At 40.4% G+C, this 72,089-nt stretch overlaps 1 protein-coding gene and 1 long non-coding RNA gene across 4 annotated transcripts; both read left to right on the forward strand.

Annotated features, from left to right (window-relative positions):
- Nucleotides 1–18,473: 18,473 nt before the first annotated feature.
- Xcl2 (X-C motif chemokine ligand 2) lies at nucleotides 18,474–22,247 on the forward strand. Its single transcript, XM_003468712.5, has 3 exons — nucleotides 18,474–18,623; nucleotides 20,984–21,098; nucleotides 21,894–22,247. The coding sequence occupies exons 1-3, from the start codon at nucleotides 18,563–18,565 to the stop codon at nucleotides 21,991–21,993; spliced, it is 276 nt and encodes a 91-aa protein (XP_003468760.3). The 5' UTR covers nucleotides 18,474–18,562; the 3' UTR covers nucleotides 21,994–22,247.
- A 2,859-nt stretch (nucleotides 22,248–25,106) lies between these two features.
- On the forward strand, nucleotides 25,107–60,307 carry LOC106027412 (uncharacterized). Of its 3 annotated transcripts, XR_002790905.2 has the most exons (4): nucleotides 41,944–42,079; nucleotides 44,470–44,572; nucleotides 57,798–57,908; nucleotides 58,518–60,307. It is a non-coding gene; the product is annotated as an uncharacterized LOC106027412 (long non-coding RNA). The 3 variants fall into 3 exon arrangements; XR_001201000.2 differs by lacking the exons at nucleotides 41,944–42,079; nucleotides 44,470–44,572 and adding an exon at nucleotides 25,107–25,203; XR_001201001.2 differs by lacking the exons at nucleotides 41,944–42,079; nucleotides 44,470–44,572 and adding an exon at nucleotides 25,132–25,366.
- The last annotated feature ends 11,782 nt before the right edge of the window (nucleotides 60,308–72,089 follow it).

Here is a 72,089-nt window from a genome sequence, read left to right on the forward strand (position 1 = left end):
GAAGAGTAGGACATTATACCTAGAAGGTAACTGGGTGCTTGGAGAAAGAGAGAGGAAATATGTATATTGTATTTTTCTTGGTAAGGGGTCTATGAAGAAGCAGGAAGTCTCCTGTAAACAGCAGTGTAGTTTGCACCTGAGAAAATGCATAGCCACTCTGTAGATGCCATTTGGTCCTAGAGAGAAGATACTTGAGAGCGTGACTGAGACCTAAAAGGGGGAGGGGACAATTTGTTCAAGGGCCATGGGATTGCTCAGTGCTCTATGGAAGGCAGGGCAATGGCATCCACAGTGGAGCAGGCTATCAGAAGCAGAGTTTAATTTGAGGAAAGGGTGATCCCAGAAGAGGGAACAGCATGTGACAAGGAGAATGAGTGAGTGAGGAGACAGGAGAGAACAGCGCTGTAGCAGTGACCTCGTCGACAGAGGAGAAGCCATGAACAAAGTGAAAAATTAACAATCCATGCTAATTCTTCCCAGTCTGACGGGATCAAATCAGCTTATTAAAGTGTTTGATACCACTTCCACTCGGCTTCTGCCTTCTCCCTTTCTCCCTACCATGACAATATTTCAAAAGTACTGTTTGTCCCTTCTGATGCCTTCTGAAGTGAATAAAATTCCAGATTTCCCCCATTTATGGAAGGAGGGCAGGAAGGGTTTACTCTGCGGCTGTCTGTTATTGCTGAATCTGCACATCTCGACTTTAGTTCTGGAACGTACCTTTGTAGTCTTGATTTCATTTCAGTTTGTCTTTGTAAATCAGGTTTATTGGGCAGTTATTGTTTGTTTTCTTGATTCCCTTTCCAATATTCTGAAAGTTTTTCCTTCTAGAAACCATATATCATGCTTCCAAGAGAGCAGTTGTGTTTTAAAGATGCTATTCTCAGCCCCCTGGCAATAGCTGACTGATGCACAAGTGGGAATTTGGTTCAGGACTCTGTCCCCCAGGAACTTTGTTACCCAAGAACTTCCAGTTTCAGTCTGGCTGCGATTGCAACAGAGCAAACAGAATCCAGGTTGGCTGTGGTGGAGCATGTGGCCTGTCCAGGGGAAAGAAGGGGGTGGGGGCCAACCCTACTGTGAGAGACTGTGAGATGAAGAGAGAAGACACTGCAGGTCTCCCAATTGCTTCAAGCTCACTTTTAGAATATGTTCTGGCCTTGGGTGCATCCCTGCCCATGGTGTCTGAGCTTCTCTTATGTCCTTATACTGATCTCCTCTTAACTAGTTCCACTGGGTTTTTTAGTATTGCAAACTCAGTGGTACTGATGGTCACCCTTGCCCTGGTTTCAGGAGTAAGATTGCTTGCTTCTATTCTCTACCCAATTCATTTGCCATCAGCAAAGTGCTGTCAGCTCAGGCCCTGTTGACTTTATTGGGCAGCTCCTTGAGATCTCCTGCTGGAGGACCTGGCAGGAAAGTCACAGAGGCCCTTTATATTCCAAACTATGCAAAGGCTTCATGAAAACACCAGTTTTGTTTTACTTTAAAGTAAAATCAATGAAAAGACTATTTCAGGTCTTTTTTTTTAAAGGAAAAATGTAAGTATTTGAAGGTGAATCCCAGTTTTAGAAATATACCTGTATGTGATGTGTTCTACTTGCATGAAGCTCTACCAGGCCCAGCATAGTGCGTGCCCAGTACCAGTACTGGAGCCACATTGTGATCCTACTACAGTGTTTGACTTCCATGTTCTTCTTCCAAGCCAAAACTGAACTTCCCGCTTTTTGAGTGTGTGCACCAACATTGCCTCAGTCAGCTGTCAATGCCACTCTGCCCCTTCAAACTCTGCTCTTCCTAAACCTAATAAAAGCCTGCGGCTTCTGCGTCTGCCCTAGAGGGATGTCGTATTCTTCTGAAGCCTTCCTGGGCCCGCAATAAGGGCCTTTTAAAACTTCTCCCTGCTTTTCTGCTCTTGCTTCTCTACTGCACCAAGGAAAAACCTAACAGGATGAAGTAGCTTTTTAGGCTGGCAGCTGTGTGGTAACGTTCAGTTTACGTGGCACACAGTACCTCGCATTTTTTTTTACTGTGTTTTCACCAGGACCACAGACACCCAGCAGAGGATTTCTAAACCACTAGTACAACGATGTTCCATGGAAACAACTCAATATTAACTACCATGTGTCTTTTTTCCTCCTTCTCATGAAGCTGTTCTTACAAAGCTTTGCGAGGAAGCACTCCAAAAAAGCAAAGGAAAACTAAGAAAGAGGAAGGTGTGGACCCATGAAATAGAGATTTGATACCAGACATGGACAGCAGGAATGGAAAATCCTAAAATAACACCTGGGAGGCAGGGGTTGCAGGGAAAGGGCAACTGAATATCCTCCTGCCTGAGGCAGCACTGAGTGAACTACATGTGAGATAGGAGAAAAGTTTTTAAAGAGGGAAATCAGCAACTCCAAGGAAAACAAAAGCCTGAAGTATTTAGTTCAACACTAACAATATTCATGGTAAAACAACATTAATTATGGAATCAATCTATATTTTTATTGCAGAGGATGAAATACAGGGTGGGGGATAACCCCAAATTGAAAAAGGAAATCTTCATCTTTTACAATAGCAACTCAATGGTTGAAATTTATATGCTAAAAAGTAACAGTGCAACAACAGTATATAAATATAAGGGGAAGGGAAGAGATAGATAGAGAGAGAGAGAGAGAGAGAGAGAGAGAGAGAGAGACAGAGACAGAAAGAGACAGAGAGACAGAGACAGAGCAGAGACAGAGAGACAGAGAAACAGAGACAGAGAGACAGAAAGACAGAGAGACAGAGACAGAGAGACAGACAGAGACAGAGACAGAGAGACAGAGAGACAGAGACAGAGACAGAGAGACAGAAAGACAGAGAGACAGAGAGACAGAGACAGAGAGACAGAGAGACAGAGAGACAGAGACAGAGAGAATTATAACTAGAAGAAATACTTAAAGGGTTAAACATAGTTGTTTCTCAGAAGTAAGAATTGGAGCCGAAAGTGGATGGATCAGACTCTTATTTTCATTATACATCTTCTTGTTTAAGAGTTATCTGACATTTTTGAACCCTATCCATGTATTACACTGAAGGATATATAATTAGGTTGATGTGACGTTTTAGTGAACCTAATCTGATTTCTACTAATCACGATTCCTTTTTTCTAGATATTCACAAATAATTTATTTGTTAATTACTCTAGGAGGTGGGTCAGACTGAACATTGTGCTGTTTTGGGGTCCACTGTAGCTTCACATTTGGAAATGAAGACAAAATTCTCTTGCTTTCTATTCCCACACCCCTTCATTTCCATGACTGTATAGCTCTTGTTCTCACGAATTGAAGAGTAGCAACTCATCCGCTGTGAGTAGTGCAGGCTGGCACGGTGGGAGGGAACTGAAGCACACAGATACTGAGAATAAAGGAACAAGATGTGGTTCAAGTGTGGGTGGGCTGGGTGGGCCATGTTCATTAAATGGCACAAATTCATTATGATTCAGCCACAGCAAGAACCGAGCAGCCTGGAGAACAGGGAATCATGGGATCTGAGCAGGTGCATCTTGGGGACTCAGAGTCATCCCCCATCTCTGTGCTTGCATACAAAGGAGGAACTAGACTCCCTAGATCTCCGGTTCATGGACCAGGCTGCAGAGAGTCCGAGAGTAGGACAGCTGCTATACTCTGGAAGTTGGCATTGTCCACTACAGGGCACATGGCCCATGTGGTTCTCTTTAGGATTCTAGGAGGAAAAGAAACCTACTCCAGAGAGCCTATTTAAAGAAGGCCAATCAGTAGCTCACTGAATTGTCAGAGACCCTGGAAAATTAGGCTCCAAGAGCAGGAAGGTAAGGGACAATCAAGATGGTGCCACAGGAGCAGTTTCCTCAGATTCTGCCCTAGCACCTTCTCCTCCCCAACACTTGGTGAATGTCACCTCCCTCAGCAATGCCTGTCTTGACTTCCAGTCTTGTCACACCCATCAGAAGTGATCTCTGACTGTCCCCGCTACTTTATCACTCCCTTTAGATTCTGAATTCCAGGGAAAAGCATCCACAAGAGAAGACGCATCTTATGTCCAAGGCATGGGAGAGAAAGGGTTCCACAGCTGGGTAGGGACTTGTTTCCCATTTACTCTGGACTTTGGCTCAGTAGGCACATTTGAGGATTTGGGTAACCTAGTCTAATAGCCAAACTTTTTAGTGACCAAATGTAGGATTGTGTCTACAAGGGGCATGATTAATTAATAGTCCCAGCTGTGTGACATAGAAAAGGCTGAGCATGGGCCATTGAAACTAGACTGACTTAAATTACCTTTGTCCAGATGTGAATTTATTAAAATGTCTAGGTCTCTTGCTATTTACTGCTGACTGTTAACTTCAACTTGCATGTCAAAGTGTTTGTTCTCTCTGTCCGTTGGAAGTCATTCCCAATACTGGAGAAATTTAAAATAACAAGCTTGTGTATTCTGCTTTCCTTATGCACTGACTAGCTTATATTAAATAAACTACAAAATACTGCCACAACTGTGAATGGGGTTCTAAAAACAATTGTACCCACATAAGATTATGATTGCTTGTATTAAGAAAGTAATCAGAGTACATTTTGGTTGGGAAATAAAATCTAACAGGAAGATGATATTCTCTTTGCACCAGCAGCTGAGAACTGTGAATTATAGCTTTATGGTCTCAGAGCTGCAAGTGGTACTGTCAGATTTAGCAAATAAAAATCCAGGACACAGGATTCCATCTCAATTTCAGAAGAAGAACAAATAATATTTAGTATAAGTAGGTCCCATGCAGTAATTAGGATATCCTTAAAAAATTATCTGTTGTTTTCCTGTAACTCAAATGTACCTATGGGTTCTGCATTTTATCTTAAAACTTGGGTTAGAAGAATCTTCAAAAAATTCAATAAAATGTTGATAGAAACATGTGCTCCAAAAGGCAGCAAATCCAGCTCCTGTCTACTTCCAATATCCTTGTTCAATAAGCAACAACTCATATGGAAGGTTTTCTGTTCAAATGTTAAATCTGAAAAGAAAAATAAATCAGGAAGGTTGAGTATCTGGATAAGTCAGGAAAAACTCATTCAATTGTTGTGTCATTTAAAAAAGATCAAGGATTTTGCTCTGTCGTTACTCAATTAAGCTGGAAATTTTCCTCACATACCATGAGTAAGATATTCATTTACGAGTTCTCACTCTCAGGTACATACAAATTTGCGTCATATTTCCACTACATTAATAATACGCCTGAAGGGAGGTGATAAATTGAGAATAGGATTCTGGCTCACTTGGTCACTGATGTGAGGGAGAGGGATACTTGTGTGTAGAGAAAGACGGGGCCGATTCTAAGTATTTTGTATATTCTAACTCATTTCATTCACATGATAGCTCCTTGTGGTAGGTTACTATAACTTTTATTTCACATACATAAGGAGACCGATGTATCGGAGGTTCAGTGCACTAAGTAGCTTCTGGAAGGTCACATGGTTACTAAGTTATCAAACCACCTACCGACATGACGTTCTGCTAATGGTGGTTTAGAAGCAGGTATTCCACAAATTAAAAAGATTATATTAAATTAAAGCTAGTGTATACAGGAGGTTCTGTGATCTGAAACTATATATTTAGTTCTATAAGCTTAATATGAATTTCCTGATTTTAAGCACTTGATTAAACGGATCCATATCATGGTATCTCCTATGAACCCTGCCAGTTCCTAGTTCACACCTGTAGATACATCAGACGGCCTGATTGTTCTTCTCTGTAGTTTTCTCCCACTCATCCTAGGCTGATCCAGGGAAGCACATGAATTACAGCAATCCCTTCCCAGTACTGGAAGGCAAGCCTCCTTCCTGAGGTTTTCTTTGCTTTAGTACAAAGCTTCCGACCTTTCCTCCCTCCCTTTGAACTCTCATGTATCCTTTGATCATGTTTGCATTCTGCGATTGTGCACGGCCGTTATCTCCTTGGCAGAGACCTATCTGCAGAAATGTTCCTATTATAAAACTTTACTACATATTCTAAACAAAAATTATGGCCCTTTGCAGGATCGTAACAGAAATCCTTCTCCTGTGGAGCTTTGGAATGGAAAACGCTCTCCTTGTGGTTTCCCACGGTGACTCTGCACTCTGCTCTTTCCATACTGATCCTGAGCAATCAGGAGTGAAAATGAGGAGCATGTTGCCTTCTGTGTTTTAAGCTTGTCACAGTGTTCTGAAGACTTCAGTGTAGAGATTTGATAATGAAGGTAAATCATTAAGTCCTTAGCATTACTACTCCCAAGCCAAATGAAGGTGCACGCCCCACTGACTCCCCTTTGTCTTTTCATAATTCATTTAACTTCTACTTCATCACCTGATATCAGAATTTATAAAAATGTGTGGAGGAGCAGAGTAATTGAGATGAGGACACTTTCTTACCTGGTCACTGATGTTAGAGAGGCGAGCGGTGGCTGGAGAAAGTCGGGTGTGTGTGACTAAGTTTAGCCCCGGAGGAAGGTCTGATGGTGGCCTGTGTTCAGGTCTAATGGTTTTGAAAGTATTCGTCACCAGTAGTGACGAAATTTCACTGCAGCTTTGGTTACTTTCAATAAACCACACAGACGGGCTGTGAATTCCACTGCTGTGATGCAGTGAGCACTCAACACAGCATGTGTCTGCAAGACTGCCTGTGTGCACTCACAGCACGACTCTGTGCATGTGTGTGTGTGTATGAGAGGTACACACACACACACACACACACACACACACACGAGAGAGAGAGAGAGAGAGAGAGAGAGAGAGAGAGAGAGAGAGAGTCAGAAACATTTTAAAAAGCCTCCATATGGCTGAGCCAGGTTTTAGTACAACTGTCAGTGTCTTAGTTTTCCCACGTCTAACTGTGATTTTGTGCTACTTAAAAAAAGACATTTCACTTGTTTTCCCTGAGGTGAACACTAGGAAAGTAACGATTTTTGCTGATACAAAGCAACAGATAGCATTTACTTAACAAGCAGTTCTGCTTCTGAGAGTTTACCTATTCAGCTTATTTATGATAAAAGTCCTTGTTTTGCCTTAAAAAATTCAATTATCTTCTCTATTATTAGTGTTTTTCCTAAGCTGGTACAAAGGAATGTGAATATATCTTATGGATATATGTGATAAATATATAAATTATATAAATTGATATAAGACAAATATATGACACATATTGTAGTGATATATGTGTATAACTCACATGATATCCAGAATATACTCTATCTATTATACTGATGAATTACATGTATTAACCTAGAGGATATTATATAAAGTAAGTCACTATATATGTGTATATATATATATAATATATAATATATATTATATATTATCTGTCTATCTGTCTGCCTATCTTTCAAAAGAGCATTATGAAAGTAGCCTAAGAAACCAAGAACAATATAAAATCTTAAGTATTAGAAGTTAGTATGAACACTGCTTTACATTTATGGCTCAGTATGAAAAGCATTAAAATAATTTAAGATGGCATTAAGGATATTGAAAACAATTCTTAAAAAGGAAGAGCCTGAAGAATCCTTGAATTTTTAAAACCCTACTCAGGTCCTGTCAAGTGACGTCACTGCAGAACCCAGGAAGCGGGAGTGTTGGAGCCGTGGGGCCTCCCGGGTCACTGAGCAGGCCGGCCTTGGTCTTACCGGGGTCTGTCCTGGCCACACAGCATGTGGAGGACCAGCAGCACAGGAGCTCAAGGAGGATGACACGACTCCAATGCAGGCCTGCGGCCTCCTTGGGAATCCTCCTGCTCTCCCCTCTCCAGAAGGAGCTGTGCACCACGTGGCTGAAAAAGCAAAGCACTAATATGTCCATCTTCCTTGCCTCGCTTAGATTGTACTTGTGCTGGTGGCCCCTGCCCTCTGCCTTTCACTGCACCCTGCCCTTCGAGGGATGGGACAGAACAGGCTTTTCTTCATGATGTTGCCTGTGACTCTCTTTTCTTCCATTAGAAGATAGCGGACTGACTCGATAATTCATAAAGTCTACTGTAGCTCCTGTGTCCTTTGACCTTTTGCATCTTATATTCTTTGTCCTATTAGGACAATATTTATGTAAAGAGCCATCACTAAACAGTGCTTTGAACTGTTTCTGCTTTTAGTTCTTAGAAAAACTTGACGTGAAAGTGGTTCATCTTCGTTCAGTCAAAAATATGTACCAAGTTCCCACATGACAGGCACTGAGGTTTCAGTACTGAGGCGAAGTCTTCACTCTCACAGACCGTACCTTCTAGTCATCGTATTCTCTGAGGAAAACTGTGTGTTGCTCCTTTGCCCCCAGCTTCACTGGCTGTTTAGGTCTGATGGTTGCAGTGTCTGTCATTTGATTACAATCACTGCCATTTCCCGAGTCCCGCCTATGATAGAGACATGCTGCTATTCTGCCTCTAATTTGGAGTTCTGTGAGGCAGCGATGATTGCAATTCTGATTCATACAATCCATCTTTTCGTGGATGAGTCAGGAGAGGGTCTGGCTGATCTGGTGCCACAGCTCAGGGTTCCCAGTGCAGTTAGTTTGTGGCTTCTGCAGAACAAGCCCCTTGCACAGCTCTTGGTCATTAATGTCCGTGGCAGGTGGTGACTTGTGTGTCTTTATTTGGCAGACAGCTTGAGGCTCACTGATATCAGATTTAGAAATCCAGAAATGCTTTGAGTCATGCACCCCAGAGCTTTTCAAATTTGTTGGTAGATTTTGTGGCAAAAATCGAAATTAGAAAAAATATTCCTCTACTTACAATATTAATGTCTTGACAGAGTGGTTGCTATTGACATCCTTAGAATAGGTGCCTTTCTTCTTCCCCACCTCATCTCCCTGGAGAGTGGATTACTTTGACTCCATTTCCTGTTGAGATTCTCTAGTGAAGCTGATCAGTGTAACCAAGACGTTTTTAAGCAGTGTCTCTGTAGTGGCCAACACACAGCGTTTCTGCCATTCCCTTGAGCCTCTGTGTTCCTGGTCCTGCGTAATCTATCCCTATGTGGTACAGAGCAGTGGTTTTCAACATTTTGATAACCACAGACCCTTTTAGAAATTTCTTTGGGTTCTGTTTTAGTGGTTGTGATCCTTTTATCAACAAACCGAGATAACTATGCACTAACTTGATAAGAAAATGCCTTCAGATTGATATCCTGTACTTTCACAAGAAGTAAAGGCACTCAAACAGCTAGTGCATGATATGAGGAGCTAGTTTTGACTGGATTTACCCTTCCCTCCTCAAACCTCATCATGACCCTTGTTCCTTTCTAAGGGAGTTCTAAGTCTTGAATGTGATTTGTGTGAGTCTTTCTTTTCTTTCTGCATATTTTACAAAATTTACTTCCTATTGAACATACTGGATTTTAATAAATACAAACCAAAATGTGTCCTAGAAATCAATATTTTTGTAGGAACCAGGTGGCAAATATTTTCTTCTCCAAAAATTGTGAAACTGATCAGCCTTGGTGTTGTTCAAGCAGCCATAGCCAATATGCAAGCAAATGGGCATTACTGGGTTCTAGTAAAACTTTCTTTGTCAAGATATAAGCAGATGAATTATGTTGATTATTGTGCTATGACGTTGATATAAGCTTGTTGCGTATAATATGTCTGGTGTATTTCATTAGAATTCACTAATTTAAATAAACACAATGATTCAAATCACTAAATGTGATTTTACAAATCTGATTATCATTAGTTGAAATTCATTATAACAAAATCATTATTTTGTTTTGTCTATACATTTATTCACTTTTCAAGAAAAAGTTAATTCTCTTTACAGAGTATTTTAAGTAAAGTAGAAGTAAATGAAAGGATAAAAGTTCAAAACATTTTTAAAATAAAAAAATTTCGTTAGCACTTATCTACAGTACATAATGATTATGTTCATCATGGGAGTTGGCATATTTGTACAACATGTCTTCATTCTATAATAAGTAATCTTTTTAGCTTAAATGGTATTACACATACTTGTTCTATCTTAATTGTTTTTTTCTCACATAACATATCTTGGTCATATTTTCTACCTGAAAATACAATCCTTCTTTATACTTTTAAAAATTTCTGTTTGGTTACAGAGCTAGAAATGTGATTTATTAAAATTTACCTACTTATGAAGATTTAGGTTATTTCAAATCTCCTGCTAATACAAGCACTAACTAAATAGATAAGACATTGTTAAAACTGGTGACTAAGATTAGACATTTTATGAAACCGTGAGATAAATAAGAACTCCAATTACACTTTATCTAATATTGGAAAACAGAAGCAGATTAATAATCATAAAGAAAAATAGAACTGTATCAAGATTTGTTCACAACCTGGGGAATTCCACTGACAAATGTATACTCCAACTGATTTTGTTCTGAATATGAAGTTCTCCTCCTGCACCTGCGTTGATTTCATCATCAAAACATCTCTAATTTCCCTTTTTCCAGGGCAGCCCTGTGTGCACTACTGTGATTAGTGTCCTACTCTATCCTATGTATACTTTTAAAGCCACTGTCCCTAGACAGAGCCTATGCTCCAGACAGGTGTCTGAAATTGGAGTTTTTTTTTTTTTTATCAAAACATGTTCTTTCATCAATAAAGTTTAGGTAATGCTGTTAGCTAAATTTTACTGCAGAACTTCCCTGAGCCTTTAACATCATTATGTGTACCATGTGTTCATAACACATGATGTGTTGTGTTTCTTAGAAGTGATCCCAGCCAAGTGTTTTTCCATCAGACAACTTTCAGAATTGATGTGCAGTACCCAACACCTTGGGAAATGCCAGTAGATGCTCGCTTTCCTGTCTTCCCTTCAAACTTTAGCTTCCCCATGCCTTCCCTTAGGGATGTTTTCAACATAAATGTGGAAACATGCAGTCACTGAAAACCAAGTGATTGACTGATTCCTCAACGCTAAATTAAGGTAGAATTTTCCTGCTATCTGTGGCAGAGTTTCTTGTCCTCATGTACAATGATGCCTCTTTGTGATGGGTTGTCTATATGATAAATTAGGGACACACAGGAAAAGGGTCTCAAGTAAGTAAGTGAAAGGATTTTGCCCTAAATGAGCTGCTGTAGCAGTGGGAGGCGTTGGGAGGTGAAAGGTCATCTTCCTGATCCTAAGCAATCTACCTGTGTCGCAAAATGAATTCCAATGGGCTACCTGTGCATCAGTAATGCCCCTTAGGCCCCACCCCAAACCTAAGCTATATGTATGCCCCCACACTGGTATGGGGCAGAGAGAAAGCCAGATCCCGGAGGTCATAGAGTCTCTCTCCGCATTCTTAAAATAAAGGCTACTTTTATTTCATATTTCTTATCTTTTTAGCTGCACCGAATTCTATCACATGGTTCCCTGACCGGGATGGCAGACGAGTGACTCCTGGCTCCCAGTCTGAGTCCCCTGCCGATTCACAGACTGGACTGCATACCGGATTAATTCCTCACTTCTCAACATGCAGAAGCTGCTAAACTTGTCGCTGCTGGTTTGCAAACAACACTGGTCTAATTCATTTACCGAAGGCGAGCCAATTCTGTCGGAAGATTACTCTGTGGTGGGGCCAGGCCCCATGCCAGATTTTCTTCCCGTTCGCTGGACTGGGGTAACGCTCTCATGTCTTGGGCAGCCCCAAGGCAAAGCCATTACTAATCCACGGGAAATCCACTCGTGCTTTTTGGTGACGATCAAAAACACGAGTTTTGGAACCCATTACCGTCGGTCTAAGAGGCCAGGTGATGGCCTGACCTAGCTTAGATCACAGTGCGTTGGCTCACCTGACTGTGTTTGATCATGGGGACCACTTCCTGTCCCCCAAAAAACATATCTATGGGGTGCCTGGTTCAAAAGGCTACCTAAAACCAAAAAGCTGATCTTTTATTTATAGCTTATCACACTGATGACAAGTTTGCAAAAACTCTCCATCTTTAGGCCTTTGTTTTGAGAATGTGTCCCTCTCTCCCTCTGCTCCTGCAGGGTCCCTCCCCCTCCCCACACTTAGGAGGTGGCTTCTTTCCTTACAGCTTTTCTCCAGTGTCTCACACACCAAATCCTGCAGCTTTCTCAGGGTCCTCCTTTCTTCCTTGCTTCACCCATTTCTCAATCCCTCCCCGCACATGCGCCAGCCTGCCTTTTCCTGTGAGTGCCAGGATTGGGGAGGTGGGCTGACAGGGTTGGGGGAGGTGTGTGTGGACAACTTTGAGATGCGGCTCAGGCAGTGCAGGCTGGGTGTGCAGTGTGCAAGGGCTGCTCTGGGCTCTCAGGCCCTGCCCCAGCTCCACACCCTCCCCATGCTCGCCCCATAGCGTGCTCCGTCCTTCCTGCGTACTCCATCCCCCCACGTGCTCCGCCCCCTGCATGCTCCGCCCCCTGCATGCTCCACCCCCTGTGTGCTCTGCACGTCTCCCCCCCCTCAACAGTACAAGTGAAGGGCGGCTCTGAGCAGCGGCTTGGAGGAGGAGACAATGGGATGTGGCAGGAGGAAAGGGGGCCAATTCTTATTTCAAGAAATCTCAATTAATCTACAAAAGGGTTCACACCAGTCTTATTTAATATAGTTCAAATTGGCCAAATATATTTGAGTGCATTCTGATTCTATAAAATATATCTGTTGCTTGTTCAGTCCATTTATACTGTATAGATCATCTGTCCATGTTTGTCCATTTGCCTGCTCTGTGAACAGCTGTTCCTTTTTATTTGAGCTCAACAGTTTTTTCCTTTTTACATTCTCAAACCATTTAATCAAGTTTCTGGTCAAAATGGTGCTAAACTGGTTAAATAAAATCTCTTGGGGTGAGGAGACATTGGACAAGACTTCAATTGATGAACAGGGAAAGTGGCCACCTGGTAATTTTACCAGCCTTGTTTATCGATTAAAGCCTACAATAATCTCCATAACCTTATGGGAGACACCTCAACTAAAGTTCATATGACTAAGACAATTCATTGTTGCTGATCTGATGATATATTCATGCTTTCAAATATAAAATTGGGATTATTTCTGCTGTCTTTTTCTTGTGTTTCAGCCAAGAGATACAAATCAGACCAACTTGAGTAAACCAGTCATATAATAATTTTTAAACAAAAATTTATATAATGTATGATGACAAGTGTTTTCTTTCAGATCCAGACATATGCTTAGAGATGTTTCACAAATTTCTTCAGCACTCAAATGTTAAAACACTCATGAGTAACAGCCATTTAATGTTCTATGTTAAGCTGTCTATACTGTACTGTACTATTATCAATCTTCTAGATGTTCAACAACTAAAATTAAGAGACAATTATAAATTTCTTTTGGATTTCTTTTGCTGGGATCCATCAGATCTTTTCCAGAAAAAAAAGGTTAAATGATGCATGCAAAACAGCAAGCCCAGCACTGGGGCAGAGGCCAGATTTGAGCCTTTCCCAGCCTGTCCGCCTGCCCTGGCTCAGCCCTCCACTGAACCATAATTAACTATACTCAGCTGGTATTAAATGATACCATAGCTGATCTTTCTCCTAAATAAAAAGGTAAAATTAATAAAACAGGCCATCCTCTAAAAATCAGATGGCATTAGACATTCTAACAACATAAAGAGATACTTATATATGACAAATAAATGACACATCAGTTCCTAAAATTCCCTGGACCTTATCCTCCTTATGGGAAGCCATTACTAAAGTTATGATCATAAATACCCTGTTGATTGTATTATTTGACTCCTGTATCTTAATTGATTCTACAGATACCTTCCACTGTAGGCCAGATCCCAAGACAAAAGGCTAAACTTGGCCCTCAAACCCCACAGGGAGACCTTCTTAATATGGCTCTTAGTGTTTTTAACAACAGAGATTAAAAATATAACAATCTGATCTTCCAAGTGGAGTGACACTTGGAACTCTGAGACAGGTAAACCGACACAAGGTGGAGCTGCCTGAGCCCCTCCTGGATCATGCTTCAAATGCAGCAGAAGGACATTGGGCAAGAGACTGCCCCATCCTGGCATTCCTTTGGGGCCTTACCCCAGGGCTACTGGACTGTCCTAGCCACCAGAGAGTGGGTAAGCCATCCTAACTTCTAGCCCTTACAAGAAATGCCAACACTGCCAGATTCATTGCTGACAGATCTGTTTGGACTAACTGCTGAAGACTGATGGGGTTTGGGGTCCACAGCTCCCATTAAGATATCCTTCTCAATAGTCCCAAGTCCCACTAGAGGTCTCAGGTAAGACATTCTCTATACTTGTGGACATAGAGGCCATGTATAGGGTTCTTCCTGAATTTTCAGGCTGCTACATTAAGTCCTCAGTCTCTATAAGGGGTACCTATGCAGCCTTTACAGATAAGGCCTATTTCATGCAGGTTCCAGATTCGTGCTTCTCTGGTTGATCCCATAGTTTAAGATACCTCTAATCCCACCTGCACTTCCCATACCATGCCTATTTAATTTGTCTCAGGGATCCTTCAATTTTTCCTTGTGTTCCCCAGCATCCCATAGCTTCCAAACATTTACAGGGACATAAACCTATAATTAAGTGCATTTTAGACAATGGTTTTCTTAAACCTACCCATTTACCCTATAATACTCCTATTCTCCTGGTACTCAAGCTGGATGGGTCTTACCCTCTAGTACAGGACCTTAAGATACTCAATAGTGCTGTTACTCCAATCTACCCAGTGGTGCCAAACCCTCCCTCCGCCACTCACTTTACAATCCCAGATCTTAAAGATTCCTTTTTATTCCTTTGTGTTTATAACCCAGACACTCTAAGGTCTCAACAGCTTACACCTGTTATCTCTAATAAAACCTCTCCTCAGGGATACATAGCACCCCCTTCCTTTCCTATTCACCAATTTCTCAGACACAACCTGGTCAAGACTGACAGATAAATTTTATCTTCTCACCTTTGTTTGTGCTTTTTCAGGATAAATAAAAGCCTTTCCCACAATCAGGAAGACTGCTGATATACTTACTAAGGTCCTGTTACATAAAATCATCACAAGGGGGGGCTGGGGATTTAGCTCAACGGCATAAGAACCTGCCTTGCAAGCAGGCGGTTGTGAGTTCGAATCTACCGATAAAAAGAAAAATGAAAAAAGAAAAAATGTAAAATCATCAAAAGGACTACAACCAGCATGGAGCGGTCCATACCTGGTCTTCTCGGCAACCTCAACAGCTGTCAAAGTTGCTAGACTGCCATCCTGGTTTCACATCACTCAGGCTAATTGGTGCCCTTCCAGCCCTAGTTCTAACCATCCTTTTGCCCACTCACCAAAGCCTCACAGCCACAACTTTCAGGCTAAGTCATGTTTTGTTATCCAATTTGGTTCCTAATTTCTTACATTCTATTAATTATCATTTTTACAACAGGACTCTTAACAGTCTTTCCTAAAGACCAGAGACAAGTCTTATCTATGTGCCCTCTTAACTTTTACCCTTTCAGATGGGGGAATAATTACCTCTCATAACTACCCTCTTCCTAACCCCACACTTACTTTTCAGAATTGTACCTCACCGTGGCAATGATTCTACCTCAACATGGTTCTGATAAAATGACACATCTCAATCAAGGGCACCTTTCCTTCTGCCTCACCTGGGTCCTTAAATACGATAGTGGCCTGCCTCCTCATAACACCTTGTCTTTTTATTTTTCCAGTCTAATGTGTGGGCATTCACCAGTGATAAAGTTGTCCTGGTTAAAACACCTGGCACCAGCTTCTACATGGACATCAAACGTCATTCTGTTGACCCTCCTAAACCCCAGTACAGTGCCCCCTTTCAACAGGAATCAGTAAAAGAAAGAAAAACTTCCACCTTTTTTCCTAATAATAAAAAGATGTGAATGAAAGGATTTTGCCCTAAATGAGATGCTGTAGTGGTGGGAGGGATCTGGGAGGTGAAAGGTCATCTTCCCTGCCCCTAAGCAATTTACCTGTGATGTGAAATGAATTCCAATGGGCTACTTGTGCATCAGTAATGCCCCTTAGGCTCCACCCCAACGCTAAACTATGTGTATGCTCCCACAACATGTGTTGGGCAGAGAGAAAGCCAGACCCCAGAGGTCATGGAGTCTCTCTCCGCATTCTTAAAATAAAGGCCACTTTTATTTCATATTTCTTATCTTTTTAACTGCACCAAAAATTCTATCAGTAAGTAAGTAAGTAGTCTTCTATTCAGTAGTGATTACATGGGTGCCCTCCCTCAAATGCCAGAGATGCAGGATACTTTTCTATTTCACAAAATTCACTAGTATAGATTTAAGCAAGAAACAAGAAAATGAAATATTTCATCTACTTTTTTTAAGGATGAAGTTGGCTGTTAGGAAAGATACTCTTGAGGTGTGAAGAAAGTACACATAACTCTTGATCAAAGTCAGAATTGCATAGACGTGATTATATGTTGAGCTTTCACCTCCATGTAGTATTAGGACTGATGGACAAATAATTGTGATAAAAGTACTGTCATGAAGAAAAAAAGAGAGGGACAACCATTCCAATGACAATAAAGTTTGTGAGCTATTTACACAAAATTATCAACTGTACTGTAGCCAAAGCTGTTAAAATTGAACATCAGTGAGCTGTAACATATTACATGCCCTTTTCCAGAGGATAAAATGATAGATGAAACCTTGTAATGGTAAAGACTTGGGAAAACAGGTCATTTTTTACTTTTGGAAGGTTAAAAAAAGTATATCTTATTTGGTTGGTGAAAATATGTGTGTGCTCCTCCACCTGTTCACTGGATCTGCCTCTTCTCCAAAGTCAAAACAATCATGCAAGGTAAACATTTTGAACTGATTCAGGCAGCCAGAAGAGCTTAATTTAGGACAGAAGATAAGACTTTTAGAATTGACTCAGAAAATGACAAGAATGATGATACAAGGTTACTAGAAACAAGCAGACTTATTTTGAGTGGAAATAATGGCAGTGTGTCTATTATAATACAACTGAAAAATCTAAATATGCATTGTGTATTTTGATCATACTGAATACATTTGTGTGCTCCTTCCCTTTGAAATTATCTAAGATTACACTTAGGGGCAGAACTTCTGATATGCAAATGTATTCATGGTATGCAAATGTTCAGCTTTATGCTCTATCAGTTACTAATGTCATGAATAATATATGTTCCTCCATGTTGTTGCTATCACAGTACTGTACTATTGCTGCAGGCAGCTGAGTTAGTTAGAAACATTATAGGCAGTGTGATAGGGCTAGGTCCTCAATGGAACCAGTGCAAACACCTGGCAGCTGCCAGGGAAACTGATGCCTCCTGCAATGGGCCAGGCCTGAAAACAAAAGACCATACAAATGCACCCATATCCTTGGATTTATACCCTAAATAGTTCCCATACCCCTAGGAAAGAGTCATAGCTCTGTAAGAATGCCCGCTTTCTATGTGACTCGCTTCCCCATTTGTCCTTAATGTAATCAATTTTACCTGAACTATTGATCTCATTGGCTAACTATAGTTATGTCCCACCTTATGTCCTTCTGCCTTGCAAGTTCCCAGGCTTCCCCTACCTTGAACCCATGGTTTTACTCTATAAAAGTTCCTGGAAAAGACAGAGTCCTTGGCAACTCACTCAGGACCCTTTCTGTCTCTCTTCAGACAGAAGCTTTCTTTCCCTCAACAAATGTATTCTACTCTTATCTCTGTTTTTCCTAAAATTCATTCTACAATTTTAGAGAACACGAACTTGTGGACAGTTATAAATACATTTGTAGATTTTGTCCATTTAATATTGATGGTGATGCTTTCTCAGAATTTTTGAAAGTTCCCCCACAGTATGGGAATGAGTTTCATTTCCCTATATCACTATTATCAGAGTTGCTAACTTTGGCTATTTGAAGGAAAGAAAACAGGGTCCTGCTATAGTCTTAATTTCCATTTTCATGATCACTAGCATTAAAAATGAAAGCTTTCAGATGACAAGATTACAAAGTTTGTGTAGGGTGCCTTATAACAGCAGACACACATATACACATACATATACATATACATATACATATACATATACATATACATACACATACACATACACATACACATACATATAAAATTTGAAGAGGAAGAAAACAAAGAAATGAGATTAAGATGCCCAGTCTAATCCCAGAGTCCTTTTCCAGCTCTAGGGAGTCAGACAGCGACTCTGAGGCCCCTCACCCACAGCTGAGGCACAATTCACCACAGGATGCAGGGCTGGGGCGTGGGGGCGGTTGGATCATCGCGACCACTTCTCTTCATGTCCTTTACGCTGTCCCCACGCTGGGCAGTGGCACTGACAGGGCTGTGGGCACATCTACAGTGGAAGGTCTGACTCTGGTGGCTGGAGATGAGACTATCACGTTTTTCTTTATGTATAAATTTGGTTTCGTTGACACGTTCACCACAGAAGAGGAAAAGGCCACAGTGTTGTGGGGTTAGCAAGAACAGGGCAAAGGAACTTTTTTTAAAAGAAAAACGGCATCAGTGTTGCAAAGACTTTCCACTATTCCACACCCACCCCAAAAGCCCCCTCTCTCCCCAGGAAGTGTGTTGACCACTGCAGGAATAAAAGAGTCTGTCGAGGAGGCCGACGATCACTCTCTCCTGACAGAACTCAGCAAGACCCCAACCATGAGACTTCTCGTCCTGGCCATCCTGGGCGCCTGCTGCCTGGCCGCATGCACTGTGGAAGGTAAGTGGAGAAGCTGCTTGGGAGACCAGGAGCAGGGGTGCAGGCGGGTGGGCACACAGGTTTGGGGTCTGAACAGGGTTTTGACTGCAGGAAACTGCAGCCCCAAGCTGAGCACAGACTCCCTTATGCAAACTGGGAGAGGCGATTTAACCCCAGGGCAGTTGGTAGACTCCCCAGACAGGGAGAACTGGGTTAGTATCTGGCTTCAGTTCTTCCTAAATGGGTGACTGGGGATAAATTTCCTAACCATTCTGGGTTTATGTTTACTTATCTTTAAAAATCAATGTTAAAACACTTAACAGGATTAAAAATGAAATACCTTTTCTGATTTATTTATTTATGGATTACATGTTGAATCTTACAAATAGTAAGTTTTAAAAATTAACTATGGGGTGGCAGTAATGGTTATAAATACATTTGTACATTTTACCCATTTAATATTGATGGTGAAGCTTTCTCAGAATTTCTGAAAGTTCCTCCACAGTATGGAAATCAGTTAGAGGATGTATGTCCTGAAGCAAATCAATGTTTTCTACTTGAAAAAATTAAATTTAAAATGACTGCAAGCTCATAGTTTCATATCTAGAAAATCAATGGTACCTTCAAGAAAGTGAGGGAGTGTACTGTTCCTGCTGTGAATGTTAGTTTTTGATAGGTATTTTTAATTTATAAGAGATCATGTAATAATAACTGTGACCCATAGAACAGCATCTTATGCACAATCAAATACATCTGTGTGATGCACCCAGGTGAGACCCACATATACTGAGCCATATCTGAGCATCCAGGAGATATTCCTTAAGTGATTACTTCTTTTTTCTGGCTGGAGTTAATGTGCTCATACAGATAACAATGCCGGGATTTGCTCCATGACCCAAGAGGGTCAATGTGTGAAGGTGGCAAGGTCTGGAACTCCTTATAACTGGACAAAATAAAAAATACTGATGAAACTATGAAGTTTAAGACAAGTAAGTTAGAACATGTGTTACTACATGGCTGGATCTCTGTTGAGATGAGGGCTATATCAGTGGATTCAGATCTGGGCAGGGGTGACTGGTGATTTGTAAGGATCTGATAACTGTGAATCCTGGTGTCCAGGCCTTAGGTTTTCCCCTTTGAAGGAGGTTTATAAACTCTACTGAACCTCAGCTTCTTATGAAGACACTAAGGTGAAATGGTATTTATTTGACTCAGCTCTGTAACCTTTGTGAGGAACGTTCTTCCAGCACAGACACTCAGAGGTCGCTGGGAATAAGCATTGGGGTTTGGAATACAGTAGCATCACCTGGGTCATGAAAGACAATGCTAGGTATTCACAGAAAGAAGTGCTGTTTCTCAAGTAGTGACAGAAGGAGAAAGGAATCGTCCCCTTTCACTGAGTCCAGAGCCAGTACAACTTTAAACATGAACTGGGAAGGGGAGAGGCGCTGAAGAATGTACAAAATGGCACGGAAAACAATGGAAGAGAGCAGGGAAAAAAATAGTGCTCACCAGCAACTTCTGCTTGGTCACTTGCTTTTAAAAATGCCTTTTGATACAGCAATGGTATAGTCCAAGCTTGATCACGATTCGTGGTCAGTTTAGCTGGTGCTTTTCAGCTGGATATTTCTTTGTGAAGCACATTGCCAGTATCCATTGCTAAGGAGAAGGTCAGTGCTTAGAAATTTGGATTAGCTTTTACCAAACCCTTAATACTATTAACTCTCCCAAGTTACTTTTCCCTTCTGCAGGATAATATGGTTCTCTAACCTCACAGTTTAGTTTTTCTTGGCCCATTCCCTTGAAAATGAACACTCCAGGAGACCCTCCATTTATATATTTCACATTTTACCATTAGATTGAGAAGACTTTATTCATTCAGTTAGAAACAAGCTGCTTCCCCCACTGAAAGTTCCCTGGTCCAAATTACTCTCTCTAGCATTATCTCATTTACTATAGCATGGTGACACTTACACTATGTGAAATTGTTCCCTCTCTTTGCTTGATTGTTGCCCTGACTCCCACTAGAAGATGTGATTCAGGAAAGCAGTGTCTGTGTCTGTCCTCATGAAAGCCTTCAGCGCTCGGGTCACAACAGGCAGGGGACAAATAGCTGCTGTAGAAATGGATAAGTGTCACAAGCACAGATAATGCCTTGCTATGCTGTCTCACTATGATCAGGTGCCAAATCTATATGTTTGATTTAAATTTTTAAAATTAGTTAAATATTTACTAAGACTACACAACGCACAGGAGACTAAGGTTGCCAGTAAGAACCATCTCCTCTCAAAAGGCACAGTGGACATATGTTCCTAATGCATTCTTGGAGTAATTCAACAGGTGATTATTGACTTACAGTTTTATTCATTTTTTTTAACCAGGGGTGGGAAGTGAAGTCCCCGAAAGGAGTGTCTGTGTGAGTCTAACAACCCAGCGGCTGCCAGTGAACAGAATCAAGACCTACACCATCAAGGAGGGCTCCATGAAGGCAGTGATGTGAGTGTCTCCCCGTGGTGGGCTTGGTGTAGAGAAACAGAACCATTAGGAAATATGGGTCGGAGTGGAGGGAAGCCTCCACGTCACCCTCAGCCCCCTCATTGTCCGTATTTACCATGTCTTCATGCAGCCCTCCTAAATAATGATCATTGCCAAAATTCAGCCTCCAAATAAAGAATGTAAGTAAGTCCTTTTCCAGAAGAGTCTGGCTGGAAATCACATGAGTACTGTGCCCAGCTAATGAGACTGAGGCTTAGACATGTCGGCCCCGGGTCAGGACTTGCCCACAGAGCCAGACTAGAGTGGGAAGCAGGCAGAGGGCTGAGCAGCAGTGTGCATCAGTGGTTATCAAGGGTCTGGCCACTCTCTCTCCAGATCTCATTTTTAGGAGTATCGTTCCCTCCAACATGTATTTGTAGGTTTTATTATGACATTAAAGAAACTATGTTTAATCAAAAAATAAGATGATTATATTTAGAATTGAAAATATAAAGGATATATAGTAATTGAACTACATGGTCTTAATTGTCCAGTTGCATGGCAAAATTTGCCAGCACTGCTGGCGAAAAGATCTTTGAATTATGGAGGACAAGTAGCTAGAAACTGCCTGCAAACACTTCTTCTTTATGTTAAGATAAAGGCAAGAAAGCAGTATTCATTATGGTCTGTGAGTTCCTAAAGATTGTTTCTTTGGCAAACTCTATACAAGTCTCCTTGTGTCTGGTCAAATCTCCCTCCTGATTCTGGGGCTTGGAGACTGTGACTAACTCCATCTATCTTTTCCTTGCATTACAGTTTTATTACCAAACGTGGCTTCAAAATCTGCGCTAACCCAGAAGACAGTTGGGTGAAAGCAGCAGTCAGAACCATAGGCGGCAAGTCCAACACCAGATGAAGCGGGGACCAGGTCAAGCCTACAGAAGTCCAGTGGTCCACTCAGAAAGCTGTGACCCTGCCCTGATAGAGGCCTTCCAGGGCACTGTCCCCTCCATAGCTGGCCAGCCCATGTCTCTCCACAAACTTACGGACTAATTAGGTTATACTCATCTTTTATGAAAATTCTGCATGAATAAATTTATTTTCTTATATGTTTGAATGTCTTTCATATTAATTTAGTTGCTATAATTAATAAATATTTATTATTAAGAATGAGTCTGAGGACTACTCATTATATGTAGGGAATCATAATGTATCCCTGATGCTCTATTCCTGACCTAAGGGTGTGTTTCTTCAATGGTGTCCATGGGGGAGAGTTTCTGGGCAGTGTTGATCAGAGATGAAAGCTATGTTCATTATGCCTTAGGTTCCAGGTTATAATGATTCTTCAAACTACAGTCAACTGTGACAATAATAGCAATTCAAGGTCTGTGGCAACTTGTCCTCATATCAGAGTGTTATTTATAGATTAAAGAAGACAATGATTTAATAGTCATTGCCTCTCTATTCTACAAAAAGTGGCTTCACTCCAATTTGATCTCTTGGGAATGAATTTCTTACATCTCAAGGTTCTTTTGGTCTCCTGTTAAAGGGGGAAGGGCGCAGGACTTACTGTTTCTTTCACTCCTCCAATTAGTAAAAACTAGACTTTTAGTATGAATAAAATTTATTCAAGTAAAAAAGAAATGGAATTTGCATTAGGCAACTATTTTACCATATTATGGTAGCTTCTGTTATTGTTGCTACATTAATTTTTGTATATATTATGCTTTTACTACCAATAAGCTTTTAAGGCCCCAAACACAGGTGCTTGCTGTGTGCCTGTGCTACCCAGGTGCTGTGCTGGAGAATGCAGGGTGAGCAGACCCCTGGCCTTCATGTCTTCCAGCAAGCTCACACTGGGGCAGAAGCAGAAGCAAAAGCAGAAGCAGAAGCAGAAGCAGAAGCAGAAGAAGAATCAGAATCAGAAAAACAGAAGCAGGCAGACAGCAGATGCTTTAGGAGAGTGGAATATGAGAAAGGATCGGGTTGCACGTTGGACACACAGAGCAAATCTGTGCCCGTTTCATGTGTACAAGGGTCAGGACAACTTCCCCTCAAAAATGACCCGGAGGGTGAATCAGAGTCACCCAGTCCCCATGCATCTGAGGCAAAGGTGGCAAGCAGTGCATGCGGAGGCCTGTAGGTGAGAAAGACCGAGATGCTTAAGGAAATGTGAGTGGTGTCCTGTGACTGCGGGACAGGTGGGGCGGACAGCAGGAGCACTGGGTGAGGGTGACTGGAGGGGCAGAGTCCATGACCTGAAGGTCCCTGTCTGATGGACCAAGGAGCGTACCCTTGGTTTTAAAGAACAAGGGAAACAGCATTAGTTGCCGAATAGAAGATGAAGCATAGAGAACAAGAAAGAGCCTTAGGAGGAGGCATGGATGTGGTGACTTTTGAACCTGACCTGGCATGGAGCAACCCAGAGTTCCTTTTCCTGCTTAGTCAGGGAGCACAGCAGTTGTGGAGGACTTCCCAACTGGCAGTGTGGCCTGGGTGTGCATGTCACATGCATTGGCCAACACTCAGTTCACTAATTTCTTTGGATGCAAGGAGCCAAGACTGGAATAAGGCAAAAGATCCATGGGATTTCACTTGTGACTTGCATGATTTCTTTATTAAACTCATATCAGATCTGTGGGAATAATATTAGAGTCACTCTTCCAGGAGAAGTAGGAGGTTGGACTGAAGAGCAATGATGTATTAGTGCAGTTCCCAAGCTCCATGGATCAAACCCTCCTGATTATTCAGTGTCCTGAATATTTGTTGAGCACCTGCAGAGTACAAGGGCACAGGGTCCTCTCTGTATTGTGCAGCTTAGGTGACATTACGCCACTGCCGCTTGGATGTTCCAAAGGGCCCAGCTCAGGGCTTAGCTCCTCTGGGAGAACTTTCTGATATCCTCCCTCCACTGAGGTGACATTCACCTGCCTCCTCAGCCTCAGTGCTCACCTCTGTTACTGCTCATGTCAGTACTGTTTTTTTCATCTTTGTTTTCCGTCTTATTTAAGTCCCTACTTGAGGTAGGGAGTATGAATTTGATGTCTGTGTACTTGGTGCCTGGCATAGAGACTGGGACATAGGTTCCAATAAAATGTTTGTAAATATGTCCAATCCTTTTGGTACATTTTTTTCTAGCAATTATCATGCATATAGGAGTGCGGAAGACAGGGTATTTGATTCTACTCTGTGCCTTCAAATCTGAGAAGGGTATTCCAGGAAGAAAGGATCATGAGGGTACTCATGCCAAGGAGAGCTGCGAGCATAGTTTCAAGGAAAAGGAGGCATCTATGAGAAAATGCTCATTTTCAAATAGGTTAGACAGTTCAGAGATCTCAGAGGAAAGTAGATGGAAGTTAGATTGAGAAGGCCTGGATTACCCTGAAAATTGTTAGGCTTTTAAATAGAGGGTTCCCAGGGATACCATGATCAGATGTAAGATTTAGGGAGAGTAGGAAGTGGTTGGGTGAGGTGGGGTCACCAATTGGGTCCAGGTTGGAAGAGCTGGTCACGGTTGGAGAAGATGATGTTCTGAGTTAGGCAGAAGCAGTGGAAGCTAAGATCAGGGTTCCCAAGGTAGTGCTGGGGCAGCCTGCTTACCCAGTGGGGATGAAATAGTTGGAGGAACTGATGTTCTTATGAGGTTTTCAGTTTGGGTATACGTGCCTGGTTAAGGAATAGCATAACTGCTTGGTAAGATCTTGGTCAAATGTTGGCTGTGGATACTAACAAATCTTGATGATAGTTAAAAATCACCAAGAGAGGGACTAGGGAGAAAGAAGACACTGAAAATGAGAAAAAACTGGCCATCAGCCTAAATACACAAGTGATTCAGACAAAGACCTAAGCACATTTTTATTCCCCTTTGACAGACAATCCTTTGACAAGAACAAGGTAAAAATAAGACTGCATATCTGTGAAACCCTTTATGCCCCTTGAGGGGAGAACATATAAATGGAATACAGTATCCACCGGTGAGTCATCAGTGTTATTTTAAAAGGGATTTGTCACCTGGCAGTAGGAGGCAAAGGAGAGCCAAGAGATGAATCGGTAATGAGAGGAAAGAGAAACGAGGTGAAGGAAGAGGTCCTGAGTGGGCATCAGGAGCGCCCGGCCAGGGATGAAGGTGAGGTTTGATGACAGAGTAAGTGAAGAGGCCAAAGGACTTTTATTTTCTTTCCTTGAGAGGAAACAATAGAAATGAGGACCGACCGCGGGGGCCAGAGGCCAGAGGAGGAGCCCAGAGCTGCTATTTTGAAAGCAGGAGAGGAAATTTAGAAAAAGCTCAGGTGAGAAAAACTTGTCCCCTCCTAAGCCCCAGAGAAATTTCAATTAGATTGAGTGAGGTGTGATTTTCCACTGTGCTGCGTTGCCCAGAGTAATTGCTAAGGCTCTATGGTCTGCTTCCTCCCACAACTTGTCAAGGTGGAATTACTGAACGAGACATTGGGAAGATGCTTCGCATTCTATAATAAACAAGAAATCTCATGGCCAGACTGAGGTGACCTTAGTCAGTTACCAGATGTTGTATGAGAGAGCAGTGGAGCCCTTTCCCCAAAGACTCAAATGAGGAATAGGTATGGGAAGAGGCTGGTGGGAGAGGAGAGTTTATAATCCAACCCTGTCAGAGGTCATAGGCTGTTTTCTAAACCTCAGGGCTTGCCTTATGGCATTTATTTTATCGTGCCCTGTACTGTACAGCTTTTCATTTCTCAATGAATGATTGGAAATTCTTGGCTGCAGGGACTGTGAGTTATTAATCTTTGTATTTCCTGTAGCCCTTATAGCAGGGATTTCCTGTAGACTCTGCTTAGCACGTGTTTGCAGAATTAGAATTTCTAAAGGAACGTGAGGCATAGTCCTTGTCTCTTAGCCCATATACATAGTATTAGAGACAACATCCAGGCCTAAGGATATGAGGACATAAGAGGCAGAGGTCACTGATCAACCTGCTAGATAGCATGGTGTGAAATGACTCTTTCAAAGAGTCAGCTTTACTTGATGTGGGATGCAAATTTTGTGGTATATTCTTTTCCTATCATAAATTTAAGTTATAATCCAAACATACAGTTTTCTTGGACAAATATTAAAAGATTCTTGATCTCAATGAAGTATAACTTCTAGACTTCTCTCCAGGTGGTAACCAAAATATTTAAGTAATTCAGATTGACTGAGGAGAAATTAGGGAAATCATACCTTTCACAATAGCATAAAAAGTAAAGTGCTTAGGAATCAGTCTAACGAAAGAAGTAAAAGATCTCTACATTGACAACTACATTACTCAAAAAGAAAATCCAAGGGATTATCAGAAAATAGAAAGAGATTCCTCACTCTTGGGTAGGAAGAACCAATATAGTAAAAATGACCATACTTCCAAAATTACTATACGTATTTGATGCAATCCTGATCAAAATACCAATAGCATTGATATAGTATTAATCATAACCCTCTATGTGAATCAAATGATAAATAGCATTGTAAGTAAAAATGAAAGATTAAGGGCTTGGAAATCTTTGTTCTCCTCACCAGTGATGTGTTTCTCCATCCAGTGTACCTGCTGGCATAGTGTCTGGATGCCTCGAAATAAGAAATAACACCAAATGCACTTGATAACAAATAGTTTTATAAAGTTATTGCTTAGGTTTTATTTCGTGTTTGCTGTGCCAGGGCTTGAACTCAGATCTTCTTGCTGAGCTACAATCTCTTCCCTTTAAAAATTAGCTTTTTGGTGGTTGTTGCTGTTAAACTACCAGCCTGGGCTCCAATTTGCAGTTTTGCTCAGCCCCCCAGAGCGCTGGGATTACAGGCATGCCCCACCCATCTGCATTATAGGACATTTTCTCTTACATTAATTCACCACTACTTGATGGCAAAAGGCAGGAAAGATGAGGTAGAAGGGCTGGAAATTGTTACAGGATTTACAAATGAAGACTAAGGGAGTTGAGTAGCTTTCCATGGACCCCACAGCTGAGGTCAAAACTCAGAGTTCCTGACTAGGTTCAATTTTTTTTCCTTGTATTCTTCAAACATTCTGCATTGAATATTTGATATTTTTACAATTAGGAAAGTTGTAAATAGAGTCATTTGACAAAACACACCCACAAACTTACGTTAAGTTAGCCATTCTCCACGTAGCCAAGTGCTGGCTGCCTTGGAGGGCAGAGAAGATCAACTTGTGATTTCTTTCTCCCGCTCAGTTCTTGATGTACTCAGCAATTGCATGGCTAGGTTTCACTAACTATAAACGACACTACAATAACTCTATCATAATACTTCTCTCATGACACTGGCAAACACTCTGCATTGAAGCCACAATGACCCCAGCAGGCCACTGGAGCCATTGTGCAAGGACAGAAAGACAAATCACCTTCAATTAGCACAGCCAAATCAAAGGCCTGTGAATAGACTGGGGTGGAGTCTCAGGATAATGTGAAGATATGATGAGTTTTAATCACAGATACAATTAAACAAAGGGGATTCATTGTGTTATGCACCCTGTGTGGAGGCTTTTATTTATTCTCTTATTGAGAAAGGATGCATGGGTGACAGCAAGTTTTGTGCATGGTGCCATCTTCACAGCACACTGACTCAGATGTCTCAGGGGAGGAACCTTAGAGATTCCATATGAATTTTCTGCCAGGAATGTAAAGCTGTTCTGTTAAGATGGCTGTAGATTTAGAAAAAAAAAAAAAAGAATTATCTTGTTGGCAGCTTCTGCAGCAAGTCTGAAATATGGAGTCAGCCTTTCCTCCCATCAGCCATGATCATGCTGCTTTTATCTTAAAGCATCACAGTGAGTTTGGAACCTTGGATTGGGTTTGGTGGGTTTTAGGATATTTATTCTCACCCCTGTGGGAACCTCAGTGATGACTGTCAGCCTCAGCTCCATCTTCTTGTCCCTTACTTTCTGGACTCAGGAAAGGAGTCTAGGGCAAGGGTCTGGCCTGTCTTAATGAGTCATTGCTGAGATCCTGGGAGACAGCACTGTCTTCTCTACAGAACCATTGGTCTCAAGGCAGAACTTAGGGAAAGCTAGACCTATCTTGGGAGCTTGGAGCTAGTTTCCTGAACATATTTTGGAAGGTGGCCCAGATGGCATTTTCTCAGGCACTGCCTTTCTCCTTCACTTCTTTCTCCTTGGCCCTATATACTCAGTTTTTGAGATTACAGCCTGTCTGAAAATCCATTTGTATATTGAGAAGTTGTCTGAAGTATAAAGGAGAAACTAGAAGACAGGAAACTGTAGAAATAGTCTCTTGACACTGAGATAAACTTAAATGTAAATAAACATCTTACACTTTTCTGGATTACATTTTGTGTGCACCTACTGTATATTGAGCAAAAATACAATTTAAAAACTGTGGTTGTCTTCTGATTACACAAATAAATCACATGAGTTGCTATGTGGATATGTAAAGCTTGAGGCCCTGGGGAAGCAGGAGATAGTGATAAATCAGTACGTGTCTTCCATCTTACACATCCCTCCCTTCTAATCTTCTTATTAGGCTGGATTCATGTAAGTGCATGGAATTTTTAATTTTTCTCATACGTGTTTATTTTAGCTTGCAGAATAAGAGGGATTGGCTTCTTTAAAGGAGGGAGAGCTGCTACATCTCTTGCTTTATGCCACACAAATCTTGCAGATATAGGCAGAATCAAGGGATTCAAATCATTCAGATTTAGAAGCAATATAATAATAACATTTTGCCTACTGAGCTCTGATTTCTTTGTTGCTTTTGGCTTTTGGCTACTGTCTTGATGCTATGGTGTGTTGCATATGATATAGCGAATGTGATTCCTGGCACAGGAGTTTTGGCCTAGAGAATCATTGGCCACATGACTGTTAATGAACTGCTAAATCCCCCTGAGTCTCACTGTTTTCCTCTGCAAATAAAATGACCTATCTTGCATGGTGCATTGGGAATCAAATAAGATATAGCGATCAGCACAATATGTTTTAGGCAAGACGCTGACGCTTATGGTACTTCCTGTTTAGATAGAGTGTTAGTGGGGAAACACAGACACGTACATACCAATCAAAATGTGTCAGGAGATGCTGAACACTATAAATATAAGCGAAGGAGGGTAATAGCATAGGATCTGGTGGTGCTGGGGAATGAGAGGTAGTGTTCTATTTGAAATACAACATTACCAGACTTGTCTCTCCTAACACAGGAGACTTGCGTGAAGTGAGAGAGCAGCCATAAAGAGGTCCCAAGGGGACAGAGTGCGCCTGAGTCAGGGCCTCAGAGAGAGCATGCAGGGTCTTTCTGGCCTGTGGACACTGCGAGTCCCCTTAGGAGTAGGATGAAGAGCTCTCAGAGATGCTTGAGCAGTCATGATGTCATTTGTTTTATATTTAAAAGGATCTTTCTATCACCTGTATTATCATGGTTTGGATTTATATCCCCTGAGGCTCATAGGTGTGGGGCTTGGTCTCAGTGCATCTGGTTGGTGTTCAGTGGGGCTTCTGGAGGATGATTGGGTTGATTCATTGACGGGCTCGATACCATTTTTAGGAGGTAGTGGAAAACTTAGGAGGTAGCGACTCATGGAAGGAAGCAAATCATGGGCTCATGCCTGGGAGACTGTGTGTCGCTCCCCCGCCCCCTCCCTGCCTTCCCATTCCATTACTGGAAGTCTGAGTGCAGCAGCTTTACTTTACCGTGACTTTCTGACATGGTGTTCTGCCTTAGTGCACACATGGAGGCAATAGAACCAATGAGGGTCTGAAACCTTTAAAGTCAAGAGCTAAAGTAAATCTTTTCCCTTAAAAGTTTTTTTCAGGTATTCGGTCACAGCAACAGAAAGCTAACTGACACATATGCAGAATATATTCTGGGATGTTAACGTAGTAAAAGAGATTGTAGTTGGATTATTAAAATAATTCAGGCAAAAGATGACAGTGGCTTGGTATGGTTAGCAGAAGAGGTATTAAAAATGTTGATAGCCAGGATGTATTTATTTTTGTCTCTTTTAAAAACAGCTTTGTTTAAGTATAACTTACATACCACAAAATTCATTTTAAATATGGAATAATGTTTTCAGCATATTTACAGAGCTGTGCAATCATCTTCAAAATTCAGTGCTAGAATACCTTCCTCACTCCCAAAAGTCCCTATTTGTATTTGCATTTACTTCCTGATCCCAGTTTCAGGCCATGGCAAGCAGTAATCTACTTTTACACATTTGCTTTTGCTAAATATTTTATATAAAATGAATCACTTAGTATTGCATTTTTCAAGACCATCCTTGTTGTATCATGTGGTCTATTCTACATAGTAGCTTATTCTACATAGTAGTCTATTCCTTTTTGTTTTTCAATAGTATTCCATTGCAGAAACATACCACATTCATTTAGCAATTGATGGACATTTGAGTTGCATTCATGCACAAATCTTTATGGGGGCATACATTTTCACATTTTGTGGGTGGACACCTAGAGGTGGAATGGCTGAATCTTACTGTTAAGAAGTTCCAAAACTGTTTTCTAAAATGACTGCACCAGTTACATTACCATTGAACAATGTACAAGGGTTCAGATTTCTACACATGCTTACCAAAACCAGTGAAAAAGAATCCATACAAAGACTCATGGATGGCTTGCCATGGCAAATATAAAAAGGCAGAACTTATAATGGGAATTTTCTTAGGAGTTGGTAGGTTTGGTGGTAAGAGAGGAAGCTTGCTTCTGATTGATCTTATTCATTTAAGGTAGTCAACTGAGAGCAAAAATAAAGATAAAAAGATATTGCTAGTTTGAAAGAATAGAAAAAAGCAAGCAATCAAAATCTAGAGTATCAAAGTGCTGTTGAACTTGAGACATGTGGTGACACTAAAGGAGAAAGAGAGGGGCAAAGGAGTTTCAAGTACACAAGAATCATGTTGGGACATAAAATCTAAGCTGGAACAGAAGTAATGAGGACATTAAGGCTAATGATCAGAGGGGTGGTCAAGTCAGTGTGCTTGAGGCCATAGTGGAATTGAAAAACCATTGGATCAGGGAACTAGAAGGAATGGGTGCAGAGGCATGGCATGCTGGTTGGATGACAGATTCATGATTCACAGTGTGCTGGTTGTGTGAGAGTCTGTGTGAGGGAGATGGGAAAAATCTTGTCCATGCTAAAAAAAGAGACACAGTCCACATGGGTCTTGAAATCATCAAGAACTATAGCAATAATGATTATAAAGACAAAGGCTTAATAACATTTTTCAATAAGGAAGGTTAGAATCCATTCATTGAAGAGAGAGTTTCGAGCATGAAGATTATCTGGTAGTTGTGTGTCATGATCTTATCCTCAAAGCCTTGCTGTGGGAAGGTCCAGGCCCACAGTGTATGAAGTGCAGGAGACGAAAATGTCTATCTGGTGCCTGATATAGACCAGTCACTTTAAGACTGTCAGGACTTTCTTCATGATCAGCAGGAAAGATAAAGTCTTATCTCAAAACCTGTAATCCCAACATCTGGGAAGCTGAGGCAGAAGCATCCATAGCTCAAACCTCATTTTGGCAATTTAGAGACTTAGAAAGGTCTTGTGTCAAACAAAAATGAAAACTGATTGGGGATGTAGCTCAGTAAGATAGCCCTGGGTTCAATTCTCAGTATGATACGTACACATATGACTACGTAATTAAAATGTTTTCATACATACTTATGATTACAATAGTAAACCTAGAAAACACACAAAATTTAAAAACATGCATACAAACACACAAAGCAAAATTCACCTATAATTTTCCCACATTAGATATTATACACTTGTTACTATTTCTGCCTTATCTTCCTTTTATGCTACTATTAGTTCTTGAAAATAGAATTGAGATTGTAAGTACAGCAGATGCTCCTTATGGGCAGGGATTTGCCCCAGACTCCCAGTTGGTGCCTGAAACTGAGAATAGTATGAAACCTGTCTGGAATCACCGAGATGCAGCAGCAGTTGACCTGAAAACCAAAAGCACTCCAAAGGGGACAAGGGGTTAGAGATGTACACAAGTGGACACACTGGACAGAGGAGTGATTCACGCTCTGGTTAGGATAGAGCTGGATGGTGTGAGATTTCATCACATTACTCAGAATGGTACATAGTTTAAAATTTATGAATTGTTTATTTTTGGAATTTTCCATTTACTATCTTCAGACCACAGCTGACTGTGAGAAGCAGAAAGTGAAGTTGTAGATAAAAAGCGCATTACTATAATTTTTGTCCTCTTCTAAAATATTACATTTCATAACTAGAGATTTCTTTAATCTTATCAGTGATTTATTTGATGGGAAAAAGACAAAATACAGCAAAACTGTATTATATATAATATACAGCAACTGTAGCTGCTGATTTGTTTTTCTTTGAAGCAAGTCTTTCAGAGACTGACCCCTTCCTCATCTATAGCTACAAGAAAAAGAAAAGTGATAAAACAAACAAAAATATGACCTGACATTTTAAACTTCTGTCCTGCCCCTGTGTAATGGAAGCCCTATGCTTCCAATACCAGGGAGTAAGTGGTCAGTTGCTATGATGGGTAGGTCCCATCATGCCTCTGAGATTTTGGGAAGAGGGAGAAATCATAAATGTGCTCAATAATTTTGATTTCAGTGAGATTTTTATCTCCACCCAGAAGATGCCTGCAAAATGATTTATGGGTAAATTGCAACTGGGCTGTCCACTGCCAATGCTAGGAGAATTGAGAAAAAGGGAATTTATGAAAGCTGCCTATTTCGAAGATGTTGTTCACCATATATTTTTAAGAGTAGGTCATTTCTACTATTTCCTTCCATCAGCAAGCCTCTGCCTTCCACATGGCAGGATCTCTTCACGCAGGAAATTAGTTAACCAGTCAACTCAATTTTGGCAGGAAATCCAGGCACCTGAATCTGATGGGATAAAAATACATTAATGCAATTGCTCAACAACAACGAACATATATTTATTTTTGAAAATAGCTGACTGTCTACCGAGGCTAATGGGTTATACAAATAAAGGTACTTTATTTGTGCACACTGATTTCTGGAATGCTCATGTCCTCCCATCCTTTTTGATTTTGTTATCATAACGTCTCTTCTTTTATACTTAGATTGTAAATGAAAATGTCAAATAAAGCATCACGGGGAAAATTGTTCATCTGGCTCAGGTGGAGTTGAGGCAAATGGGAAGTGAGCAATGTGACAGGCATAGCCGGCTGCTGGTCTGCGATTTATTGCCCAATTCTGCAACTCAGATCTGATTGGGTCAAGTTTGTATCAAGTTCACTTTGAAATAGGAGCGTGTCCAGACTGATGCTGCTTTCCTTGGGGTGTGCAGCCTCCCCTACACGCTGCTTCTCTCCAGCCATGCACGCTGAAGCTGAAGTCGTATGCAGAGCAGGACTGATACCTGGCCTTGAGGACAGTGTATCTCCTGCTCCTTCCCCAACCCAGCAGCACATACAGTTGAGTCTGTTATTTCCTGATTTGTCACTAGTACACACAGAGCAGGTGTACTAGCTCACTAATAATTTTATAGTCCACTAGTAAAACCATGCATGAGACCACTTTCTCTGTTTTTCAGATCTCAACTGAACATTAATTTAATGTCATTTTACCAGAAATCGACCATGTATTCTCTCACTACCATTCTTATCTGGAGGGAGGTCTAAGTTTTAGGAGATACGAATAAAGAAAGATCCATCCAGACCTTGGTTCACATGGACAACCACAAGTCACCATTCTGGCCTCCCTGAATTGTGTCCACGGAACGCAGCTTCTGTGCTATGAGGTTGTCCTATGGCTTTTGTAACCCACTGGAGTGGGGTAGGGGGTTCTGAAATTTTGATTAGAGGTCTAAAACCACCACTTTTACAGTGCTATCCTGTTCAGAAGAGAGATCTTCCAGCTCACCCCAACATCCAACTCTTGTTCATGTCTCATATCCTGAGTAAAGCTTCTCTCCCTGACTCTAAAACCACTTGGCTCTCTTTTGCCTTTAGTTTTGTAGCACTCCTCTAGCATGTGTTATGCAGAGATTGTCTTGTTTGGCTAGTGATTCATTTGATAGATAGTCCTGTTGGAAATGTTGATCCAATTCCAAATCCGATAAAGACATGAAAAAGGAAACTAAAAAAATAAACAGAAATTCATTTCTTCTCAAGATGTTGATTGGGAAACAACATCTAGGAAAATGATTAATGGATAAAGCCAAGTAATGGATTACTCTAGCATCTCTTTGCTGTGACTCATGGCAAGTTCAGCTCAGTCGGTCAAAATCTGATATATTTCTACAAATTGGTGCTGTATGCAGCTCCAGAGATGTAGGAAGAACAAGCCTTGGTCATGAGCTCCCATTTAAAATGAGGAATCTTACCAAAAAGAAAGCAAATGTTTTTCTTAGGTAGTTAATAAGGAGGAATCTAAAGCAGATTGTTTTTACAAATCTTTTTTGAAGTGCTAAGTCTCACTACTATTTGGATAGGTTTTGCATAATGTCCACATATGTAGCTATCTGAATTGAGACATTCTAAAAGCCAAAGAAGGCATTATTAATAATTATGCTGTGACATTAGGAGATATAAATCTGAAAGTAGGTGTGATTTTCTGGGTCCAAGATATTTCCCTAGTGCCTCAGTATTCAGAGGTGGGTCTTTGGGAAGGTAATTGGTTCACGAAGGCACTGTATTCATGACTGGATTTATTCATTGGTGAGTTTAGTAACTGAATGTGTTGTTAGGTGGTGGGTCTGGCAGGGAGAGAAAGGTCAGCAAGGAGTGACCTGGGAGGCTCCATTCTTGTCCCCAGCTCCTCTCTTCTCTCTCTACCTCTTGGATGCTATGGTGTAAGCAGCTGTCCTTTACCATACCTTGCCACCATGCTGTTTTGCCTCAGAGCTCACTGATCATAGACCAATCCCACTGAAGCCATGAGGCAGAATAAACCTCTCCCCATTCAAGATTTAGGTGCTGGGTGTTTTGTTCCTGTGAGAAGAAAGTAACCAATTCAGCAGGGCTACCTTAATCTTGCAGAATTGACTACTGGAATGAAAAGAATTTAAATTCTCACTTAAACTTCTGAAAGTGCTCCTTAGTGGGATATTAACCCTCAGGTGCCTCAGCAATAGATTTGCCTCTTCCTTGACATCAGAATAAAACAGTCTCCCTAGAGTAATTCCACAAACTCCTTTGTTCTCTTCAGAGCTCACTTTTTTTTTTTTGCAAATTCTCTGAACTGGGACTTACTGCTCCCTGATCTTGAGTTATCACTGTGTTTATTTGCTTTTGGGTTAGCAGAGAAAGAATTTTAAAAAGATAGTGAAAATTAGATGTAAAGGAGGCAGTGTTAGTTGGGTGAGGCACTGTGAGTGATACTAATGTTTAAATAAGAATCTAGGTCACTTCCTTGCAGACTATTTTAATAACATTACGTGTTACTCCTTCTATAAAATGAATCTATGCATTTATTGTAGGCAATTTGGAAAATGTAAAAAAAATGCAGGAGAAAATGGAAATCATCTGGAAGCACCTTGAGAGAAGATATATAAAAACATCTGGTAATATATAAAAAATAGTGGTATATTTCCATTCATGCATTTCAGATAGAGATTAAATCATACACATAATTTTCTTCCTTTTTATACCAAATATTACACTACTTTAACTGTGTGCTATTCAGTAATAATGCTACCTATTTCTTATGGTTGCTGAAATGGATCACGTAATTTAACCCACATGACAGTTTCACGAGGTAGGTATTTTTATTAATCCATTTTACAGAAGAGAAACTGGCCAAAGAAAAATTAGGGAGAGAAGCTGTCCAAGGTTTCACCACAATTAGAGGCAGATCTTGGGGTAAAGTGAGGTCTAAGGAATACTCGGACTTAGTATGCAAGCATGCGCTGTGCTGTATCTGTATCTGCTTGCTTTCAGTTACAAAAACTGGCCACATCATGCTTTGTACTTGGAAGTTTAACAGGGAATGCAAGGCTGATGCAGCCTCTGAATAAGCCCCCTCATTGAGGGAGCAGGGTCAGGAGACACACATATGGTTGTGACACTTCTGCTGCTTCCTGGGGCATCTGGGTGCTGCTGGAAAAACTCGCAATCAGCAATGTGCTGATATCCATTCACCTGGGTGGATCTCCCAGACACAGCGTCTCATTCTTGTCTTCCACCTTGTAAAAGTTCATGATACTATTCAAATTTACGTAAATTATTCCTTGATAATATCCAAACAAACATTCGCGCTCAGAGAATCTGAAGAATGTGGTTTGCAGGAGTGTAGCTTTTCTAGTACAGGGGAAATCTTAGGTCAGGCTGGAAAACTGAGCATCCATGGATCGCCCTAAACCCACAGGTTTTAAAACAGATCATATGTTACTTGGCTTTCTCCACACTTGCACACTTAGGCTACTTCTGGGCCTGTGGGCATACATACTACCTGGCTCTCATCCCCGTCTGCCTGTATCTGAAGCACACATCCCATGCCCTTGCAAGCCCAAAAGCTGTCCAAGGGTCTCCTGCTCTTCAGTTTCCGGCCCCTCACGGATACTGGCTCTCTGCACAGCCACGTGGGGGCAGCACATCCTTGCTGTCACTGCAGCTGGCACCCACAGGTGATGCGAGCTTGTCTTTCAGGCTCAGTGTCCTTATCCCCTAAAACTGCAGAACTTCAGGTAGCCAAAGTATGTCTCCACCTGATAGTGTTAAACCCAGCCAAGCCTCTGCATCTTCCGCTTCTTCCCCGAGCACTGGACAGTTCTCAGGCCTCTGCATCTCCTTTATGGAGACTGGTTCCTTGGCTTTGTGGGAAACCCTCTTTCCTTTGAGGCAGACCTTCCAAAGGAGTGGAGGGAAGAGGTCCTTTGCTGCTTACCATTCCCTCATCTCCCAGCCCTGGTTGTCCAGCTTTTTGTTTCTATCCAAACAAAGAAAGAGAAGATAGCAGGGTTGATTAGTATGTGAAGTTTGCTTCACAGCTTTTCAATGAAAACCAACCCATGCTAAAGGCTTCCAAGTAACTGCCAACAAGATTATTTCATGACACCTGTGCTCATGCTCCCAAACCTTAGGTTTGGAAGTGTTGCACATATCTAGTGCTATGGTGAAAAACTTCAGGTGTAACTTTGTCCACATTCTTTTCTTAGAGTAGGGGTCTAAAAAATAAAATTACTCTATAACAGAGAATAAACATTTTTAAGGTTGTACTTCATATTGGCAAATTGCTTCCAAGAGATCATACCAATTCAGTAACAATTCCCATATGTGTACCTTGGCTCACTGGATTTTCTACTGTATGGTATTTTAAACTTACCTATCCAAATATTTTATACATATCATATGCATTGTATATAACATAACATGCATACAAATATATATATATGTAATGTTTGTGTATATATGCATATGTGTAATCTATTCTATCACCAAACTATTTTGCTTATCATAATAAAATGATCCATGTCTCAATCATCTTTCCTATCTACTATCTACCTATTATCTATGCCTATCTATATATCTATCTATCTATTTACCTATCTATCATCTATCTATCTTTGGGACTAAAGAACACTGCACCTTCTGGAAATGTGAACAAAGCAACACTCCCAACACACTAGTTTACTCAGTTTTAATTGTGATGATTACAACTGCTCATTGCATGCTTGTTCTTCCAGAGACTGAAGAGGGTATATCAATACTGAGTGGATTTGGTGGTGATGACCAAAAATCCACAATAATGGTGATTTAAATGTGCTTTTCTTCTTTTTCCCCAGCAACAAAACCAGGAATCAGGCCATGTGATACATGGAATCCAAGCTTTTTCCACTCCCCATTCCCAAGTTTGTAGATTCCACTGGCAGAAGGAGAGAAAGGCGTTTTTCTCTCACCCTTACAAGACAGTCATTTTGGTAAGCTTAGCTGAAGAAAGGGTAGAAAATGCAAAATTTAGTTCAATGATCATTTTTCAGCTACTAATGAGAGGAGGTAATTAAGGAGCAGATAGAAAAACAAAAAGCAGAAGTGCCTGTTCTGGGGGGCATGGAATTATAATACATAATATCTTTCTTAAATTATTCATAGTCAATTTTATTCCCTGGATTGAATTCTTTAAATAGTAAACACAATGTTGTAGATAACAGTCCTCCTTTCCCTCCTTTTAAAAAATTATAGTCTGCTTTCCTTTTGACATAGATTATAATTACAGAGATACTTCAAATTCATTTTAGACTTCACATGGTTGTAACTTCTCATGCTTTGCTTTCTGTCCCAGTCCATCCTCTGTCTGACTATTAGTAGATCAAATACAGTTGTTGAGCTGTGAGCCTGGAAGTTTGCTTCACAGCTTTTCCTTGATGAAAGAGAAATGAAAATTACTAAAACTGCAGGAAACAAAGAAAGAGACTGAGAGAGAAGGAAAGATGGTGGGCTCCTATGATAAGTGTCTCAGTTATAGCAAATACACCCACCATCATCTGAGCTACAGAACCCAATTTGGACATCACAGGACAATTTAATGAAAAGACCTCTGCAGACCAAGAGATGCTTACAACGGTAGGATTTCATTGTGACATTATGTATCTCAGACATCTCATCAAGTTCACAATAAGTAATAAGTTATATCAAAATAAATTCCTAAGTTACTGGCCAATCAAGCACAGACTGATGCAGGCTTTATGGATTAGCATCTGTAAGGAATGGACAGGTGTTAGATCACTGGAGTTTTGAGTACTCGTTTATCATCCATGATTAACTGGTTAATGGTTTTTATGCTACTCAGTTTGTTGGGTCAAATTTCCTAATTTAATTTCATAGCCTTATTTACAGCTTTCTTACCTTTCTCTGAGCCACACAGACATGCATGTGCCTTATTCAAGAAATATCTTCTAGATGAAGCAATCCATATACAGTTGATACTCAGTTCACAAATAGTTATTGATTGATGGCCTTTGTCTGAAGATTGTATTATAGTACACCTTAAAGAAATCTATATACTACTTCACATGGAAGATGGCTATAAAAACAAACCAAAACAAAAACAAAGAAAGAGAAGATAGCAGGGTTGATTAGGATGTGAAGAAATTGGAAGTTGTGTTTGTTGTTGGTTGGGAAGAAAACTGGTGAAGCCTTTATAGGAAACCTATTGACAGTTCTTCAAGGAGCTAAACAGAATTATCATATGACCAAGCAACTCCACTATGAAGTAGAATTGGAAACAAGATTCATGCAATAAGCCACACACACGAGGGCAAACACTGTCTGAATCCACTTATATAGAAAATCTAAAATAAGCAAGTTCACAGAATCAGAAAGTAGATTAGAGGCTACTTGGGGCTGAAGGAAGGGGAACTGGAGAGTTATTAGGTAATGTGTATAGTTTCTGTTTGGGGTAATGGGAAAGTTATAAGATACTGCTGATGGTTACATCACATTTTCAATTTGACTAATCCTGCTGAATTCTACCTATAAAGTGGGTACAGTTCCACATTTGTTATGTATGTTTTGTCACAACAAAATAATTTACTTTGTTTTTCACATTTAAATGGCTTTACATTTTACAGTTTGCAAAGGACTGTCATAATAACTCTGTTGATCCTCATAGCTCCAATCTGCTCATGTCTGCCCCACCTGCTTCAGTGATGATAGACCAGGGCTTTAGAGATTACAACTGCACAGATGGCATTTGTATCTGAGTGCTTTGACTCCTTGCTCAAGGTTTGAATGCTGATTGTTTTAAGAATCTCAGAGTCAGATGATCCACAGATGCCCTGAGTTGTTGCTGTGGCCTTTTAGTTTCTGGTTGTGACAGGCTTCCCTACTACCCCTCCTTGGGGCATCTAAACATCTGGTTGCACTCTAACTAAGGTTATGTGAATTTGGTCCAAACAGGCCTGGAAAGAGATTCAGAGTTAAGATGTTCTATTCAAGAAGATAAAAGACACCCAAATAGATGCTTAAAAAATCAAGTATTTATATAGAATGAATCTGATGATTCCCAAAGCTGGGGGGAAAAGTCAATCAGTCAGGGAAATCAGGGTATAAGACACTCGAGGAATTGCCCATCAGGGTTGGTGTCATTAAGAGTCATTGGGAACTAATTCCACCTCATTTAATCATCGCAACAATGGCCAGGAACTGTTGGTTCACATTTTAAAGATGAGAAAAAGCTGAGTGCTTGACTACACTGCAATCACACAGTCAGAGGGAATCAAGTCGAATCAAGGGAATCAAAGGACTAGGTGTCAGTCCTTTAAGTCAGCACGGTTTCCATTATGCTGTAGCTGACTGCATCCAAGAGAGAGTGTCCACTGTCCTCTAAATGCCACACAAATGATGGCTGTTACTATTCTAAGTTCCAGATGGGGGCTGGGGCAGTCAGGGGCAGTGAGGGAATGCCACCTGGATAAGAAGCGCCCTTTCATAGCTTATGCCACTCAAACTGGCATAAATAAGACATAGCTGAAGATTAAATGTTCTGAACATGATTAGCCCATTATGTTTCTTGCCACCTACTGCCAGAATTCTGTCCTGTTTACATTTCCCCATCAAGTTCTCTTAATCAAGTTTCTAAAACATTCATGGAAAGTTGCCTTTTTTTCTGACCACACCTTTGGGAGGAAATACTGGTGTATTTTGGGAAGAAAACCAATTTTCAATCTAGAGTTCAAGTCATTGAGAAAATATAGCTTTGCCATCCCAACTCCTGCCTTGGATGACCAACTAGTCCCACTGTGCCCAGAACATTCCAGTTGGAAAACCCCATGTCCTCCCTTTAACCCCGGGCAAACTGGGTGTTTGCTGTTTTACTGTAACCCTAATCTCTTTCTTCAGTTTTCCTCTCTGAATTCATAATTCTTCCATCTCTATATGTAGATTTGCAAATTTGCTCGAATTGAGTGGGAGCCTTGATAATAGCAAATAGACCTAGGCCAAGGGAGCTGAGGTTTTGGGGGCTCTCTCAGCTTGGTCAGGATTGTGTCCACGGGAAAGATTTGTTTTTCTGCCTGAGGGCTAAGAATCAGATCTCACAAAGATATTATGAAGTTTACAGTACATCTGACAAAAGCTGGTAGATGGACAGCATTTGCTCCACAGGACAGACAGAATCCTCATAAAAGTGGAGGGCAGGTTTGAGGGGCAGGGTGGGGCTTCCTAGGGGTGAAAGAGTGGGCTGGTCGGGTGGTCAGGGGTGAGAGGAGATTTTGGTGCCTCTCATTCTGGCCAGGAGGGCAATTGGGACTAGCTCCAGGGAAAATTCTTAATGTTTGCAGAGTAGAACATTCTAGTAAAGCCAGAAGGGAGCAATTACACACAAGGTCAGTCCGTCTGTGAAGCAAGGTAATTGAGAAGATTCAGCACGAACCAGTTTGTCCTTCACTCCGTTGGCACAGTGGGTTTGATGACTTTGGCGGGCGGTGACCCTGTCCACCTCAGCGGGGCAGGGAGGCGCCTGGCCAGCAAAAAGAGCCGCCGTGTTCCCTTAGGCAGAAGATGAGCTGTCCATGGTTAGGTGCCTTTTGGTCATGTCACAGGGGATTTCGGGTGTCCGCTTTGCTGTTCCAGGGCGTGACTATCTGTCGCTCAGGAGGGAGGGCCACCTGGCAGCAGTTCAGCCTTCGCTCTCTGGCAGCGAGTTTCAGGATGCAGAAGGTGAACGCTGTGCGAGTGCCTGCTCCGGATTTACATAAGCGACAAAAGCAGCCGCGGTGGCCGCTGCAGTGCGCAGTTCCTCGGGGAGCCGCAGTGCTGTCAGCTGCAAAGCTGGGACCCAGGGCCCTGGGGCCACGTTCAGGGCGGGGACGGAGTAGCCGGGGAAGCTGCCTTATGGGGCGTATGACAGTGGGTGGGGTGGGGTTGCTGGCCAGACAAGGAGAGAGGAACTGAGAGAGGTCCTGGAGGGGGAAAGATTAAAGCAGCGGCCCCAGCAACTGATTCCTTCTCTTCATAGTTTCTTTCCCCTTTGCTCAATCCCCTCCTTCCTATCCTCCAATATCTCAGCCCGCCTCTACTCCCAAGCCAGTCACTGCTGCCTCCTCCAGCACCTGGTAAATAGTAGCTCTGCGGTGGGTGGTTGGGTGGGGATGCTCTGTTGGAGCCCCGGTGTTTGGGGATCCCAGGATCTCAGCAGGGGTGGGCACCTCTGGGCTGCACCGGTCTGTCCACCAAAGCGAAGCAGGCAGTTGAAATCTCCCTTTGAACCTTGTCTGGTTGCAGAACTGGGCTAGCTCCTCTGGGGCATATTTCTGTTCTCTGGGGCTTTCACCATAATGGCCAGAAAGAGGACCAGGCCCAGAGAAATAAAGCATTCAGAGAGAGAGACATTGTTTTGTACAAGTTTAAGTACAGTACCTAAGACCTCTTTCTCAATAGCTGATTGTCTGCTTTGAAGGAACAAGAAGTAGGTTATTTTATCTGATCTCTGCAAATTCAATGGAGTTTTCAATAAGGCAAAGGCTATAGTTCCCAGCGTTTAGCCTACATCAATATGGTCCATCCTTGTTCTGATCTGGGGAAGAGTTTAAACACCTTTCAAAGCAGACAAATGTGGTGAGAGATATTGTCTCTGCCACTTCTGTGCCTTATGATATTGGGCAAAAAGCCTTCATTTACCTTCTGTTTTTTTTTAATCTGTGAAATACGTTTTTCCCCTTTTGCTATTTTTAAGAAAATAGAAACTAAAATTGATATAATGAATGATTATTAATATGACATACTAGGTGTCAATATTAAGTCAAAAATTTATGCTAACGTACAATTTTTCAACAACGTAAAATCATGACGCACATGCAAATGTAACATGAATAAATGTCAAAAAAATTACTAACCCATTAATTAACTAGAGAATGAGTAAGATGCTAAAATAACTTCAAATGAGAGTTTTGAAGAATAACACATACACACACAGGAACACATACACGCTCTATAGCATAAATGAGCATAATGTTTATAATCAATTTTTTTTAACTAGCATGGAAGTTAATCAACTCTCCACCACACAGTAATTAATTTTCCTTTTGATAGAAAAGAATTATTTGCTTTACTATTCATTTTCTGAAATTTCTATTCCTCCAGAGTTGTAAAATGAATTGATGATTATTTGGTCACAGTCTAAGGTCTGTAGCCTATGAAATCAGATAATATCAGAATGTGTACAAGTCCACGTCTACTCCATCATGGGAAAGGGGCCTGAGAAATTCCCCAGTAATTAAAAATAAATCAGAAGACCAGATACCTATGGAGTTGGAGACAATAGCTTTCAAAAGTAAGAGATTATAAATATTGAGGCAGATCTGCATGTGTAATGTCTCCTTATCAAACACCTTACATTTTTAGTATTGAGATTATGATAGGAGGTATTGGTAGAGGACATTGAAGTGACAGCTGGTACCTCTGTGGCCTGGAAAGAGAAACCAAGCCTTTGGCCTCCAGAGCTGAGGTAGGAAACCTTAGGGGAAAAAGGGCTTCAGATCCAGAGAGGTTGGCCAGTGTTAAGCCATGTCACAGCTACAAAACACGATGGCTTTCTCTGACTTTTTTCTATCTTCCCCAGGGTAGCCCATCAGGAGCCCCAAGTCACATGTATATTAACACATTCAGTCTCCATCACGAGGGAACAGACAATGATGTGACTGTATACTGATTTGCAAATAATCACAGCCAATAGAGATGCTGAAAATGAGCATGATTAGGACTCTGGAAAGTTTTATCCAGGATTTTAACTCTCTAATCATGCCTAGGTGCCCTGAAATCACAAATACTTTGGGTGTCATCCTAGTATGGGTGTGATGACAGCCAGAAAGCCAAAACTCTTCCTTTTGTCCCTCTTTTGGAGATGAGACCAGCCAGTGTCTCAAAGTCACCCCAAGGAGAAAGGGAGGTGAAGGAGGGCCAGGTGAAAGAATGAAGGGATCATCATATTCCTCTAACTCCCCTGAGTTTGGGGGAATCCTGGAGAAGTGAGGGAAAACATAATGGAATAAATCAAACCTGATTTATTCTGGGACAGGCAAGGCGATCTCCCTTCCTTGCCTGGTTTGTGTAATTAGATATAATTAATGGAAAGCAATTGGAGAGGGAGATCAGAGCCCATTTTCAGTTGTTATTATCCAAAGACAGCCATCAAAATGCAGATGAGATATCTCAGTCTCAACCATGGAGAGGAATGGGCTTCTTGCAAACAAAGGGGAAAATAGCAAGTGGATGCTTATTGTGGCTTCTGGGTTGGTGGAGAGGAACAGCTAAACTTAGCACCACTGGTGTGGAGGGGAGCAGAGGCTGTGAGCTTTCTGGGGACAACTACAAACAGCCTGAGATCCACTCAGGCAGCTGCTGCAGCCCAGGCCTGTAGTGGCTGTCTGGGGTGATGGTATGGACGAGGCTGGCTGGCTGGCTGACCCACCTTTTCTTCTTGTATTGACTATCTGCCTTCTGCCAGGAAAGGATAAATGCTGCTCTAACGCTACCTCTCTGGTCACTGGAGGGAAGCAGGGGGCTCAGGAGTCTGTTCTCTTCATGCCTTTACCAGATCCTGAATCAGGGTGAGTAACTAAGTGATTTTCCCCCAAGTACACCAGTCCATGGGGGTTTGAAACCAGAAAGGAACTGCAGGGCATCATAGTTTGGCAGCATAAGAGACACACGCTCATTCTGACCTTCAGTCTCAATAACTGGAGCCTTGTCATCAAGCTGAGCAAAGATCTGGGGCAGCATGGGACAGAATTAGCAACAGCCCACCAGTAGATAGGAACCTAGCTGTGGAGGGCAGGGCTGGATGTCATCCCAGTGGAGAACGCTGATCTGACTCAGGCAGACAGATGCCTCCTCAGGCTCCATGGATTCTTTTTTTTTTTTTTTTTAACATAAGCAGAAGAATGACTGCTAACACATCCGTGGAACAAATAAATCAACCTTGGATGAAATTGCCCACTCCTTCCCTGACAGGAATAATCAATGAACCCTGGGCTGCAGCAGCTGCCTGAGTGTGTCTCAGGCTGTTTTCAGTTGTCCCCAGAGAGCCCATAGCCCCTCCTCCTCTCCATGCCAGGGTTGCTAAATTTAGCTCCCCTAGCATGTGCATAGCCTATATTTAGAGCCTAAAAGTCAGAGTTCAGCATACATTTCACCAAGCCATCAGTCATCACTGCATCAGGGTGACGCATATAGAAAAATCCTTCTATGAGATTCGCTGGGTGGCTCTCCACCAGGGAAGGAAGCCGTGGTCAGAGAAAGGAATTCCCCGGGCCAGAGGGGTGTTCCCCTCCCCTGGATGTGCTAGAAAGGCCTGAGAGCACCAGGCCCCGAGCCAGAAGCCAAGTGTGGCATGGCTCCAGAGGGCACAGGGAGACAAGAGGGAGGCAGAAGGACTCAGGGAGTGGACAGCAGGCCCTGTGACACTCAGGCAGTCCCAATAGACATCACAGGCAACTGAATGTGGCACCCCTTAAGTGTTGCTTTCGGATGAGAGACTGCCTTAAGCCCCCTTGAATGAATCAGGAGCCACTCCAAGGCACCAATATTTCTTCCGCTATTCTGCAGCGGGTTCCCCATGAAACCTTAATGTGCAGACAGATGACCTGGGCTGTGTTAAAATAGAGGTTCTCACTTGGTATTTCTGGGGTGGGCCTCAGTCTTGCATTTCTAACATGCTCCCAGGAGCTTTCTTGATGCAGGCAGAAGTTTGTGATTGTGTAGCAGTGACTATGTGGTGATGAGCTGTCTTCTGTCGTAGCCTGCAAAGATGCCAAATGCATTGGTCTCATGTGCCAATCAACACACAGCACTCAAAAAATAAATTTAATACATGAATAAAGGGATATGATCCCTAGGAAGGGCTTCTAGACTCTTCTATTTTTGTTCATATCAATAGCAAGAATTAAAATGTATAGCACATCATTCATAAAGCATTGGAAAATTATTCAATCTTGATAACCACCTTTTGAAGTATTTATTATGATTGTTATTATTTTGAAATAGTTTTAATAGGAAAAGAAGATCCTGGAAGGACTTACACTATTTACTTAAAATCATTCACTTTTCCAGAAAGTCAAAACTCAAAGTTAGGTCTTCTGACTCACAAGCCCAGAAAGAAGTCTGACAATGGGAATGCCCTTGGCTAGGGGTGGAAGGATGTGACTCTTCCCAGGGCATAGCTGGAGAATGCAGCTACCGGCATCCTCTTGGGGGCCTCAACAGAGGCTGAAAAGAGCCCAGGTCTGTAGCAGTGTCCATGGGGGCACTGATCCTTGTTGACCTCAAGGAGATCAAGGCTGGGGTAGGATAAGGCAGCAAGAAGGTTGCTTAGAGAGAGAGAGAGAGAGAGAGAGAGAGAGAGAGAGAGAGAGAGAGAGAAAAGGGGGAGGGAGAGCTTGTACCAGGATACCCAGATACCCAGTTGGTAGTAATGTCAGGTGGTGTCTTTGGGGATGGGCATGTAAGTTCATGAGTGAAGGTGCTGATGCATGGGTATTGGGAAGGAAGAAATGGCCAGTCTCCTACAATCCACTCCACTACTGCTGTCACAATGGCAGGTCAAGGATGCTATACTATGATGAGCACAGGGCTAGGAAGGCTTGTATTCATGGGTTTCAGTTTGGGTCCTGAGCTGTTACCGTCTCTCACTGCAACACCCCCTTTCACTGCAATAAACAGTGCTACCCCATCAGGGAGGGGCACCTGAGCTTCCTTCTCCCAAGAGGGAAACAGTTAAATGAGTTATTCAGGACACTATTCAAAGCTCAGTGACCCTTGTTTAGGATACTGGTCCAATGACAACCAAGAATGGGGAAGGACAAATGCACTATGGAATTAAGGAGATGGCTATTGTGGTGGGCAGAAGGCTCATTAATGAGTAATGGCACAAAGAAAAGAAACTTGCAGTGTTATGAAGGCAGATAAATAACAGTCACAAGAGGTCTTATTTTAGAATACTGAGAATGTTGGAGAGCTATGGGGGTAGGGGATTTCTGAGAATAACAGAGATGGTGAAATTTCTTACCCTTGATGTTTTCCTGGAGCACAGGACTGAAGTAAGTTTCATCACTGTCAGACCACACAGTGGTGACAGTTAAATGTGCATTGGAGGCAGCTGTGGCACAGGTGCAGGCCAGATGTGTGTCAGAGCCTCAGAAAATGCAGGAACCTCAGTGTCACCTGGCATCAGGCGACCAGTGGTGCTGGCTTGAACCTGTTCTTAAGAGCTAATTGTTGGCCGCGCCTAGACATTGGTGTGCAGAGGAGGAGCTGGGCGGATCTGGGGTGCCTGCATCGGCCTCTCCGTGTGTTTGGAGGACTGTGGATGTCTCTGCAAGCAGGGAGGGACCGCAAGTTCCTGAGGCACCACGGCCTGTGGTGAGTGCTCAGCACACTCTGCCCAAATCTCAGACTGTTCCGGACCCTCCAGGCTTCCGGGTGCAGTGAAGTGGAGTGGTGGGTTTGAGACCTCTACATCCGCCTCCCCATCTCGGCTGTACTTGGAGAACTGCCGAGCTTCTGACGGGTGGGCGGGCCTCACTATCCCCGGAGCCCAGCCTGTTTCACTGCCTCGCCTAGAGATCGGTGTGCAGAGGAGGGGCTGGGTGGATCTGGGGTGCCTGCATTGGCCTCTCCGTGTGTCTGGAGGACTGTGGATATCTCTGCAAGCAGGGAGGGATTGCAGGTTCCTGAGGCACCGTGGCCTGTGGTGAGTACCCTAACCAGGGTGCAATTGTAGAGCTGTGGAGCTTCCAAGGGGCAGGTGGGCACACAGTGTCCCCGAGGCCCAGTTTGTCTGGAACTGTGGAGTTCTGAGCAGGCAGAGGAGGGCCATTGGTTCTGCAGGCCCAGTGGCTTGGGGTAGCGTGGTGCCAGAGTCTCAGTAGCTGCAAACATAGAAGGGGATTTTCAACAGATCCTGAGGAAGCTTTCAAATAACACTTGAAACACAGAAATATAGGAAAATGACAAAACAAAAGACCAAATTACAACCTCAAACCTCCAGCCCATCTCAAGAAACCCTAGGAGCAATGTATATAGAAGAAAATATATGCCATCCGCCTCAAATATCGGACACAATAGCTACTGAAATTGACAAGCAATACAGGAAGCTTTAAAGAAATTCAAACTCGAAATAATCTCCCAGATAAAAGAAGAAATGATAAAAGAAATGAAAGAGATTCTAAATATATCTAAAGAAAACACAGATAAAAAATTGGAGGAACTAAACAAAAAGATAGAGTCCCTAGACGAGCAATATAAGAAACAAACAGAATACATAATGCAGATGCACAGAGATATACAGGAAATAAAAAACTCCACTGAAAGTTGTAAAAACCGCCTTAATGAAAATGAAGATAGAATTTCAGACCTTGAAGACAGGATTGCAGCTAGTGAACAGGAAAGGAAAGATCTTTTAAAAATAACAAGGAATCAGGAAACAACAATTCAACAACTGCAAGACGATGCAAAGAAGAATAACATAAGAATGATAGGGATTAATGAAAAAGAAGGAGACAACATAAAGGATGTCAAGAGGATATTTAGAGAAGTAATAGCTGAAAATTTCCCAAGCATGAGATCAGAAACTGACATCAGGATCAGTGAAGCATATAGAACTCCAAATAGTCATAACCAAAATAAAACTACACCCAGACATATAATAATCACCATCCCAGAAATCCAACACAAGAATAGATTATTAAAAGCTGTCAGAGAGAAAAGACAGATCACTTATAAAGGAAAACCTATCAGAATCACAGCAGACTTCTCAGCACAAATAATAAAGTCAAGAAGAGCATGGAGTGAGGTATTCCAGATCCTAAAGCAAAATGATTTCCAACCTAGACTGATATATCCTACAAAACTATCATTCAAAATTGATGGTGAAATACGATACTTCCATGACAAAGAACAGCTGAAGAACTTCATGAACACCAAACCAACCCTGCAAAAAAATATTGAAAGACAATTTAGATACACAAAGGAAAAAACCACGAAGCAAAGCAAACAATTAAACAGAACAGAAAGATAAAGATGCAACAGCAGAGAGATAACATTCCTACAATAAACCAGCATTTAACAGTAATAACCATTAATGTAAATGGTCTCAATGCACCAATCAAAAGAAACAGACTAGCAGAATGGATCAAGAAACAAAATCCAACCAAATGCTGTTTACAGGAAACCCATCTAACCCAGAAGGATACTCACAGACTGAAAATCAAAGGATGGAAAACAATTCTTCATGCAGCAGGAATCCAAAAAAAGGGAGGAGTAGCCATTCTGTTTGCAGACAATGTGAACTTTAAACCAACAATGACCATAAAGGACAAAGAAGGTCACTACATACTCGTAAGGGGAAAACTCCAAGAGGAAGAGATAACTATCTTAAATATATATGCCCCAAACTCCAGAGCACCCAGTTATATAAAACAATTATTAACAGAAATGAAAACTCAAATTATCAGTAACACAATTGTAACAGGAGACCTTAATACGCCACTGACACCAAGGGACAGATCAACCAGACAGAAAATGAGCAAAGAAATAACAGAACTGAATCACACCTGTGAACACATGGGTTTGATAGACATATATAGAATGTTCCACCCAACAACATCAGAATACACATTCTTCTCAGCAGTACATGGATCATTTTCTAAAATAGACCATATATTAGCTCACAGAACATATTTAAACAAATGCAAAAGAGTTGAAATCATCCCTTGCATGTTATTGGATCATAGCGCTCTGAAATTAGAAATTAATGATAAAAGATACTGCAAAAATCCCACAAACACATGGAAACTGAATAACACACTCTTGAGTAATCAGTGGGTCACAGAAGAAATCAAAGAAGAAATTAAACAATACCTAAAAGAAAATGAAAATGCAGATACAACTTACCGGAATCTGTGGGATGCAATGAAAGCCGTCCTGAGAGGAAAATTTATTGCACTGAGTTCCCACATCAGGAAAACATAACGAATACAAATAACTTGATGCTACACCTCAAACATCTAGAAAATGAAGAGCAAGTCAAGCCCAAAGCCAAAGGAAGAGAGGGAATTATAAAAATCAGAGCAGAAATCAATGCAATAGAGACTAAGAAAACAATCCAAAGAACCAACGAATCAAAGAGTTGGTTCTTTGAAAGAATAAATAAAATCTATAAGCCCCTAGCCAACCTTATTTAAAAAAGGGAAGAAAAAGCTCAAATTCATGCAATAAGAAATGAAAAAGGTGAAATCACTACAGACCCAATAGAAATACAGAAGATCATCAACACCTATTTTGAAAACCTCTACTCTCAAAAGTTTGATAACACAGAAGAAATAGACAGATTCTTAGAAGCATATGAAGTACCAAAGCTAGATCAAGAGGATGTAAAACTGTTGAATAACCCAATCTCTGTTAATGAAATTGAAAATGTAATTAAGTCCTTACCCACCAAGAAGAGCCCAGGCCCAGATGGATTCACTGCAGAATTCTACAAGAAATACAAAGAAGACCTAATGCCGACACTCCTCAAACTATTCAATGAAATTGAAAGGGAAGCAATCCTCCCTAAGTCATTCCTGGAAGCAAATATTACTCTAGTACCAAAACCTGAGAAAGACCCAACTATAAAAGAGAACTATAGACCGATCTCCCTAATGAACACAGATGCAAAAATCCTCAATAAAATATTGGCAAATAGGATCCAGAAAATCATCAAGAAGATTATACACCATGACCAAGTGGGATTCATCCCAGGAATGCAAGGATGGTTCAATATACGCAAATCAATAAATGTAATCCACCATATCAATAAAGCCAAAAATAAGAATCACATGATCATTTCTATAGATGCAGAAAAAGCCTTCGATAAGGTCCAACATTTATTCATGATAAGAACTTTACGGAAAATTGGAATAGATGGTTTTTACCTCAATATAATAAAGGCCATTTATGACAAACCAACAGCCAGCATCATACTAAATGGCCAAAAATTGAAAGCCTTTACTTTAAAATCGGGCACAAGACAAGGATGTCCTTTATCACCACTCCTATTTAATATAGTACTGGAAGTACTAGCCAGAGCAATTAGGCAAAAAAGAGAAATAAAAGGGGTAAAGATAGGAAAAGAAGAAGTTAAATTATCATTGTTTGCAGATGACATGATACTCTACATAGAAGACCCCCTAAACTCCATTGAAAGACTCTTAGATACAATAAATAAATTCAGTAATGTGGCTGGATACAAAATCAATACTCAGAAATCAATAGCATTCCTATACACGAACAACAAAATCACAGAGAGGGAAATAAGAGAAACTGGACTATTCACATTAGCAAGCAAAAAAATGAAATATTTAGGAATTACTCTTACGAAAGAAGTGAAAGACTTATACAGTGAAAATTATAATACACTGAAAAAGGAAATTGAGGATGATCTCAGAAAATGGAAAGACATCCCTTGCTCATGGATAGGAAGAACAAACATTGTGAAGATGGCCATTCTCCCAAAACTGTTATACAGATTCAATACAATCCCAATAGAAATACCATCAACATACCTTATAGATCTAGAGAAATCACTCCTAAATTTCATCTGGAACCAGAAGAGACCTAGAATCGCAAAGGCAATTCTAAGCAGCAAAGCCAAAGCAGGAGGCATCACAATCCCTGACTTGAAGTTATACTACAAAGCAACAGTAGTAAAATCAACATGGTATTGGAATCAAAACAGAGCCGAAGATGAATGGAATAGATTAGAAGATACAACCACAACTACAAACACACTCAACCACCTTATCTTTGATAAAGAGCCAAGCAGGTTCATTGGAAGAATGAGAGTCTCTTTAATAAATGGTGCTGGAAAAACTGGTTCTCCATTTGCGGAAAACTAAAGCTAGACCCATGTCTATCACCATGTACTAAATTAAAATCTAAATGGGTCAAAGATCTAAATATTAAAACAGAAACACTAAATCTATTGGAAGACAAATTGGGTAGAAACCTTGGAGACATAGGAGTAGGTAGAGAATTCATGAACAGGACTCAAACCGCACAGGAAATACTTCCCAGAATCAATAACTGGGACCACTTCTTTTTAAAGAGTTTCTGCATGTCAAAAGAAATCTCCAGCATAGTGAAAAGAAAACCCACAAACTGGGAAAATATTTTAGTGAACTCTCTCTCAGACAAGGGACTCTTGTCTAAAACATGTAAAGAATTAAAAAAACTCAGACCTCCAAAATTCAAAGATCCAATCCAAAAATGGGCATCTGAGATGAATACGCAATTCTCAGATGAAGAAATGCAAATGGCAAATAGATACATGAAAAAATGTTCATCATCATTGGTCATTAGAGAAATGCAAATTAAAACCACACTGAGATACCATCTCACTCCTGAAAGAATGGCCAGGGTCAAGAAAACCAACAACAACAAATGCTGGAGAGACTGTGGGGAAAAAGGAACTCTCCTGCACTGTTGGTGGGATTGTAGACTGGTACAACCTTTGTGGAGGTCAGTCTGGAGATTTCTCAAAAAGTTGGGATTGGAAATCCCATTTATTCCAGCTATTCCACTTCTAGGCATATTCCCAGAAGAACTGAAAGCGTCATACCACAGTGATATATGTGCACCTATGTTTATAGCAGCACAATTTGTAATCGCCAGATCTTGGAACAACCCAAGTGTCCATCAACTGAGGAATGGATAAAAAAGTTGTGGTATTTCTATACAATGGAGTATTATTCAGGTATAAAGAAGGGTCACATTGAGATATTTATCAATATATGGGCGCAGCTTGAGACCACACTCATAAGTGAAATAAATCAATCTCGCATGTGTGAATACCAAATAGTTTCCCTAATGTAAGTAATGACTCAAATATATAAAAATATGTGGTAATCATGATTCCCCATTATGTGGCCTTGAAGCCTTATAAAGTTTTCACTTATTAATTGGAAAGGCTTTATTCTGGGCTTCTTGATATGGAAATATTTGAAGCTATAGTATATGAAGTTTTATCCAAATATTTCAAGGAAAAAGATAGACACTATGGTAACTACTATTAAGTTGGGTTATTTGGTGGTGAAGCGCTAGATTGCTGAAACAGTCATGCTTTTGACCTGTATTGTTATATTGTTATGTCCTGTTTTATCTCAATCTCTCCTTTATTCTTTAAAAAAATTATTTAGTTATCTTTTATGTTTGTTTTAATTAAGGGGAAAATTTAAAAAAATTAGCAGGATATATAATAGTAACTCTTTTTGATTTCCTATTAACTTGTTTTGAAGTCCTGTAATACTCCCACGATCTTGTTTTGACTGATTAGACTCTGTTCCATTCTGTATGATAGTATCAAGTTTGAGGGTATAGGCAACTACTTTGAAGGCAATAAGATTCACTAAGATGCCCATTCTGGTTTGACTATTGTCTCCTTTGGAAGTCCTGTAATGTTTACAATGCCTAGGTTTTATTGGTCTTGTTCTCTACTGTTTTGTCCAACTTTATAATATCTAATGAGATAGACAATTCTTTTTAAGGAAACAAGAGACATCGTTGATAACCATTGTTGATAACCTTGTACTCTGTTTTACATCATGAGCTATGTCTATCCTTGGTTTTGACTGACAGCTTTGTTTTGCCATATTTGACTTTATTCTCTCCCCCCCAAAAAGTAATAAGAACTAAGGAGTAATAAAATCCAAAATGTGTAAATTTTGTTGTAAAAAAGAGAGGGGAAAAAAAAGAGCTCTAATGGATATAACAGCAAGTGTGTTTAGGGGTGTTAAATAGCTGACTATATTAATGTCTTTGGATCATTGAACACAGCTCTTTGCAGTCTCTCTGTTTGAATGTCCACTTTGTAATCTTTGATACTGTGATTTGAGCAACTATTTCTAAGATGATAATATGTAATCTATTAACAGGTGATTTCTTACTGGGGTTTTTTTTTTTTTGTAGTTCTGTATTACGTGTATCCTTACACCGCTTTGTTTTGTTTTGTATTTTTCTTTTTCCTTTTAAATAAAAAAAAGAGCTAATTGTTAAATATATGTGACAAAGATTCTTTGCATAGTCAGACATTTTGTTCCTGTTTTCAGGGATTTTGAGGGGCATTATTAGGGACTGAATACAAAACTTCTGCACTAAGCTATGTCCCCAAACTTAGTTTTCTTTACATTTTGAAACAGGATCTACCTAAGTTACAAACTTGGCCAGGCTGGGCTTAAATTTTTTGTCCACCTGCTTCAGCCTCCCAGAGTGCTGAGATTACAGGCCTAGTCAGATTTCATTTGTTTAGTCAGGTTTCTGAACCTACCTTTCTGCCTACATAAATTTTGTAAAAATTGAGTTTTTAAAAAAAGTCCTACTAAATCAGTTTAGTTCAATATCAGTTTCCCCCAGTATCCAGTCAGGTTCCTCATCCTGTACCCTTTGGGTCATGTCTGATCACCTGGCCAGTCTTTTGCTACAATCTTGCTAAGTCAGTCTGTCCCACTCCCCGATCTCTTTACTTAGTAATTTTCCACTGCTGACCTCAGCCTGATTCAAGGCTAAAGTACCCACTTGTCCCTGCACTATTCTGATTGAGCTCCATCCTCTTCCACTGCAGGACATCACTGCAGTAGCTCCTGTACTATGATGGTCTTACATAAAGTTGCTTTGCTATTCTTTAGAAAGTATCACTATTTTCTTTAATGATTGTGGGCTGCTTGCTAAACACTTGGTGGTTTGAAATAGGATGATGACTGTGAAAATTGGTAAACGTGATAAAGTAGGGTTTCTCCCCTATCCACATACCCAGATAACTGGTTGTAATATATACTTTTTAGCATACTGGTGCCCAGAAAGCCCTGAGGAGTAGGGAGAATTTGAAATGGACCTTGAAAATTGGGAAAAGAAACATCTTGCATTTCTGAACCAGAGGTCAATAGAAAATAGAAGGTTAAATTTTTTAGTTCTTGAACCTTAAAACTAACCACTCTGTGTTAAATAAAAGTAAGTGAAAAGTTCCTGTGAGTGAGATATTTTGATCTGAGTAAGAATTTTTATTTTTATTTCCAAATGGAAAAAAAGAATTGTCTGAGAAAAATTTTAACATAAAGATACATTACCTGTATACCATTGCAGCATCCATGGAATTCTAACACGTAACTTTTGAGCATCTATAACCTGGTTAATTATAAGATTTCTAGTGCCTTCTCAATTGTCAGAGCAAGATTACTTTCTGCCTCTTGTTGTTTGATTTTTATTTATTGTGTCATATTATGATTCTTTGTAAAGTGTGTATAATTATATTTTTCCTTTTTAAGATAAAATTTTGCTAAGCTCATATACTGCATTATTCAAACATAGCAAACAACATAGCATAGGCATGGAGAATATTCTAGGTTGTGTTGTATCAGGTTGTGGTATCTAATACCACCAATGCATTTTCCTTTTTAAGTCCACAGTGTAATTGAGCCTTTAGCCTTATCATTCTTTATCCCTGAACAAGTCTTTGGATCATATTCTGTCTTCCAAACAGCAATTTTAACAATATGAATTGTTGAATGAAGAATAATTATAACAGTATTATATCAAGACAAACTATTCTGCAACTAACACAAAAACAAAATTTCTAAAGGCATACAGCAAATTCAGAATTCTGCTTTGAGGAATAATTAGGAGTTAGAGAAGGGAGTAAGAGAGAGTTCCAGTAAATGAGGCAACATTTGGTGATGTTGTTGTACGATGAAGCACTCACTGTTGTGTTAATTGTAGTACAAATAAATTTCAATAAGATCCAGTTGGCTTAAAATAAGACAGGATAAGATCAGAGTCAGACAGTAGTCACATCATTCAGAGTCTCCCTGGGAGCCTGAACTTTTTACCAGGAGAGCTCTAGGACCTTGCAAAGGATTGGAATGATAGAAGTAGTAACATTGTGGGTATGGAAGGGAAGAGGCTCACACAGGAAGCTGCATTCAGGGAGCAAAGGAAGTGATCCCTGATTGCAGAGATTCTGCACTGTTGCCAGAAGGACCTAGGATTCTGTTGAAGAGATTTTAAGGAGGAAGAATTTTGGGATCTCAGTGACTGATATGAGGATTGAGACATGAAAATGAATAAAAAGATTCAAAGGTTTCAGGGCCCACTGACTGAACAGAAAGTGTACCATTTGCCAAGATAGGGAATGTAAGAGACTTTGACCAGATGTAATCACCATGCTGAGGTAAACTTACAAACTGCTTAGAATTCCTTAAGTTCCTTATTAACTTGTAATATTTCAGTAATAACATAGCTCCAGCTCCCTGCTCTCATGATGGTTAGTTATAGGTATATACTACTCCCAGGTATAAGTCAAACAACATAAGACTGAGAACAATTAATATAAATCTATGTAATTGTAAAGAGCTCCATGGCAGTCAGATGTGTTCAGCTGATGCTCACCTGAATTGCACTGTTATATTGTCTCTTTTCATACCAGCTAGGGTATTTGTGAGCTCTTATTTCTCAATATAAAATTATTATTTTATTGATTAATTTTTCATAATAGCAATGCAAACAGATGACACTACTATTTCTAATAGAATGAACCCAGTAAAATTCAATTTTGAGCCCTTGGGCTTTTGTAGATTGTCATTTTGTGAACACTGACATTCCTCGTTTTAATGGAAACTCCGTATCTAGTTAGAATATGTGTACCACAGCCATAATAGAGATTTTTTTAAAAAGACACTATCCATCCAGAATTGATGTAATGTCTATTTTAATGTAACAGTATTTGTTTGAAAATTGATACTGACTTTAAAATGTATTGCTTTACTTAATGAACGTGAACAATATTAGTAAAACTTGCAAATCATCTAGATCTCTATTTAGTAGAGATCTATTGGGTTTTTATTCTACTATCTCTCATCTAAAGCTTATCATCATTTGCACCAATTTTTTTTATCACTTTTGCCTTATTAGAATACATGTTTTTCCTCCAGTTTGAAGCTGTCATTTTCAACTGAATCTACAAATTCTCATCCTATTCTGTTTCAATTCAGACATACAATAATCTGTTTTACTTTGGCTCCAACCTTTTCCTTTTTAGTAACTAAGTTTAATAACTGTTCCACCTATGCAAAACTCCCCTGTCAGACCCAAACCACCTTCATGTGTAATCTTGTTTTTTTTTCTATTTGGAGCCATTTTACTTGAACTAGTAGTCTGTACTCACTGTCAACATTTTATTGCATCTATTTAATTTTTCAATCCTTAAGATTTCTGTTCCCAATATTTCCCTGAAGATATTTTTATATGGTTATTTTCACCAAATCCAGAGGTGACAAACTATAGCAGAAAAGCTTGGGTTTTCCTCTGTGATGGAAAGCCACTGTAGGGTTATAAACAGAGTGATGTGAATTATGATTTGCCAAAGTTTTTTTGGAAGGTGAAAGTAGGCAGTCAGGATGACCAGGAGGATGCTTCTCAATAGTATTTGCAAGGCATGGTGATGACTTGTACTGAAATGTTAGCAATGCACATGGTGAGGAGTGGTGAGATTTCAGGGGCTTTTAAAAATAGAATGGGCAGGATTTGCAAGTGGAATAGAGGTTGAGCATGAAAGAAAAGGAGACAAGGGTGATTCCAAGATTTGATAGAAGCAGATGGGAGAAAACCAGTCAATACTGTGTTTCCATCTTGAGTCATTATGAAGGAGAAGCAAAAACAAAGACAAAGACAAAGACAAAGACAAAAACAAAAACCAAAACAAAAACCCACTAAGCTTATTTTACTGATCCTGGTCTTGTGTCCTTTTAGATTTTAAGAAGAAACCAGAGAGAAGATGGGGAAGGAGTAGCCAGTGAAGGAGGAAAACCAGGAAAGAATGATAATCCAGAAAAAATGCTTCCAGAATGAAACCCTAATGAAGTAAGATACACTATAAAAATTAATCCCTAATTTGTGCTGTGAGTGTGGGAGGAGGAATCAAGGGAGATAAGACATTGAAGATATGGACAAGAGAGATTTTTAAAATGGAATGAGTTCAAGAAAGAATAGAAAGAATGGGAGGCTACACATTGAAAACAGATACCGCCTAATAGTTTTTGCTATTAGGAGAGCAGACAAAAAAGGGAAGAGTTGGAGGTACTAGTGAGATTGAGAGGTCTTTTTAAATGTACTACACAGCGTGTTTGTGTGCTCATAGAGAAATTCCTTATTTGGGAAAGAGGTGATAGAACAGATGGAGCAAAATGTTCGAGAATTATAAAGGAGTGGAACCTAGAACACAAATATAAGTTGACTTCACCTAAGGGGACAGGGAGTCCATGCATCACAGCAGGAGAGAAGGCAGCTCACCTGAGTAGAGTCATGGGTAGATTGGTAGATAGGAGGGCATTGCAGTGATTCAGGCAGGCTAGAGGGTATGCTTTGAGAGTGACTCCTATTGGGCTGGTTGTGTGTTTTCCTTAGCAGAGCTGGAAGCCTAGAATGGAAAGGATGCTTTATCAATATTCTCCATTTTCTTGTTTCTTATAGCACACAGTGACTGAAGATGTTGGCTGTTTGCTTTGAGAGCAGTCCTGGATGAGAGCTGGTGATTGCAGACAGACAGTACTTTCTGTGGAATGTCTGCATTCCCTACCATTCAGCCTTATCTGGCAGGCTAGACTTTGACTGATGTAGTATTTTAAGCATGTGTCCTATGCTAACCTGGCAACCATTCTGTGCAAGCCAACCATCATTGCCCTTTACATGGATTTGGAGACCCTCAGAATCCTCAGTCAGCAGAGCTTGGTCTGAACTGCATTAGCAACCGTCTGCCTAGGGACTTAAATACACATGATGGAAAAGGAGGTACATTTGAAGTCTCTATTAAAGGAAAGAGTAATATTAGGAAAGGGAGTACCTGGGGAAAGAGTAACATTTTGATGTAACAAATAAAACAAGTCAAAATGTCCTCTCTTACTCCTAAAAAAATTTATAAAGTAGATAAGGCAAGATATCAGTGTATAATGTATAACTTCTGTATGTAGTGATATTCTCATCTCTGTAAGCTAGCATTAAACATAGTAATTAGTTTATGGAGTGGTTTTGCTTTAATACCTGGAACACATTTGGAATAATATATGACAGAGAGCAAAGCTTAGTATGTATTAGAAAACTGTATCAGTTGGGATTCACTTAGAGGAACAGAATTAAAGTCTAACATATATATAATGATATTGGCTGCCTGGAGAGTCAGGGTTGAAGGGTTTAGAAAGGCCATTTGCTGCTGAAGAGTCAGAGGATTCAGTCAAAAGTCAAAAGCTGGGCACTCGCTTTGGAGTCCTGTATGAGTCCACACTGGGAAGTTGAAGGTCCACCATGGAAGGCTGGAAAGTCCCTACTGGAAGCCTGGAGGTGGATGTCCAAAGGTGATGGTGAAAACTGGAGCTCTGAAGAAGCAGAAGCCAGACTTCCTTCTTTTTTCCAATTTCAGTCCATCCACACTACAAGCCTATTGGTTGATATCATCCATGGCCAGGGTGGGTCTTCCCTCTCCAGTAAGTCAGTCATCCAAAAGCCATTCTGTTAGTATTTCCTATTCAAATTGACACCACAACTATCACAAACCCAATAATGATCAATTGTTGTTATTTTATTTTAGGTGGTACTGGGGGTTGAACTCAGGGCCTCATGTGTGCTAGGCAAGCACTCTACCACTGAGCTACAACCCCAGCTCCAATTGTTATTATTTTATTGTTGTGCCTTGACTTGGGCTGAGCTATTTCCTGTTTCTGTGCCTTTTTTTCATACTGTGAAGAGTCTCATTTAAATCAAGAACAGAAATTAATAAGTTGATGAATGTGGTTCTTGTAGGAGGCTGGTGCCTGTATCCACATAGCTCATCATGGATACGAGGTAGAGGGAACACCGGGGAGTGGGCAGACAAGTGGTCTGAAGCAGCCAGAGACAGCTCAGCCAACCCAGCCATGCTACTTCGCCTTCACCAGCTTTATTTTTTGGTGTGTGAGGGACAGAAAACCCTTGATATTATTAGCAGAGTCAAAAATCAACATATATAATGTATATGGAATAGTGTTGGGCATATAGAACATGTGCAATGATATAAAACAGAGATCATTAATAATTATAATGAAATCCCTACGTGGGCAAACCCTTCCCCTTCCTTCCCATGAACAGAGACACTCTGCACATTTTTGTGACCAGCCAGACACCAGTCTCTACAAGAATCCAGATTCCCTTGGTTTCTTCCTCTGGGCTTCTTTTCTCTTTGTTCATACTTCTATGGAATCATTTCTTCCCTCAATAAATTTTGGATGGTATATTTCCTTGTATGTTCATCTCTTGAATTAGATTGACTTTAGGAGTTTTAAGTACATGTATGAATCTCCTCACAACTTATCAGGAAGGCTAAGATGTAGTAGGCATTCACAATATTTATAGAATAAATTGAGAATTTTTCTCTACACTTCTAAGCAGAGCATTGATGTACACTTAGCATCCATTTATCTCTTTCCTCAGATTTTATTAATCTCAATTTTGGGAACAATACTCTCGAGCCAGCAGACATCTCTTCTGGAGTCCCACCCACTTAAGCGCCTGGTGCAGCATAGTGTCTTGTATATCAGGAACAGACAAATTAAATTATCCATTGTTATTATTGTTGTTATTATGGGTGTCATCATAATTATCACTAGCACAGATACAGTGCTCTGCCTGCTTATGATCCAGGGAAAGAAGGACAACATACACAAAATATCACCAGGGCACAGTGCAAGACCAAAATTCACCATCTTGTATTTCACTTTGGAGCACAGTGCTGGCATACACAGAGTCAAGATGTGATCACTGTTCAGGCACAGCAGAAGGAAGCGAGCTGCACCTGCGTAGTTTCCGCTACTTCCTACACCAGCTGAACAGAGTAATCAGAGAAGTAAATGCTCAGTAAAGGCGTGCAAAAGAAATGGAGCCTACTTCCTTGCCCGAGATAAGGTAACATGCTATAAAAATGTACACTTAGAACTCTGAGGACAGGTGCTAGCCATTGGATTTCCAGTTACGAAAGAATCTCAGATGTGGTGGAGGAAAATGATGGTGAAAGGGAAGGTCAGCCAGGGGAGGACCCTTCAATCACCTAAGCTGCTGCTGGGCTCTTCTGCTAACACTCATTTTATCAGTAGCCAAGAAGAGAGGACCTATAGCTGAAACACATGGCATTGGGGTATAATAGTATTAATAGTAAGACAAATAGGTCCAAGTCCTGGCTTTAGCATGCATTAGCTTTTAAAAAATTTTTTTAAAGTTACTTAACTTTGTATTTGAATTTCCTAAGGATGGCCGAGAGGATTAGAGATGGTGTAAGTAGGCACTATGTATTCACAAACCGGAAGCTTCATCATCAAAGACTGTCCGTATGCCTCACACCTCATTCTTTTGAAGCACAATCAAATCCAACTAATCCTAAACCAAAGCAATTTTAGGTAGCATGGTTTGGATATAGGCCTTCTGAGAATCTTTTGCCCTAGATTGACATCTCATGAGATAGGGGAGTTAAGGTTTGTTTCTATTCTTGATCTACTTGCTGTACTCTGAATCTTAGTTTAGAAAATTTTTGTTAGGGGCAAGGAGCTGGGGAATGCGAAGTCTACGAAGTCCAGCTTCTACTGTGGAAAGGGCATATATGCTCAAGGGCAGATATCCCACTGATAGTGGGGTAGTGTCGCCATCTTCCTACTGCGAGGACAAGTTACTAACACAAGTGACTCACACCGTGTGACTCCCCAGGCACTCATGAGAGCATAAGCACACGGACAGCTGTATGAGGATATGAAAGAGGTTAGAGAAGGACTGAGATTTAAGCAGAATATTTTGCATGGAGCAATTGCACTCTATTTAGGCTTAAAAGATGAGCAACATGAAGGTAACTGCTGGGTAAACTAGAGCTAGAAAAGAAGGAAGTTGGAGAGGGAGTTAGCAAAGGAACAAGGAAAAAGAAAGGAAGAAGTCAATAAAGAGGGAGAGAAGCATTAAAAGTGAAATTAGAAAGTTGCTTGGGGAAAAGAAGGAAAAAATCGTTATTACTTAGGGATGAAACTGAAGCTACCAGGATGACCAATAAAAAAGGTTAAATTTGTCAAATATATCTAGAAATCAAAGGGTTCTGAAAGATGTTTGGGAATATCTTATTTAGCAGTGAGATGCTTTTTTTTATGAGTTTGATAAATTCATGGATAAACACGTACACAAAAGTGCATATAAATTCCAACTGTCTATTCAAATACATGGAGTTCATAGATTGCCTAAAGCTGGTCTGTGAATGTCCTGCTTTATGTATTCACACAGATTATTTTGATGTAGTGGTCATATATTGATTCATACAGAATATTTTGAGACAGGTCTAGAGTTATCTCAGGGAGCTCTGAAAGTCAAAAGGCTTACTAATATTTTTATTTTTTAGTGGCTTCTCAGCTTCATGATAGTCACTTTAAAAATATAGCTGTGATTGCTTTTACTCATATAGTCACTATATTGATTGTTATTTTAGAAAATGTTGTTAGAGTTATAGATGCAGATGCAGATGTAGATCTAGATAGACAAATGACCCTAGAGTTTTAGGTCAAATAAAAGAAGTCTGTGACTTCAAATAGTACAATGTACCATCTGAGATTTAAGGGAGATTTAAGGCTGGTGGCAGAGGTCTATGAGAGCCTTGTTGGTTGATGGTTGTTTTTAACTGTCCATTGGGGAGTAAGGAACATAGAAGCCTCCTTGCAGGAGAGGGTGGAAGACAGGAAGCTTCAGGACGGCAGAGCTCAGGAGTACTGCTGATTAGGAAGCAGCTCATGTAGGGCTTGGAGTGGTTCGATCAATCTGTGCTTCTTGTCCCCCATAGTAGCAGGCATCTGTCAATTGTACTTTCTCGTGGGATGGCCCTTGTCCTGCCTGTCATTCCCTGTGGTCTCATTCTTTCTCTTGAACAGATTTTGCTAGCTCAACCTTTTTATTGCTGCTTTCTCTTCCACACTTTTGTCTTCTTCCAGTTTTTAATAGCTGACCTTATTGATTGTCCCCAAACTGCACTTGTGGGTCTGAATTCCCATCACTTTTTTTTTTTTTTTTTTTTGTCTTTCTCATTTTTATCGGTACCGGGGATCGAACTCATGACTGCCTGTTTGTAAGGCAGGTGCTTATGCCGCTGAGCTAAATCCCCAGCCCCTCCCATCACTTTTGATGGTGATTGTTATGTTCATTCTGCAGTAGCTGTTCCTGGGATCTGTGTTCACCCTAGTTCAGTCTGTGTGCAGATGTCATCACCGTGTATCTGGCATCTGTCAGAGCATAATAGTTTCTTCTTCACTGCATCTTATAGTTTGACAAAGAGTGACTCATGTACATGGCATTTGACTTTCACAGTGATTTTGCCCATTTTACACACAGGACAAAGGACACCACAGGTCATTTAAATGGTGCAACATCTTAAATGCAAGACCTTTGACTCCATAGAGTTTTTGGAAACCATCAAAGAAAAGGAGCTAAGAGCAAGGCAGAAGGAATATGAGAACTGACAAGTGAAATAATGATTTCAGAGAGTTACAATATGTGTGTGTGTGTGTGTGTGTGTGTGTGTGTGTGTGCATGTGTGTAATAATTTTGATTGGGCCAGCATTGAGGGGTGCCACAGAAGAAGAGAACGGGGAACAGAGGCAAAGAGGCAGAAAGTTCTCCCAGGACAGGACCCAGGTACCAGTTCATTTGCCCATGAATGCTTGACCCTATAAATCTCTGCCATCAGAGGAAAAAGGTACTGGCTTCAGCAGTGTGTTGGGAAGGCACAGAGAGAGTCCTCTAGCTGCCCCCTTTCCTTCTCTCGGGCCCCTCAGAACTGTGCTGTGTGTGCTGAACATCACTGACGACTCTGACATGCTGCTGAATGACAATCCCTGAATCCTCAGGGCCATTGGAAAGGCATGGATTTCCTTAAGTCCTCTTTCTTTTCCTCTGTGAACTCATCAGCACAGGGCCTCTATCTGCCTCAGGCATTGACTGCCAGAAGTTCTAAGCTGACTGCTACTCTGCTCATCAGAAAAAGGCACTGTGGGATTTTGGATAGTGCTTACTCTGGCAAACTGAATGATTAGTGGTTCATCCTTCGGAGAGTTTGCTGAATTAAGGATTCCCAGGCCTCATGCATCAGAAATTCTGAATCAGAATTTTGAGATGGGGCTTGGAAAGATACACACTTTAATCAGGCTTCTCAGGATACATAGATGCAAATGATCTTCAGGTTATGCAAGAGAAAAGCTGTAATTCAGTTGAGACTTGGTTTATTTTCATGAAGTGGAATAATGGGATTTACTTCATTAGGTTGCAAGTCCCTTGTGAACAGAGACCACGTGTCTACATCCTGCTGTGTTTCCCAGTAGTGTCTTATGCAGAGAAGGTTAAATTCTATTATCCACAATTCTGAGAACTTCTTTGCTGTTCTTAGCTGGGGATCGAAGAACCAAACCTGGCAGTGGCTCTAAAGATGAAGAGGAGACAGGCATAGAGAATGGAGGGCTTTTACCATGCTGTCCCTGGCATATAGTAAGGAGATGATGTTAGTTTTCAAAATATCAAATTTTGCCTGTGCTGCTGTATTTTTATGTGAACGTTTAATGTCTTTTCAGATGAAACACTTAAGTCTTAATTTTCTGGTGTCTCCTGTGATGTTTAACTCTCAAATCATCAACCAACCCTCTCTCTGACCTAATCTTATTTCTGAAGTATTTACTCAACTCTATTAAGCCTCCTAGCTAGTGAATTCCCATTATGTATGACTTTATACCAGGCTTCAGCATCTTCTGTGCCACCTGGAGGTGAAAGATTCACTTTGTCACATTTGGGGAAAAGTATTAGGTGAATTCTTAGTGTCCTCTGTGTAGGCTTTATGAGTGGTGGAAATGGTGCCACTGACCTTATGGAGAAATGGTGGCTGGTAGAGTGTCTGACCTTTGGTAGTCATGTTAATCTACCATAATTATGTTTTCTGGGACTTGTGTAAATGTCGTGGAAAACCCAGCTCTGTACACAACCCAGCAATTATTCATAGTCTCTTGTGCTACCTAGAAAAGAGATTGAGTACTTCAGGTAATATCCTCACCCATGTTCCAGATGAAGCCAGGCAAATTTTGTCAGGTTTCTAAGGCAACCTTGAAGATTTATCATTTCACAGAGCTTGGAGAAGAGATTCAGAGCTTGGGTCGATGATGTAGACCTTTACTTCCAGAAGAAAATAGATTATATCAGGGAGTCACCGGTCCAAAATAAAATTTTATCTAAGACAGACTATTCTATCATTTGACACTGTATAAAAAATTATTAATGAGAATCTCTAAGAAGCAATGCTTTTTAATCTAAGCAAATAAAAACGTTAACACTGGAGTTCCTCACATTGGAAAAGATTTGCCAAACATCTGCTGAGGACATCGTGTTGAAATTTCTTTTTTTTTTTTTTTTTTTTTTTTTTGTCTTTTTCATTTTTATCGGTACCGGGGATCAAACTCACGACCGCCTGCTTGCAAGGCAGGTGCTTATGCCGCTGAGCTAAACCTCCAGCCCCATGTTGAAATTTCTTAATTCCCTACCAGTTAAATGTCTCCACAAAGATGTTTACTGCTTGAGACGTCAGCAGCACCTGCTACACCTTACTCTTCTCAATTAAAAAATTCAGACTCTGACCCACTGTAGAGGGAAGCATCTGGTATGGTGATACTTTTCAAGTTATCACACGAAACAGTGCATGGGAAGTGGGGGTTATTAAGACTTCTTGAGGTTTTATCCTTGTAAGTAAAAATGAGTGATTTGAGAACGAATCACAAGATTTCCATTGACCTAAACATTGTGTCCTTATAATTTATGTATTCATGCTTGATGAGTATCATTCTATGTATTAAAGGGGAAGATTCTACTTTTGTGATGGTGATGAATGGCCAACTGTTTTCTCACATGAGTTCTTAATCTAAGTAACATGCATTATCATGATTGGTCGAGTCTTGGTTAAAGGACAGATAGATTCTATCACTCTTCTATTCAAAGTCTTAGCCGCCTCTGTCTTTTCATTTTTTAAAAATTTCCTAAGGCAAATCTTATACTTCATCTCTATTAAGAAGCCCTCTGACATCCTTCATGGCTCAGGATTTTGTTGCATCTTTTATGAATAACATTTTAAAAAGTGACTCCCTTTCATTTTCTCAAATGTTCTTTGTACTGTTGGTTGTTTTCACAAGGTGCCTGTTTGGTATCTATGCAGAGATATGGAATGGGCAGGTGGAGCTGTGAGTTCAGGGTTGAGGTCCGGGTTGACAATAAAGATTCCAAACACAGAAAGTGGATGGAAAACTACATGAAGCCCTATGATCACTTCTATCTAATGTGTTTTCCTTGTTTGGCTTCTGAGATGTCACTTTGTACTGTGGTCCACAGGACCTTCTCAGTTTCCCTGAGAAACATCTCTTTCTACATCAGCCCTGTTTCAGTGGGTATTTCCTAGGATCTTTCCTTCTGCATTTATGTCACTCATTTTCATTTGGGATCTATCTCATTCATGTCAATGCCTCTTGCTACCTTTTATATACCACCAAATGATATCCTAGTCATTTTTTAAACTTCTTTTGCAATTCCACAGCAACCTCTTTTAGAACAAGGACTGTATCTGTATCCACAGTATGTACCATAGCACTTAACTGTGGTAGGTGGTAGGTGTTAACTGGATGTTCACTGAATGAACAAAAGCATTCTGTTATATCATAAAAACAATTAAATGCCTACCACTGCTGGAACAAGGAGAACACCATGCACATCAAAATTATAGGGATCATGCACATAAGAATTACAGGGAATTTTCCCTGGAGTTACTATTATAGGATATTAATCGTATTATTTCCACCACATCACATGATGTGCATAACACAATTATTATGAGAAAACGTACTTAGAGTTCTAATCAACTAACTTAGACACTTTTGCTACAGGATTTTTCCTTAATTAGTAGTCTGTCTAGTGCCAGCTGTGTTTTTGGTGTCTTTTTTGATCTAACTACATTATTATTGCTTAACTTAGGACTGTTTTTCTTCATCCACATAAAGTAATGAAGTAATGATCATAGGTCAAATGCAGGAGATGCTATGAAAAATGTAGAAAGGCATTATGACAAAAAGCATTAGCCTTTATGCTCAGTTGCCCAAATGAAACCTGAACAGAGCCACAGAAGAGTGGGTAAATAGTGAGAAGGGCAGTAGAGGAGAATTTTCTAAAAACAGACCCACGTGCTGTCTGTATCACCACAGAGAAACAGCAGAGATGGTCCAAATGAGTGTTACAGAAGTAGTTAAAAAAAAAAAGCTGGATGATAGATGTGGGTGGAGCCATTTGCATTTTTCAGGTTGTAGAGAATTGAGTGTTTTATAGATTTTAAAGATGCTGCACAAAACACTTCTTAGAAAGATATTTTCACTGTACTCAATTTCTTACATGTGTTCCCTGCACTACTGTCTGTCTTAGCTGAATTCAGAAAATGAGCCAAGCTGAACACTTATTCTTTCTGAGGGGTAATCTCATGTTTTTTTTTTTTTTTTTTTTTTTTTTTTTTTTGCTGTAGATAAATGGGAAACTCAGATTAACTGTTACTTTAAGGGAAATGGGCTTAGATCTTTTGAGTGTTTTCTGATACACTTACTGGATATCTGCAGATACAGAGTGTATACATATACCCCTCTTCAAATCATTAATGTGTGTGTGTGTGTGTGTGTGTGTGCATGTGCACATGCACAGGGTAGATAGAGGGAGCAAGAAAGATAAGAATATGTGCTTTTAACTTGAAAGGTGAGTATTAAATTTTATGCCATTTGTCTGTCCACAGTAATCTAAGGCAGCTTCCATTTGGATTAGCCAGAAAAGGTCAAATAATTTCTTTTTCTGTTCTCTAAGAAGAGATGGCTTTTGTAACAGTCTGATAATACATTGCCCAATAGGGATACTTTATTTTTTCACCAACTCTCGGGAAGGGTTCAGACAAATTGCCAGGCAGATGCAAGAAAGACCAACACTCCTTCCAGCCTTAGACAGATGCCCGGATGCTGAGTTGTCTCAGGAAGAGGAAGACAATGGAGATGTTGAGAGCAAAAGGCCAGAAAAATAATTGGAGAAGGAGATAACTAGATTAGAAGAGGATGCTTTAAAGCAGGGCTAACCATCATATTTAAGTGTTTAAAAGGTGATGATAAAAAGATTTTGTGTTGTTTTGTGTTCTCCAAAGAACATTACCATGGAAGTTGTAAGTGAAAGATGCTGGCACAGTCTGAGGAGCTATCACCCTAGTAGGACAGTGTTGTTCCTGAAGTTGGGGACACTTCCCAGCAGGTGTCTTAGTAAAGCTAAGACAAGCACCTGCAGGATGGTGCTGGTAGTGTTCTTAAACTGGTAAGGGCAAGGCCTCAAAGACTTTCAATTTTTCTTTTTTCTGGGTATCCCTACATTTTCTTTTTGGTCCATTGAGAATAACTGTATGATGTGGGCAGGAGTCAGAGAAAGCTTTGTGGATGCTTTGAGCTCTGATGATTAAATCTGCTTGGCACACTCAGAGTGCTACAACTCAGTGATGCTCATGCCTCACTGGTTTCAATTTTGAAAAGCATTCTTTTGTATCACTGTGTACTCTCCTAGTGTGATGAATTAATTAATGGTCAGTTTGTAACACCCACTGAACTGAATCAGTGTGGTGCTGGGTGTGAAAGGCTCACTTAGGAGTTTTGCTAAGCAGAACTGCAGGGGAAGATGGTGTACTATTGATTCTCCTGGAGAAGCTTGCCATGCTGGCTTTTTTGATGCAATCTTGACTGTTCTCATCGTTGGAGAAACTCAGAACCTCACTGTTACTGAGGATGGCCATGGTTCTCTTCAGAGGAGCTCTGGTCCTTAATTTGAGTGCTGCTGCCTGCCTCCAGTGCAGATCCTCCAGCCTACTGGCTCAGCTCCTTCATCTCCCTGGCACAGACTTTCTAGCTCCTACCACAGATTTGGGCCTTCCCAGAGCAGATCTTTGCTACACACTTATACGAGACATTGTCATGGGCTCTAGGTCTTCAGCTGGACTCATGTAGGACATTGCCGTGGGATGCAGGGCCTCAGCTGGATTCTCTGGATCTCTAGTATGTGGACAGATCTCCTGCACTCTTTCTTTTGAATTTTATTCTAAAGAGGGTAAAATTAAACACAACAAAACAGATCATAAAAAAACAATGCAAGAGACACAGATTTCAAAGCAAGACACCCCAGAGATCTTCACTGTCTATCATATTGTCTCTTATTTTTTTCCAAATAGCTTTCCATATCTTCACACAAATGAATTCATACAAAACAAACAGTATAAAACCGATCAGAATAGGATGATGAAGGCATTTTAGGTCTTTAAGACCAGAGAATAGGGAAGTCAACAATGGATGCCATAATGTCTCTCATTCTCTTCAAAATAGCTGCCCATACCTTCATGTATGTTGAAATTTAACAAAACAATACAGATTAAAATCACTCTGAACAAAGAATAATAGTATTGCTGGATTTCACATTATGACACTACAGAATCAGCACTGGGTACCTTAGTGTCTCTTTTTCTTCAAAGTAGCTGTTCATTTCATTGTGTATTATATAATCGATTCTCATAAACTGTTTAGAAGTTCTACACATGCATGAATCTCTACATGTAAACCTATTCTTTCTGTATTAGAGAGAAAAACAAAACAAAACAGGACAAAACAAAACAAATTCCTAGAAAAACACAAATTCAAAACTACATATAAACAACAATAACAAAGAGCCCAGAGCACTGACAATATAGGCCTTCAAACAAGGTGATATGAGCATAACTAGTGTTATTTTATGTAATGATCTACAAGAGTTCCTCAGATTACCATACAATAATATGCACAATTGTTCCAATCCTATGAATGTTAACTATTTTGTTCCAAGAACTTAACAGAATCTGTAGCACAATCATCTTAACTATACTAAGTGTTTTTGTACAATTTTATATTTTTTCTTTTTCCTCATTTTCCCTGAGATATTATTCTTTCCCCTTTAAGCAGATTTTTGTCCTTTCACTGTGTTTATTGAGTTTTTTGTATCTTCTATACTCTTACCATTTCTTACACTAGGGAGACTACACAGTATTTACACATGTGAGTTTGATTTATTTTACTTGTAAGTATGGTCTCAAGTTGCATCCATTTACTTATGAATATTTCAATCATTTTTTATAGCAGAGTCATACTCCATTTTATAAAAATACCACATCTTTTTTATTCATTCCTCAGTTGATGGGCATTTAGGTTGTTTCCAAAATCTGGCTATTATAAATTGTGCTGCTATAAACATGGGTGCACATATATCACTGTGGTATGATGTTTTCAGTTCTTCTGGGAATATGCCCAGAAGTGGAATAGTTTGGTCAAATGGGACTTCCAATCCCAGCTTTTTGAGGAATCTCCAGACTGACCTCCACAGTGGTTGCACCAGTCTATACTCCCACCAACAGTGCAAGTGTTCCTTTTTCCCCCATAGCCTCTCCAGCATTTCTTGTTGGTAGTTTTCCTTATCCTGACCATTCTTTCCGGAGTGAGGTGGAACCTCAGTGCTGTTTTAATTTGCATTTTTCTAGTGACCAATGATGCTGAACGTTTTTCATGTATTTCTTTGCCATTTGTATTTCTTTATCTGAGAACTGTGTATTCAAGTCAGATCGGTCTTTGAATTTTGGGGATATGATCTTTTTTAATTCTTTATATGTTCTAGACAAAAGTCCTTTGTCTGAAGGACTGTTCACTAAGATTGTTTCCCAATTTGTGAGTTTTCTTTTCACTGTGTAGGAGATTTCTTTCGACATGCAAAAACTCTTTAATAGGATGCAATCCCAGTCGTTGATTCTGTGAAGTATTTTGCATGTAGTTTGATTCTTGTTCATGAATTCTCTACCTATCCTTATGTATTCAAGATTTCTACCTACTTTGTCTTCCAGCAAATTTAGTGTTTCTGTTTTAATACTTAGATCTTTGATTCTTTTAGACTTTAGTTTAGTACACAGTGATAGGCATCGGTCTAGTTTTAGTTTTCGGCATATGGAGAGCCAATTTTTCCAGCACCATTTATTGAAGAGCTATCTTTCTTCCAGTGGACATGTTTGACCCTTTTATCAAAGATAAGGTGGCTGAGTGTGTTTGTAGTTGTAGCTGTATCTTAGAATCTATTTCACTGATCAATCTTCAGGTCTATTTTTATTCCAGTACCATGCTGATTTTATTACAGTAGCTTTGTAGTATAACTTCAAGTCAGGGATTGTGATGTCTCCTGCCTTGCCTTTGTTCCTTAGAATTGCCTTTGCTATTCTAGGTCTCTTCTAGTTCCAGATGAATTTTAGGAGTGATTTCTCTAGATATGTAAGGTATGCTAGTGGTAGTTTGATTGGGATTGGATTGAAGCAATTTTGGAAGAATGGCCATTTTCACAATCTGTGTTCTTCCTATCTATGAACAAGGGATGTCTTTCCATTTTCTGAGGTCCTCTTAAATTTCTTTTTTCAGGGTATTATAATTTTCCCTGAATAGATTTTTTTGCTTTTGTTAGATTAATTCCTAAATATTTCATTTTCTTAGGTGCTGCTGTAAATTGTGTGGCTTCTCTTATTTATCTCTCAGTGGTTTTGTTGTTAGTGTATAGAGATGCTATTGATTTTTGAGTGTTGACTTTGTATCCAGGTACATTACTGAATTTATTTATTATGCCTAGGAGTCTTTCAATGGAGTTGTGGGGGTCTTCTATGTAGAGTATTATGTCATCTGCAAATAATGATAATTTTTTTTGTCTTTTTCCTTTTTATCAGTACCGGGGATCGAACTCACGACTACCTGCTTGCAAGGCAGGCACTTATGCCGCAAGCTAAGTGAGCTAATTCCCCAGCCCCTAAATAATGATAATTTAGCTTTTTCTTTTCCTATCCTTACTCCTTTTATTTCTCTCTCTTATCTAACTGCTCTGGCTAGTATTTCCAGCACTATACTGAATAGGAGTGGTGAT

This window comes from Cavia porcellus, unplaced genomic scaffold (assembly GCF_034190915.1).
Source record: "Cavia porcellus strain 051 isolate PalLab524CR breed Dunkin Hartley unplaced genomic scaffold, mCavPor4.1 scaffold_7, whole genome shotgun sequence".
Lineage (NCBI taxonomy): Eukaryota > Metazoa > Chordata > Mammalia > Rodentia > Caviidae > Cavia > Cavia porcellus.

Excerpts from the sequence above, each read along its gene's own strand:
- Xcl2 (XM_003468712.5), top strand. The coding sequence starts at position 18,563 with ATGAGACTTCTCGTCCTGGCCATCCTGGGCGCCTGCTGCCTGGCCGCA. Across the intron at positions 18,624-20,983 it reads GGCCGCATGCACTGTGGAAG|GGGTGGGAAGTGAAGTCCCC; the intron begins GTAAGTGGAGAA and ends TTTTTTAACCAG. Across the intron at positions 21,099-21,893 it reads GGCTCCATGAAGGCAGTGAT|TTTTATTACCAAACGTGGCT; the intron begins GTGAGTGTCTCC and ends CTTGCATTACAG.